The 71,676-nt window shown below is 43.5% G+C and overlaps 3 protein-coding genes across 4 annotated transcripts; 2 read left to right on the top strand and 1 right to left on the bottom strand.

Moving 5' to 3' along the window:
- The first annotated feature begins 15,307 nt into the window (after positions 1-15,307).
- CFAP126 (cilia and flagella associated protein 126) lies at positions 15,308-18,220 on the top strand. Its single transcript, XM_021681826.1, has 5 exons — positions 15,308-15,334; positions 16,568-16,630; positions 16,835-16,915; positions 17,420-17,596; positions 17,906-18,220. The coding sequence occupies exons 1-5, from the start codon at positions 15,308-15,310 to the stop codon at positions 18,218-18,220; spliced, it is 663 nt and encodes a 220-aa protein (XP_021537501.1).
- A 1,899-nt stretch (positions 18,221-20,119) lies between these two features.
- On the bottom strand, positions 20,120-54,263 carry SDHC (succinate dehydrogenase complex subunit C). Of its 2 annotated transcripts, XM_021682045.2 has the most exons (6): positions 54,233-54,263; positions 48,163-48,219; positions 46,480-46,581; positions 37,380-37,441; positions 24,153-24,316; positions 20,120-20,974 (listed from the first exon to the last, which is right to left on the bottom strand). In XM_021682045.2, the coding sequence occupies exons 1-6, from the start codon at positions 54,250-54,252 to the stop codon at positions 20,870-20,872; spliced, it is 510 nt and encodes a 169-aa protein (XP_021537720.1). In that variant the 5' UTR covers positions 54,253-54,263; the 3' UTR covers positions 20,120-20,869. The 2 variants fall into 2 exon arrangements, with proteins under 2 accessions (XP_021537720.1, XP_044771823.1); XM_044915888.1 differs by lacking the exon at positions 46,480-46,581.
- Positions 54,264-59,170: 4,907 nt separating this feature from the next.
- MPZ (myelin protein zero) lies at positions 59,171-64,390 on the top strand. The gene is given in 6 exon segments (XM_021681875.1): positions 59,171-59,280; positions 61,839-62,005; positions 62,271-62,484; positions 62,712-62,847; positions 62,987-63,047; positions 63,165-64,390. Coding segments are annotated over 6 exon segments (939 nt in total). The 5' UTR covers positions 59,171-59,213; the 3' UTR covers positions 63,459-64,390.
- Positions 64,391-71,676: the final 7,286 nt, after the last annotated feature.

Here is a 71,676-nt window from a genome sequence, read left to right as displayed (position 1 = left end):
CTTCAGCAACCTGTTTGGGGAAAGAGACAGGCTTTCTCCATCAGCTGTCTTCCTCCTCCGGGGACTCCTGGAGAAATATGTTGCATTTTGCACCCGGGGAGGGTTACCACACCTAGTCAGCCCAATGTTTTCCCTACAGAATTTCAGTGTGTCTGGAAATCCACCTTTTAAAGAGAAGAAGTGAAGGCAGGACAAAGAAAGGTGTGAGAATTGGTGGAAATAATTACTCCAGAGTGCGATTTCCTGGACGGCCTTCTCCCACTCGCTGGGTAAAACAGCAAAAGAGTGCTGAATTCAGGAGTTAGATTTTATAGGACCAGAAAATGAACTTAGGAAACTAGCCTGTTTTTAGTGTTCATTTCTTTTTGATTCTTACTGAACACGGTAAAGGGGATTACAGATACACACTGAATTGGCAACTCCCAAATATTGTTGACCGAGGGTAAGACTGCAGAGTGATGCAATGGGGAAGCATGGCATATACTCTTAGAGACCGGACTAGCTGTTAGAAGAGGCTCCACTTGGGCGCCTGGGTGGCTCAGTTGGTTAAGCGACTGCCTTCGGCTCAGGTCATGATCCTGGAGTCCCGGGATCGAGTCCCGCATCGGGCTCCCTGCTTGGCAGGGAGTCTGCTTCTCCCTCTCCCACTCCCCGTTTGTGTTCCCTCTCTCTGTGTGTCTTTCTCTGTCAAATAAATAAATAAAATCTTTAAAAAAAAAAAAAAAAGAGGCTCCACTCGAAAGGTTTCCCTGCCAAGGGAGTTTTCCACGGAGTCATTTCCAGTAGGTGAAGTCAGATGAGACCTGGAGTGGCCAGAACACAAGGATCCTCCTGCCATCATTCTCCCCAGAGGCCACTTTCAGTGTGGACCAAGTTGTGGTCACCCTACCAGGAACGGAAGAGGCTGTGCCAGGGCTTTTCCCCTGACCCGTCTCGGGGAAGGCCAAACTTTCACCCAGTGGACCACAGCGTCTGACCCCAACGTCAGCGAGGCTCTGAGAGAGTCTTGAGGGATGGGAGGGATGCCTGGAATTCATCCCCATCACACTTTAGCTGATTCCTGAGAATCCCGATTCTTCCCCTCCACTTCTCCTCAGGGCTTCCCTTAAGGCAATGCCTTGCCTAGTTCCCCCGAGGACACAGTGACATTAGCATGTTAATCACCTCGCTCTGGCCCCGGGCGGTGGGAATGCCCCGCCCATAGGAAGCTGAAATTCCTCCCCCTAGTCTTCAAGGCTCTCAGAGTCTGTCCTGTTTCTCATTCCCCCAGCTTCCTTCTAAAGCTTGACTCTGTCCCTGACTCTTTGCTCTCCCATTGCTCAGAATCTTCTACCACATCCTCCCGCTGGTGACTCTAGTACTTATGTAATTTAAGGATGGGGGCAGGAGACAATGAGCAAAAGATTTCCTTTGTGGTGCAGGGTTTCGGGGACTAGTTCTAATACTAGCCTCCGCTAGAGGGAGACTTCATCCCATGAAAGAAAAGATGAGACCTTAGCCTGAGAGGAAGCAGAGGTGTTAACTCATTTATGTAGCTTTTGAATCGTAGCCAACTCTCTCTTTAAAAAAAAAAAACTTTGGGGGCGCCTGGGTGGCTCAGTCGTTAAGCGTCTGCCTTCGGCTCAGGTCATGATCTCAGGGTCCCGGGATCGAGCCCTGCATTGGGTTCCCTGCTCTCCGGGAAGCCTGCTTCTCCCTCTCCCACTCCCCCTGCTTGTGTTCCCTCTCTCGCTGTGTCTCTCTCTGTCAAATAAATAAATAAAATCTTTAAAAAAAAAAAAAAACTTTGTTCCTCTGCCTGGGGGTGCGGGGGGGGGCAGCAGGCAGAGCTCTCTCTCTCTCTGACAAATAAATAAAATCTTAAAAAATAAAAAAATAAAAAAACCCTTTGTTTTGAAAATAATAGAATTCATATGTTTTTTAATGGAATTGAATTGCTTTCACTTTTAAATTTATTTTATAGTTATTTAAAATATTTACATGGTTCTAAAATCAACTCTGCAAAACAAGGTATATTCAAAGTTTGTCTTCTATCCCTGTCCTTTCCACCTTATTCTTCCCTCTCCCTAATCATACTGTTTATATTTTATATTTCCATCTTTTTATTTATTTATTTATTTATTTATTTATTTGAGAGACAGAGACAGAGCATAAGCAGGGGGGAGGGGGGAGGAGGGAGAGGGAGAAGCAGACTCTCCACTGAGCAGGGAGCCTGATGCAGGGCTTGATCCCAGGACCCTGAGATCATGACCTGAGCCAAAGGCAGACATTTAAACAACTGGGCCACCAAGGTGCCCCCTTTTCCATTATTTTTATGTTAGAAATATATATATATATTTACAGCTCCTTTTTTAGATAAACAAGAGCATACTATTCACATGCACATGTCCTACACCTCACTTTATTCACTTGAAAGTACTTCTTGACGATCATTCCATAGTAGCATATTCCTCATTCCTTTTTTTTTTTTAAGTCAGCTCTAAGTCCAAGATGGGGCTTGAACTCAAGACCCCAAGATCAAGAGTCACATGCTCTAGGGACTGAGCCAGCCGGGCGCCCCCTCACTGCTCTTTACAATTGCATAATACTCCTTTGTGTGGAGGTGCCGCAGTCTTATTGACAGTTCCAGCTTTTACAGATAATTCTGTGTTTAATAGCACATATTTCTTTTCATATTTTTGCTGGAGTATCTTTGGGATGGATTTCCAAAAGTGGGATTGATGTGGGAGCAAAAGCAGAAGAAAAATTTCCTTCCTACTTGCAGCCCGTTGACAAGTCCTTGAAACAGGCAGAGGGACATTCCTTTAGGAGCTCAGCTGCCTCCATGTTAATACTTTGCTAAGGGCAAAAGGCAATCATAGCTTAACATTATCCCGACCCCCTAGGATCCTGTAAGTCTACTTTAACATATAAAAATTCCTTTGGGGGCGCCTGGGTGGCTCAGTTGTTAAGCATCTACCTTCGGCCAGGTCATGATCCCGAGGTCCTGGGATCGAGCCCCGCATCGGGCTCCCTCCTCAGAGGGAAGCCTGCTTCTCCCTCTGCCACTCCCCCTGCTTGTGTTCCCTCTCTCACTGTCTCTCTCTCTGTCAAATGAATAAATAAAATCTTTAAAAATAAATAAATAAAAATTCCTTTGGAAACTTCCTTTATCCCTATCCCCCAAGATACATGTTGCTAATCCTTCTCCAAGCATGTGACCCAACGAAATACATCTGAAAGGTCTCATGACTAGTGTTTTATTGGACAGTAATAAATGACCTTTTCCTAACAATAGCTAGCCCCCTCAAGGTCCTGGGAACCGTGCTTCCAAATTCCTTGGAGACATGCTATCCCTAATCCCTTCCCAACTTGAAAGTATATGATGGGCCACTCCTTATGAATCCAGTGCTTCTCTTCCTGCCCACGGGTCCCGTCCCCGTGCTTTAATAAAACCACTGTTCTGCACAAAAGACGTCTTCCTTCTGCGCCCGGGTGGCTCAGTTGTTAAGCGTCTGCCTTCGGCTCAGGTCATGATCCCAGGGTCCTGAGATCGAGCCCCGTGTTGGGCTCCCTGCTCCGCAGGAAGCCTGCTTCTCCCTGTCCCTCTCCCCCTGCTTGTGTTCCCTCTCTAGCTGTCTCTCTCTGTCAAATAAATAAATAAATAAAATCTTAAAAAAAAAAAAAGAAGACATCTCAAGAATTCTTTCTTGGACATCGGCTTCGAACCCCAACCACTTCTTATATCAGGATTGCATAATAAAAAGGTATTGCTGGATGTGCCAGCTAGATATTGCCAAATCTCCTATGGTGGAGGTTGTCCCAGTTTGCATTTCCGTACCCAGCATATCAGAGTGTCTGTTTCCTCACAGCCTGGCCAACAGAGTATGCTATCAACATTTTAGATGTATGCCAATCGCAAGGGTGAGATATGTATCTCCATGTCATTTTAACGTGCATTTTTAAAAAAGATTTTATGTATTTATGTATTTATTTATTTATTAAAGATTTTATTTATTTATTTGACAGAGAGAGACACAGCCAGAGAGGGAACACAAGCAGGGGGAGTGGGAGAGGGAGAAGCAGGCTTCCCCCAGAGCAGGGAGCCCGATGCGGGGCTCGATCACAGGACCCTGGGATCATGATCTGAGCCGAAGGCAGATGCTTCACGACTGAGCCGCCCAGGCACCCCAAGATTTTATTTATTTATTTGACAGAGAGAGAGACACACCAAGAGAGGGAACACAAGCAGGGGAAGTGGGAGAGGGAGAAGCAGGCTTCCCGCTGAACAGGGAGCCTGATGCGGGGCTCAATCTCAGGACTCTGGGACCACGACCTGAGCCAAAGGCAGATGCTTAACGACTGAGCCACCCAGGAGCCCCTAGGGTTTTTTTCTTCTGTATTTTTAGTTTTTTTTTTTTAATCAGTGATATTCTTTGTCTATAATTTATAACATTTTTTCCAGTTGTCTTTTCACTTTGCCTTTTGTTGTTATTATGTATTAAAATCTGTCAGTCTGCATCTATGGAGATAATCATACATTCTGTTTCACTTTGGATCTATTAATATGATAGATATTAATGGGTTTCCTAATCTGACTGTCCATTCTTGCATTCACAGAGTTATCATCCACTTGGTCATGATAAATGTTTTTTTAATGTGCTGTTGGATTCTGCTTGCTAATGTTTTATATAAAATTTTTGCATAGGGAAGCCTGGCTGGCTCAGTTGGAAGAGCACATGACTCTTGATCTTGAGGTCGTGTGTTCAAGCCCCATGTTGGGTGTAGAGATTATTTAAATAAATAAAACTTTTTAAAAAGATTTTTGCATCAATATTAATAAGTGAAATGTCCTACCCTGTTTTTTTTATTATAGTTTTTGTCATGATTCCAAAGTTCAGGTTTGGGAATTCATAACTCACTACATAACACGCATTTGGGAGTTTTCCTTCTTTTGCCATGCACTAGAATAGTTTAAGAAGGCTTTTTTATTTTATTTTATTTTTTAAGATTTTATTTATTTATTTGACAGAGAGACAGCTGGAGAGGGAACACAACCAGGGGGAGCGGGAGAGGGGAAGCAGGCTTCCCTCAGAGCAGGGAGCCCGATGTGGGGCTCGATGCAGGGCTGGATCCCAGGACCCTGAGATCATGACCTCGGGGCTGGATCCCAGGACCCTGGGATCATGACCTGAGCTGAAGGCAGATGCTTAACGACTGAGCCATGCAGGCGCCCCTAAGAAGGCTTCTTTAAAGTTTGATAGAATCCCCTAGTGAAACTGTCTGAGCCTGTTTTGTTTTGTAGGAACTCTAACTAGTTTAATTTTGTTTATGTTAAATGGTCGTTTAGACTTTCTGTCTCCACAGGGGTCAATTGTGTTAAATTGGATTTTTTTTTTTTAAGATTTTATTTATTTATTTGAGAGAGAGAGAATGAGAGACAGAGAGCATGAGAGGGAGGGGGGTCAGAGGGAGAAGCAGACTCCCTGCTGAGCAGGGAGCACGATGCGGGACTCGATCCTGGGACCCCAGGATCATGACCTGAGCCGAAGGCAGTCGCTTAACCAACTGAGCCACCCAGGCGCCCCTGGATTTTTTTTTTTTAAGATTTTATTTATTTATTCGACAGAGAGAGAGAGAGACAGTGAGAGAGGGAACACAAAGGGGGTGAGTGGGAGAGGGAGAAGCAGGCTCCCCGCGGAGCAGGGAGCCGGATGCGGGGCTCGATTCCAGGACCCTGGGATCATGACCCGAGCTGAAGGCAGACGCCTAACCAACTGAGCCACTCAGGCGCCCCTAAATTGGATTTTTCTACAAAATTATCCACTTAATGTAGATTTTCAAATATATTTACACAGAATATTTTTTAAATTTCCCCTCCTATGTCTCTTCATTTCTAATTTCATGGATTTGTGCTGTCTCCCCCCTTTTATTTTTGAGTAGTTTAGCTATGAAGTTAATTTTATTTTTTCAAACAGACTGGCTGGGATTTGTTAGTGTTACTTTTTGTTGCTGTTGTTTTCAAACCCATTAATCTCTGCCTTTCTTTTTACTTATTCCTTCCTTCTGCTGTCATTGGTTTACCTTTTTTTTTCTAGTTTCTTGAGCTGTAATGTTCATTCATTTTTACTTTAATTCATGTAGGGTTTTTTTTTTTAAAGATTTTATTTATTTATTTGACAGAGAGAGACACAGTGAGAGAGGGAACACAAGCAGGGGGAGCGGAAGAGGGACAAGCAGTCTTCCCGCTGAGCAGGGAGCCAGATGCGGAACTCATCCCAGGACCCTGGGATCAAGACCTGAGCCCAAGGCAGCCGCTTAACGACTGAGCCACCCAGGCGCCCCTCATATAGGTATCTGTATCATAAATATTTCTCTGATAGCTGTTTTAACTATTTCTCATAGATTCTGGTTTTCATTATCACTATTTTCTTTTTTTTTTAATGAATGAGTTTTTTTTTTTTAAGATTTTATTTATTTATTTGACAGAGAGAGAGAGCACAAGTAGGCAGAGTGGCAGGCAGAGGGAGAGGGAGAAGCAGGCTCCCTGCTGAGCAAGGAGCCCGATGCAGGGCTCAATCCCAGGACCCTGGAACCATGACCTGAGCCCAAGGCAGATGCTTAACCAACTGAGCCACCCCGGCACCCCCATTATTACTATGTTCAAAAAATTCTACAACTTGTGTTGCATTTCCCCTTTGACCCAAGAGTGGTTTAATAGCATGTTTTTTACATTTCCTGTTAGAAGAGCCTTTTTGGTTTGTTGTTGTTAATACCTAGTTATATTACATTGTGGCCAGAGAATACTATTTGTTTTATTATTTTTTCCCCTTGGAATTTACTGAAATTTTCTTTGAAGTCTAAGATGTGAATGTGCTACATTCTTGTGATATTTTGAATACTTTAAAATGCATTTGGGCGGTGCCTGGGTGGCTCAGTCGGTTAAGTGTCTGCCTTCGTCTGCCTTCGGCTCGGGTCATGGTCCCAGGGTCCTGGGATCGAGCTCCGCGTCGGGCTCCCTGCTTGGCTGGGAGCCTGCTTCTCCCTCTCCTCCCTGCTCGTGCTTTCTCTCACTATCTCTGTCTGTCTCTCTCTCAAATAAATAATAAATAAAATCTTTAAAAAAAAATGCATTTGGGAAAAAAAGCGTATTCTCTATTATCAAGGTTCAGAGTTTAAAACACATTAAATCTATCTTATTTATTACATTGTTTAGGTTTTCTATGCCCTTACTAATTTCATGTTCACTTCATCTTTCTAGATCTGAGAGATCTGTTACAGTCTCCAATTACTGGTGTGCTTCTATTTCTCCCTGTGTTAAGCGTAATTCTCTTCTTTTTTCAAATTGCAGTAAAAGTTTATCTCGTAAAACTTTTTACTCAGAATTCTCCTTTCTTGGATAATTACAACTGCAATCCCTGCTTCAGTTAAAAAGACAAAAACAAAAACAAAAATACCTCTGGTACATTTTTGTTTCAGTCATTTATTTTTAGCCTTCCCGAGTCTCCTCATTTCAGATGTGTTTCATTTACACAGCACAGTGCTGGGTTTTGCTTTGTCAGTCGATGTGAAAATCATTTTCTTTAACAGGCACATGGTAGACTCCTTAATATATTTATTGATGTGATCAATATGTTTGACCTCTGATCTGCCTGTTTTATATATATAAAGATTTTATTTGAGAGAAAGAAAGAGAATGAGTGCGGGTAGGGGCAGAGGGAGAAGCAGACTGCACACGGAGCAGGGAGCCTGACATAGGGCTCCATCCGAGGACCCCAAGATTGTGACCTGAGCCGGTCAGATGCTTAACCGACTGAGCCACCCAGGCGCCCCTATGTTATATTTTTATATATTTAAGTCTTTCACCATGTGATCTATTTCATTTGCTTCCTCCTCTCCCCTCACTTCCCTTTTTTTTTAACATACCTTCTGGCATTTAGGAAGAGTTTGTATTTTTATTCTAATGGTTACCTTTATCCTAAAACTTTTTTTAAAAAGGTTTTATTTATTTATTCATGAGAGAGAGAGAGAGAGGCAGAGGGAAAAGCAGGCTCCCAAGGAGCAGGGAGCCCGATGCGGGACTCAATCCCAGGACCCTGGGATCAAGACCCAAGCCGAAGGCAGACGCTCAACCATAGGCACCCTATCCTAAAACTTTTATACAATACCTAAGTTCTCTCTCTTTTTGGCTATTGTCTACGTGACCACATGAGAATATCTATATTGGTCTTTGCCCCTCCCATCCCTGCTCCTGGCGGAGCTCCTAAAACCCCTATAATTTCTAAGTGATAAGAGCGCTAGGAGGATCTTTTGCTCTGGTATTTGGTCTCTGACCCTAGTTCCTTACACAGAGCTCCTAAATCCCTTGGAATTTCCTGGGCAATAGGAGAGTCTTTGTTCTGAGGCAACTCTGTGGGGGCTTCTGGATGGGGGCCGGTCACCAGAAAGACCGGAGACCTGATTAGAAGCCTAGAATTTTCAGCCCCACCCCAATTCTCCGGAGAGGGAGGAGGGGCTGGAAATGGAGTTAATAATTGATCATGCCTAGGTGATGCAGGCTCCCTAAAAACCCCAATAGTACAGGGTTTGGAGGGCTTCCCGGTGGGTGAACATGAGAAGGAGCGGGGTGAGGGGCATGCCTGGAGAGGGCGTGCAAGCACCACACCCCAGCCCACATACCTTGCCCAAAGCATCTCTTTCCTCTGGGTGTTCCTCTGTAGCCTTAATCACATCCATTTATAATAAGCTGGGAAACAGTACCGACAGTTTTCCTGAGTTCTGTGAGCCACGCTAGCAAATTAATTAAACTCCAGGAGATGGTCATGAGAACCTCTCCCTTACAGCCATCAGGCAGAAGCCCAGGTGACAATCTGGACTTGGCAGCTGACACCTGAACTGGGGTGGGGGTGGAGGAGGGGTTGGTCTTGTGGGACTGAGCCCTCACCTCAGGGACCTGATACCATCTCTAGGTGGACTGTGTTGGAACGGAGTTACATTGTAGGCCGCCCCGCTGGAGTCACTGAACTGCTCGGTGTGGGACCCCCCACCCCACGTCTGGTGTCAGCAGTATGTTTGAAAGACTCCTAATATGGAGAAACATCAAACCAATCTAGGAATCTCTCTCTCTTTTTTTAATGTCTTGTACTTTCTATAGTACTTTCTATAGTGTTTTTTTTTTTTTTTTTAAGTGGGCTCTATGCTCAACTTGGGGCTTGAACTCACAACCCCTAGGGCAAGAGTCCCATGCCCTACCCACTGAGCCAGCCAGGTGCCCCAGTCTAGAACTCTCTTAACCCCCCTCTTCTTGCTCTCCTCCAGCAGCTAACCTGAGGCAAAATCTGTCTAGTCCTAGTTAACATCTGTACCTGACAATGACTACTTCTCATATACTCTCCCTGAACTCTCATCGATAGCTGTACTAGATTTCAGGGTTGCCAAGAAACCCGGGAACATAAAAGAATACATATTCATGGTTTGAAATCGTGTGTCAATACATGATAAAATAATAGTATCTGTTTTCAGACTTTATGGCCACCCCCCATGCTGTCCAAGCACACAGCTATCATATGCTACAGACTCCATTACAGCCAAGGAAACATACGTTTCATTCTCACCGCAAGCAAGAGATACTGCTGTCCCTCCAGGCATTTTGGTTGTATACACCTTGTTCTCTGGATTCCTCAGGAAGGGTTCTGATCAAGAATATTCTTCTTTTAGGGTGTGTGTGGGGAGATATAATAGCAGTTTCCAATAGAGGGGAAGAAAATAGAATCAGAAATTCGTAACCTATAGAGAAGTTTTGAAGTAACCTCTTTATTTGCGGCCATCCATCTCTTCCCTGCTTACTGTGCACAGAACTGTACTGTGTGTGGAATTCTAAGGGAATAGACAGAAGCCATGGGACATGGATAGTTCAAGGGTGAGCCAGTAGCTTGGTCAGATAAGATCCTGTGAGCCCAGGAAAATAGGCACAAGCCAGGTTCTAATCTAGATTCACCGCCACCTGCCCCAATGAAGTAATATGCAGCGTACCTTGGAACTATCTGGAAGAAACCTTGGGGAGCTGATGGTATGACTAGAGACAAAGATTCAGGGGTCAAATTGTAATAGATGAGATGCCCGAGGTTTTACTATTGGGGAGGGGTTTACTAATGATTTCTGTTTTTTAAAATTACCATGAGGAAAAAATACAAATAAAATAAAAATTACCATGGGAAGAAAAATACGTCGAAAGTACATGTTGCTGACTTTTGGCTGTTATAAATTAGAAAGCACCTAATAAGGTAGTTTATCCAACAATGCAAATTTCTGAGGGAGAAGTTGCTCTAGATCCCTTTAATATCTGGGAAGGAGTATGGGATGAAAGCAAACATCGTAGATATCTAGTCAATTCTATCAATACTCCAAAATTTGCCAGAGAATCTGACACATGGCTGGATGGAGTATAACCTCTTTGGAAGACAATTGGGCACTCTCTATCAAAATGCAGCAGGGCAACTGGCTGGCTCAGTTGGTGGAGCCTGCGACTCTCGATCTCAGGGTTGTAAATTCGAGCCCCAAGCTGGGTATAGAGATGACTTAAAATCTTAAAAAAAAATGCAATACCCTTGTATTTTTACTGTATAATTTCATTTCTATAAGTTTATCCCACAGATATGCTCACAAAGATGCAAAATAACACCTGTACAAAGTTATTCATCTCTGCATTGTTGTAACAGCAACAGAACTAAATGTTCAGCATAGGACACTGATTAGATAAAGTGTAACACATCGTCCGTGTAATACTAAGCAGCTATAAGAAAGCTTTATGCACTAATATGTAATGGTATTCGAAATATTTTTTCTTTTTTTAAGATTTCATTTTTAAGTCATCTCTACACCCAACGTGGGGCTCGAATTTACAACCCCGAGATCGAGAGTCACATACTCTACAGAGTCACCCAGGTGCCCCCAAAATACATCTCTTAATCTTAACGTAAGTAGTATGATATGATATAATTTGTGTAAAATGTAACAGCGATGAAAAAAATACATGTTTCTATTTATTATTTCTATTTTTTGTATAGGCACACAACCTTTGACAAACTACACAAAAACTGGTAACTGGCTATGGGAAAGTTATCACTTATTTTCTTAAAAAAGATCTACTGGTTCAAAGCAAAAGCAGGAAACCTTTATCGTCTATGGTCTCTCTCCACTGAAACTGACCAGTATTCTTTTTCTCCTTCTCCTTCTCTCCTATTACGTTAGTAAGACTCTAACTAGGTTGCAAGAAAGATAACAAGCCCAACGTACCTGAGGATGCTGACTGGCTTGTGGAGAAGTAAGAATAAAGCACTCTGGTGAAAAACAGATGGAAAAAAAATCTCTCTCTTCCTGACCATGATCTACCTTCCACATTCTTGTACTCCGTAAGGCCCAAACTATACTTCCTACTTTTGGGATCTGCTATATATCTCCTATAACTTTATAAATAAATGTCCCCCTTTTCTGTTTAAGGTAACCTGAATAGGTACCTCTTTTTACTGGGGGGTCCTGAGCCAGCAGTGATGCCAAACGTACTGAGCACTCACTTTGCCTCGGTGTCCTCCTGGGCAATGTCACAAATGTTTACTGCTTGAAAACTAAGACTATCCCCATTTCATGCTCTAAAGGAACTGAGATGAGAAAGATTAAGTCACTTGTCCAAGGTCACACCCTTCCGGAAGAGCTAGAATTTAAGCCAGGCAGTCTGACTCCACAGATCATGTGGGTGGTTGCCCCCAATTAGGTACAATTTATCCATTACCTGTAGATAACAAAGTACACTTGTAATTCAATGCAGATGATCGCAATCCAAATAAAAGATTTCCTGAGGTCTAATTTCAGGCATCAGAGAACTGAAACAAACGATGAGAATACCTTGAGGCATATTTTGTGAATGGGACCTTTATGAGGCCTTCCAACCTTGAAAGAGTTAAATCTGATCCAATGAAAGACCATCACCTGTGGCTGAAGGCAACCCGTCAATCCAAAGAAAGACTACACTTCAGTATGATTTTATTAGAAGCTTGAAATTGCCTGTTATTATTTACAATTTCCTACTGTTTGTGAAGTTCTAACTAGAGAATTCACATAGGACCAAGCCAGGATTGGATTTTAAAGAGACAAATAACCTAAAATGGGCACCTCTCCCCCAAGAATAATGGGTTAGAGGATCCAGAAACAGACCCAAATAAATTAAGGAATGATGCTGAGACAACTAGTTAGGCATCTGGAGCCTGATCTTAGTGTAGTCACCAAAATAAATTCTAGGAGGAACAAAAATTTAAATATAAAAACAAACTATGGGTGAATTATTTTTTTAAACATTGGAATTTACAAAAAGCCATTCAAAGCATAAGACCCAGAAGCATACAAAGAAAGAGCAATAAATTTGACTACATAAATATTAAAAACATGTCCATGGTGCAAAACAACAACAACAACAACAAAAAAAAAACGGTGGCTACCAACAAATTAAATGACAGATACACTGGCAGGAAATATTTGCAACATATTTGACAAAAGGACTAATTTCCTGAATATATAAAGAAGTCAGACAGATTAGTAAAAATGATCAACAGCCCAACAGCAAATGGCAAAAGACACAGAAAGTTATTTTTATGAAAAAATAATAATAAAAGAAATAAAAAGGCTCATAAACATGGAAAAAAATCATAAAATTGAAGAAATGCAAATTTAAAACAATGCTACACCATGTTTTACATCCAACATAAGAGACAATATAATGTAATGGTTAAAATTGATGGCTCTAGAGTCAGAATACTTGGGATTAAATGCTGGCTCTACTCCTTACTGTGTATGCCCCAGTTTCCTTGGCTGGGGTGGTTATAAGAACCAAATGAGAAAATGTAATAAAAAGCAATTAGAACCGTGGCTGGCATATAGTAATTATGTTCATTCTTATTATCAGATTGACAAAAACAGTAAAATCATGAGTAGTAGTGTTGGAAAGAGAAGACTAGGCCTCTCAGATACGGTCAGAAGATGTATAAACTGGCACAATGTCTTTGGCAACTTGCATTCTAATTGCACAAGCCATTTGACTTTGCAATTCACTTTTAGAAATGTATCGATCACATGTTCATAAAATTATAACCTATCTATATATATTCATAAAGATATACATATATATATATATATAGCTTTTCATTGCAAGACTGTCTATAACAGGGGCGCCTGGGTGGCTCAGTCAGTTAAGTGTCCAACTCGGTTTCCGTTCAGGTCATGGTCTCAGTTTCGGGAGATTAAGCCCCGTGACGAGCTCCCCACTCAGCGAGGAGTCTGCCTCCCCTCGCTCTCTTCCTCTGCCCCCCCCCCTGCTCACGCACTCTCTCTCTCAAATAAACAAATCTTAAAAAGAATGTCTATAACAACAACAGACTGGAAATAACCTAACTGATCATCCAAATGGAATAATATACTGTCATGAAAAAACATCCCCAAGATAGTAAAAAAACAATCACAGAACAATGTGGAGATTTTGCCACTGTTAGTGTTAGAATGCATAGAATATTTCTGGAAGGAGACACAAGAAATAGTAAAAGTAGTTACTATAGTAATAGTAACAGCAATCGCCTCTGAGGAACAAGACTGGGAGTTGAAGTCAGATGGAGATTTGCTTTTCATTAAACATCCTTCTGTAAAAATGGAATGATCCACCCCATGTACATTACTTTTTCCATTAAACAAAAACTAGTTGATTTTTAAAAATAAGAGTGCAGTCATCAGATAATCTTACAACTCTATCGGAAAACCATACCAGCTGAAGACAGAAGTTCTAAGAGAAATGGGTTGTTTGACTATCCCTGGCTTTGAGGACACAGTGGATGTCCTAGAGCAAAGTCCTTGGTTCTGAAGGTTATCACTCTAGAGTGCCGAGAACCACAGGGATACACAGAAGACCTCTTCCCAGACCTCACGTTCTCCGGCTGTTTCCCACGTGAGCCTACCGAACAAGGGCTGTTTTACCTCCCTCTCTCCAAGTGTAGGAGTGCTCTTATACTTGATGTGTCAGTTGGGATGATGACTTTGGGGGCAAAACAAGGACTGACAACTGTCCCCCTATAATGCTCTCTTGGTTCTCAACGATTTCTTTGAACAACTTACTTGTTTTTTCCTTTCATCTTCACATCCCATGTTATAAATAGACTTACAACTCATAAAGCAGTTTCACTTTCTCATTTATTCTAACAACCCAGGAGATGGATACGATAATGCCATTTTAGACGAGTCTCGGAGGGGTTGCCCAGTCCCACCAATATTAGGTTTGTGTCCTGGCACCACCACTGAGCTCTCCAAACCTGGCGCTTTCCACAGCATCGCTTTCTCCATCCCTGCCCAGTCTCCTGCCACTGGCTCCCAATTCTACCTCACCCCTGCCAACACCACACACCTGTGGTCTTAGGCCCTGCGATCCTAGAGGGAGGGAGGAGACCGGAGTCATTCAAGGACAGAGGACAAGATACGCTTCTTCCTTCTGGGGATAAATCTGAGTCGCTTTTTAAAACGTTGTTCCTAGGGGCGCCTGGGTGGCTCAGTCGTTAAGCGTCTGCCTTCGGCTCAGGTCATGATCCCAGGGTCCTGGGATCGAGTCCCACATCAGGCTCCCTGCTCGGCAGGAGGCCTGCTTCTCCCTCTCCCACTCCCCCTGCTTGTGTTCCTTCTCTCGCTGTGTCTCTCTCTGTCAAATAAATAAATAAAATCTTAAAAAAAAATAAAATAAAAAAATTAAACATTGTTCCTTTGTTACTCTGAGAAAATGAAGAAGTGGACCCTATAACCTGAGTCTCACCAGTACCTACTATGCAGTGATACTGACCGGCCACCTCCCACTTTATGCCACGTACCCTGTAAAGGCAGCTAAGTTATCTTCACAATATAAATGAGTCTACAGAAACTTAGAAGGGGAGCCAATCGTTTAACGTCACACAGCTCCCATGATGCTATGTCAAGTGAGGACTCCAACCCCAGTGCCTGGCTCTCAAGTCCAGGGTACATTCCAGCACACTGCCCCCAAAACACAGCGCTTGGTGTTCCACGGTTTGTTAAGTAGGGTAAGTTATGCTATTAAAAAGACAGGGCCGCTCTTCAGCTCATTTTTTCGTATTTATTTACTTTGTCTCTCGTTATCTCTAAAATGAAAACAAACCTGAATTTCCGGGGAAAGGTTGGGGCAGTGTCATCCAAGAAAGTGAGTAACAAGTAGAAGGGGCGGGCAGGCCTGGAAGGTCCGCCTTCTGCAGTTGCCAGGCAACAAAGGTAAACAGCACGAAGTGGCAGGATCATGGCCACTAACTACAGTGCCAACCAGGTAAGCTCTTTTTCCATCTCTAACATTGAATTTTGCGTTTGGACTGACCCTCCCAGAGGATTCTGATTATTGAATGAATAGCTGAACGTGGGGTGAGATGGTATTTTTCACTTCTTTAGCTCGTCAGGGTAGAGAGGGCCCATGGACAAGCAAAAGGCCTCTCAGGGTTGTTTGCAGGATCTACATAAGAGGTCAGCAGGGTTTTTTCTGTAAAGGGTCAAAGGGTAAATATTTTATTTTGGGGGCCATGTGGCAAAATCAGAGATGTTCTGTAGGTACTTAACAATAGCAAGAGAAAATATTTTTCCATAAATTTTTTGACAAAATTCGAAATATTGTAACCGTAATTTTTTGTAATACTAATGAAAAAATAGAATTCTTTTGGGATGAGAAAACACTTTACTTCATTGGGAGGAGTATGGAGTAGAACAGCAAAGCTACTGTTCCCTTTTATCAAATCAATTGCAAATACCCATCTGTAAAAACCATTCTTTGCTTTCTCAAGTCATCCCAGGACAGACAGGAGGATGGATTGGGCCCATGGGCCACATTTGCCCACCCCTGGTCTAGACCAGGACTGCCCAATAAAAAGATAATGCGAGGGCGCCTGGGTGGCTCAGTCATTAAGCGTCTGCCTTCGGCTCAGGTCATGATCCCAGGGTCCTGGGATCGAGGCCCACATCAGGCTCCCTGCTCCACGGGAAGCCTGCTTCTCCCTCTCCCACTCCCCCTGCTTGTGTTCCCTCTCTCACTGTGTCTCTCTCTGTCAAATAAATAAATAAAATCTTTAAAAAAAAAAAAGATAATGCGAGTCACAAATGTAATTTAAACTTTTCTAGTAGCTATATGAAAAACACTAAAAAGAAATAAAATTAACCTTAATAATATATTTAACCTGATAAGTCTAAAATATTATTTCAATGTTTAATCAATATTTATAAAGGTGTAATAAGATGCTCACATTCTCTTTTTTTGTACTAACTCTCCGAAATTACAAAGCACCTCCACTGGGACTAGTCACATTTCAAGTGTCCGATAACCACATGTGGCTAGCGGCGCCATGTTGAACAGTATACATTTAGACCAAAAAATTACATCCCTTCTATAGTGAGTTAAAGCCTAGCTTGGCTGTTCAGGTCTTTGGTCCTCAACTCTAAAGAACTGTGCCTCGTCATCATTTCCCGGGCACGGGGCCTTCGAGACTCACAGAGATTCTCATCTTTCTCTCCACAGTACGAAAAAGCTTTCTCACCCAAGTATCTACGGAACTGGTCTCCCGCCAAGCCAACAAAAGAGGTATTGCATGTGCAGTGCTCCCAAAGCACCAGTTTCTGATTCTTTCCACCACGTTCTCTGTAACTCACTGGCACCTAATTCCTTTAGCCGCCTCTGAATTCCCATATCCTCCTCTCCCTCAGCCCTTAACTTGAACCCCTTGGATACCTTAAGTCTCTTTTCCACTCCATTTTCACAAGCAGTTCTCTCCTCACCTCTACCCAGAGAATTTCTTCCCATGAAGGCTACACTCAGATTATCGCCAATGATCGTGGTCATCTGTTGCCTTCGGTGCCCCGTTCCAAGGTGAGATACTGATCCCCACTCCTACTGAGGAAGGTAGAGAACTGGGGCACAGAAACGGAGTAACCGAGATGGGAGGTTTGCAATCTAGCACGGCCACTATCTGGAAATTAAAGTTCAATCTGATTCCCACTGCAACATGACTGCCCCCAAACTTCCAGCCAGTTTATCCAACACGATAGAGCTGTGCTTAGCACCTGGAACGCCTTAAACTGATGAATGAACGCCTTCACATGATGACACTTACGCAGTGAGTACTCTGCTAGACCTAGCCTAAGGACATGGAATTTAAGTTAAGCCATGAGAGTTAATGTTATGAAAAAATCAGGGTAACCTAAATGAGAAAGGGGGTAAAGGATGAGTGGGGAGACTGGGAGACTGTGCTTTCACTCTGATTTCATTACCATGCAACCCAAGGGTGAAGGGTGGAAGGAAGACAACAGACCTGCCAATAGGCCAGTAGTCCTGGGAGAAGCCTGTTGAAGAACCTCGTCTTCTTCCTTTTAGGCAAGTCCTTGGGGATCTTTCATGGGTACCTGGCAAATGCCTCTGAAGATACCCCCTGCTCAGGTGACCCTGACCTCCCGTACAGTTGCTGGTGCTGCCTCCCTCACCAAATGGATACAGAAAAATCCTGATTTGCTCAAGGCCTCCAATGGGCTGCGTCCTGAAATCTTAGGCAAGGTATCTATCCCTCCCACCTAACCTCAAATCCTATTATCTGCATTTCTTTTGAATCTCAAAAATGCCTGTTATACCACCACTATCCCAGCAGGGGGAACCTTTAACCAATTCTGTCTTACCCTATCTAGTCCCTGTCTTCCGACACCTAAAGAGACGTGCTAAGGACATATTACCCCCCACAGTACAAAATGATCTGATCTGACCTTTTGTCCATGGTATAGGGAGAAAGGGTGTGAGAATTCTAAGATGGATTGGGAATGATCTAGGCCTGACCAGAAATATGACTGTCTCTTCCATTCTACCCGGCAGCCTCATGATCCAGACAGTCAGAGGAAACTCGGGAAGCTTACCACAAAAACTGTACAACAAGCCTCGAGTCCAACCATAATTCCCAGCTCCCCAGCTGTAAATCTCAATTCCCCAGACCAACCCCAAAGCTCACACCCCTCTGCAGGTCACACTCCAGGTCCCCAAAGCCCAGCCAACTCTCTCAAGAGCCCACCAGGGAGCCCATGCATGCTAAAACACTGGGCAGGTCCTAATCCAGCTGCAGTCCAGAAATACAAACCTGGAATTCCAGAGGGACCAAGGGACCACACTGAGAAAACTTGTCTAGAGACTTAGTGATGTAAGCAGGACCCCCAGTGAGGGACGTAGAACAGGGGAATTATAGGGTGGGAATAAAGGCAAACTTGGAAAATAAACATCATTTGTTGAATCTATTACTGATTTGGATGTTTTTTTCCTCCTGGTATGGCTGCCTCTTATAACCCATGACTAGGAGGCAGGTTGGAGGAAATAGAGCAGGAAAAAGAACACGGCAGTGGCTTGAGGTGGAACACATTTTTACAAGGACTGAGTCAGCCATCCTCCAAAAGTGACCAAGAGGAAGCTGGTCTGAACTGTAGCAAAAGAAACCTCAGGGGCGCCTGGGTGGCTCAGTCGTTAAGCGTCTGCCTTCAGCTCAGGTCATGATCTCTGGGTCCTGGGATCGAGCCCTGCATTGGGCTCCCTGCTCAGTGGGGAGTCTGCTTCTCCCTCTCCCACTCCCCCTGCTTGTGTTCCCTCTCTCACTGTGTCTCTCTCTGTCAAATAAATAAATAAAGTCTTAAAAAAAAAAAAGAAAGAAACCTCAAAGAACCAGTCTCTCACCCCCAGCCCCTCACTTTTCATCCTGAGCATGCACAACTACTTCTAAGTCAGAAATACGATTGTTTGGTAGAATGCATATGCATATCTGGAGAAGATGGAGGAAGAAAAGGGAAGGGAAGCTAGAGTAGAAGACACTATCCTTGTCTACGACTTCACATCTGACGACAGAACACACGGGGAAGACAAACTAGAGAGAGTTATAAAAGTAAAACTCAAGCAAAAGTACATATAGAGTTTGAAAAGGGAAAACACAAAAGTGATTGGAAGTCAGAGAAGAAAAACAAAGAGAGATGGTAAGTAGAAATTTAGGGCAGAATAACAAACATGAGGACTACTGTACCCCAACCCCAATCATCCAAATGGTAGGACGCCACCAAAAAAGGATAAGAAGTTCCTTATCCACTTCCCAGCTTTCAACATCTGCTTATCATTCTCCTATTCTGCAGGCTTCCTGCCGATGGCTGTTCAGTGTAATGCCCTTGCCAAACCCTTCCCAGCTCCAATGCCAAAGTGTTCCCTCATGAACCCCTGTCCCCCACTCCAAGGACAAGTACAGAGGACACAGGGTTTAAACTGAAGGAAGGCTACAAAGGCTTCCCAGGCTAGCCCAGCAAGAAAGGAGATGTGATCATCACGTAAAGCAGAAGACCACTTGGGAACTGGGAGGAAGACTGTTGAGGCGGCAGGTCCCCACTGTCTTAGCTTCAGTGAGGTCTTCCTGTCCAACTGCCACCAATTACAGTCATTGCTCCTCCTCTCCAACCCACTGCTTTAACTGGCTGGCCAACAACTCAGACAAGATAGATCTGCTACCCTTGAGTTTCCAAAGACTATCAAAACAGCACTCCTGCCAAGGGAGTGAGAGATTCAAGAGGCCGGCCCATATGGATTTTAAAAGCAGCAAGCTTTCCCATTAAATTACAAATTTTTGCCAGGTCTTCAACGATCCCTCCTCTCTTAGGAGGAGCAGAGCTCTCCTTTCTCTCCCAGTCTATATACTTAGCTCATCATCCCTTAGCTGCCACCTCCACTGGTCCTCGGGCTCCCTTACTGGATCATCATTTGCTGAACTGTACCCTGAGGTTTATGAGCAGTTCTCAGTGGGATTCTGGAGCCTGTGATAATGCAAAGCTTCCACATGCTTAACCTCCTTTCTCTTGCTCCTTCCTTCTCCGAGGCCTCTGCACGATATTCCATCTCTGGCTACTTGCATTTGATTCCCTAAACACTGTTTCAACGGTCGGCCGCAGGACAAGCTGTTTCCCTCCCAAGAAAGGTCAGATTGGGGGATGTAAATGCCTGAGACCAGAGGGAGAGGGAGGAAATTGGCTCCTCCCCAACCGCCATTCTCTTGGTTTCTCTAGATTTCAAGGAGAGTCAAAGACAAAATGAGTATTTTAATTCAGTTTCAGAAACAGATGTCACATGAATTTGGATTAGAAAAGAGGCTTGTTTTTCCAGAAATGCAGGCGGGGGGGGGGGGGGGGAACCCTTAATAGGTTCATTGTAATCTTCTGGATCTTCCTTTTGCATTAAAAGCTATATATCTTCTCCCCAAAGCACCTGCTTTAAGAGTCAACTGACCCTCTTTATCTCCAGCTAGCTGGGACAGGCTAATTCCCCTCCACCCCCATCCCTCTTCTTTCAGTCATACTGTGTGGGTGCTGAAGACCCTGGGCTCTGACCAATGAACACAACTGTCCTTTAAGCTAGCAACCCACAGGCAATGGCACCCAAAGCCCCACAGCAGAGGCCACAGAGCCTCCACTGTTTCCACTGTCTCGGGAAGAAGGAGCCAAAAGCTGACCGTCAGCACAAATCAAGGCCCAATATGGAGAGAGAATGAGGGCTTCCAGGCCCAGAGAAGGCTGCAAGCTGGGGGCAGGAAAAGGGAAGTTTTGAGTCATTCTATCTTTAGAAACAAGGGAGGAAACCGGACCCTCTTCCACTGCTCGGGTTCTAGGAGGTACTCTACTGTTGCTAAGCTCCGAGGGGATGTGCAAGCACAAAAGGGTCTAAATAAATCGGGAGAACTTTGTCTTGGCTGGAGAAGAGAGTGACAAACAGGAAGATAGGTCAGTGATTCATTTATGGGAAGACAATGCTGGGAACTTCAGCTCTTCACATGGCTGCCAGCCCTACAGAGGACAACACAGTAAGAACCAAGACAGCCACTCCAGACTGGTCCAGCTGGGGAATCTTCAGGCCTTTCCCTAGGTCCCACATCTGCAGAAAAAAGAAAAGAAAAAAAAGAGAAGAAAGAATTTCAGCCATCAGGGCCCTGGGTACTCTCCTTTCTGAGAAAGGAGCTCCACCTCATGGAACGGGCAACTGGTCTTGGCGTGGTTCTAGGGAAAAGCACTTCTCCTGGACCCGCCTTTCTCAAACCCACAACGTGGTACCTACCACCCACTTGTCCCAGTGACAGAAAAGGCATATATACGAAGTATAGCCCCTACGTACAAAAGCTTCCAGACTAAAGAGATCAAACTTTCCCTCATGGAACAAAACCAAATCAATGTTTCCCAAAGTGTGTTCCTCTACAAACCAGTTCCTCAGAATGCTAAAAGGTGTTGCATGGGGGAGAAAAGTTCCATGGTCGAATAAATTTAGTAAACATTTAACTGCAAGACTTTTGAAACAATTTATTAACATATACAGTGAAGCTCCAACAGGGATATAAGATACATAGTTTCTTAGATACGGTCAACCACAGAACCACCACCACCTCCCCCCACCCCTGCCTCGGGAAGTAACATCCAGTCAGAGAACTAGAATTCTAAAAAACCCCCTGGGATCTAGACACTATTTCTCAATTTCGTTTGCCAGTATATTTACAGCACAAGTTCATGAAAGAATAAGCAATATTTACCATTAGTATGTGTGCTGCATTCTATGTATTATATGCTATTAAATTTCTGGGGTTTTTTTGGTTTTTTGTTTTTAAAGTAAGCTGTACACCCAATGCTGGGCTTAAACCCACAACCCCAAGATCAAAAGTCACACTCTCCACCAACTGAGCCAGCCAGGAGCCCCTAAATTTCTGGGTGTGTTGGTAATAACCCACTAAATTGGTTTTCTACCCACTACATCAAAAACCAGGGTTTTAAAAACACTGATCTAGCCTCTCCTGTACCCCAGGGATACTGCCGTATTATATATAATCTAAGTCACTAAAAGATCCCCTAGGGCAAAAGCAGAATTCTTAGGTTCTACACTTTCCATACTTGACTGCCCCCATATAACACAAACGCCCACACTCTGAATGTTAAACTAAATTAGGAGTACTTAAAAGTTAGAGAACCAGAGGGGGGGGGGGGGGGGGGGGGGGGGGGGGGTGGAGAATCGAGGCTCTACTTAGATCAGATTAGGGGTCGAGCAGGTCCCCACACAGAGCTGTTTTACTTATATAGGTACAGTGTTTTACCAAAAAAAATGGAGTCCTACTGGCGGGTGGTGACAGGGGGATACTCTCTAGAAGGCCAGAGATCTGGTCACTTCCCACTCTTTTCTATCAATTCCACTCCCCTCTCCCCATTAGATCTTCTGGAAAGGCAACTACCAAGCTCAGAGGGCAAGAGCTAGGACTCTCTGTCATGAAGAACAGATCAAATCCTGTCCCACACTCAAGAGCCAGTACTTTCTACAAGAAAAAAATAAAAGCAGATTTAAGGGGTAAGAAAAGCCTTTAGGCTCCTCACTTCTCTCAACGAAGAGCTTACCATTACAGGCAGGAACCAGGGCAGAAAAACCTTGACTGAGTTCTGAGATTTTACAAAACCTCTTCCCCTTCCCTCCCCACATACTGAGACAAAAGCAAATATGTGGTAAGTCCTGCTAGAGCCCGGATGTGAACAGAGGAGGCTGATCAGCTGATTTTCATTAGAGAGATTGGTTCTGTGGAATAAGAAGTCATTAATGGAAATGCCCTCCTTCTCTATCCCCTCCCGGAGGGAAGTGAATTCATGGTGAATCAAACTGAACACTGCCCCAGGGAACAGTTGATAGATACACTTAATAGGTCATTTAGTCTCTCACTTTTCTGATTCCATTAAACTGTCTATTGGACCAGATTGAAATTCAGAGAGTGCGTGCCTCTAGATTCTGATGTGGAAATTATAAAGGTCAGATTAAGGCAAGAATATCCATCTGACAGATGGCTCAGGTTAGGAAGGAACTGAAGACAAGAAAGAATGGAATCATAATTGTCTTCCTGGGAAAGAAAGCAATACTAGGGGTAGGGAGACCACAAAACATGAAATCCTAAAATGCTGGAGGAGGGACTGATCTCTGACCTGGGGCAGGCATGATTAAGCTTTAATTCCATTATATAAAGAGAAGGAGGTGGTGCCTGGGTGGCTCAGTGGTTAAGCATCTGCCTTCAGCTCAGGTGTTGATCCCGGGGTTCTGGGATCAAGCCCCACCCCGGGCTCCCTGCTCAGCAGGGAGCCTGCTTCTCCCTCTCCCCCGTCCCTGCTCCCGCTGTCTCTCACTCTCTCTCCTGTGCATGTGTTCTCTCTCTCTAATGAATAAACAAAATCTTTAAAAAAAAGAGCGAAAGAGAGAAGGAGGGGCTCCTGGGTGGCTCAATCAAGTAAGTGTCTGACTCTTGGTTTTGGCTTAGGTCAGATCTCAGGGTCCTGGGATCGAGCCCTATGTTGGGCTCTGCACTCAGTAGAGCCTGCCTGTCCCTCTCCCTCTGCTCTTCCCTGGCTCGTGAGTGCGCCCTGAGTACAGATGCATGCACTCTCTCTCAAATAAATAAACTAAAAATAGTAACAGAAGTTAAAAAAAAGAGAGCGAGAGAAGGAGAAAAGTCATGTAGGAGGAAGCATGGACAGTTTTCAGGCCATCAAAAGATTCCTAACCCCAATATTAAAATCTGGGATCCTAGGTATCCAGTTACTGTTAAAGTTGGCCTCATTTTCTCCAAGAGCTCAACAAAAACCAAAAACAGTTAACGCAATCCAATGTCAAGATAACTAAAGTTAACGTATTCAACTCCAACTGAACTTGTCACCCTGGGTTGATAGGAATGTTCGACTGAAAGCAGCAACCATCTAGCTCAGAATTGAAACCCCAAGGTCTAGAACAGGGCCTGACACATCAGAGGGATGACCTGGCTTCAGGGGTCTCTTTTAGCAACACGCCCCTTAAAAATAGAACAGTTCACACCGAGACACTCCAAGTATCTGCCAGGCCTACACCCAGAGCTCAGTGGGATCCCCAGCAGGGCTGCCAGGAGTGTGCACGGATCTAGTTTAGCTCTCCCCAGGAGCCCCTGAGCAAAGGTCCAGACAACTCACTTTAGGGGTAGCACTAAACCCCGGCAATGAAGGAGAGAATCCCACATTTCCCTACACGCCCTGCACCCAGAAAACGTATAAACCAACAATTAACTTACCAAGTGTCGGATCCCATTCCAGGTGTGATACATGAGAGGGAAGACAAGTGCAAACTTGGCTGTGTAGATCAGTGATGGCCCCAGACACAGGGACTTCACAAGTTCCAAGTGAGACTCAAAGTTCCCAGGGATCAACAGGGCCGACAAGCCAAAGAGAGAGACCCCTGAGGAGAAAACCAAGTAAGCCCATTATAGCTGTCCACCTGCTACCACTAGTAAAACACATAAAACTGGGTTCTCTGACAGGCCCTGGCACCTCATACAATTCTGACCCATTGTGAAATGGGGAAGATTTAGACTAGTGTTCATGTCTGTAGTGGGAGGTAGGCTACTTGGGACCTGATCCTAATCTCTTAAATTTGCCATACAGGTTACCAGATTATTCCTCCTTCGAACATTCCTCTCGACAAAAACTTCACCTGCCACTTTAGAAGTCACCTTCTGACTGTACCTACATTATTATCTCCGTAAGAAAAAGTAAAAACAGTATATTCAGTCCAAGGTAAAGAATCATTCAAATCTCTACCACACACACACACAAAATGTAACGCAAAATGGATCGGAGACCTGAATGTAAGAGCTAAAACATTAAAACTCTGAGAAGAAACCACAGGAGTCAATCTTCACGACCCTATATTAGGCGCTGGTTTCTTAGATACGGTGCCAAAACCATCGTAACAAAAAAATAAATTGGATTTTATCAAAATTAAAAATTTTTGTGCTGCAAACAATGTCATTAAGAAAGTAAAAAGATGAACGAAAGGCACGGCACAGGGAACACAGTCAATGGTAGTGCGCTAGGGTGTGTGCGGACAGATGGTGCTTGCAACTGTGCTGAGCACAGCCAGGTGTACTGAGCAGCTGACCCAGCACGCTGTACACCTGAAACCAACGTAACACGGTAGGCCGCTATACTCACATTGGAAAAAAAAAGTAAAAAGACAACACAGAGTGAGAGAAAATATTTGCAGATCATATGTCTGTAAGGGACACGTATCCAGAATATACTAAAGACTCTTACAACTCAATAATAAAAACACAACCCAATTTAAAAATGGACAAAGGATCTAAATAGGTATCTCTCCAAACATAGATAATTAAATGGCCAATAAGTCTACGAAAAGATGCTCAACACCATTAGCCGTTAGGGAAATGCAAATCAAAACTTCAGTGAGAGAGAGCCCGGGTGGCTCAGTCAGTTGAGCATCTGCCTTCGGCTCAGGTCATTTTCCCAGGGTCCTGGGATCAAGTCCTGCAACAGGCTCTCTGCTCAGCGGGGAGTTGCTTCTCCTTCTCACTTTCCTTCTGTGCTCTCCCGATCTCTCTAATAAATAAAATCTTAAAAAAAAAAAAACACCATGATGAGAAGCTACTTCACACCTACTAGGATGTTATAATATGTAAATATAAAATTATGTGCATTTATATAAAATATACACATTTATATAAATATCAATGTGTTTAATTTTTTTTCCTGGACAGAGAGAGACTGCGAGAAAGTGAGCAGGGGGGAGGGGCAGAGGGAGAAGGAAAGAGAGAATCTTAAGCCTAGCATGGAGCCCAATGCAGGACTCCTGAGATCATGACCTGAGCTAAAATGAAGTCAGACACTTAACCAACTGAGCTACCCAGATGCCCCTCAAATATGTGTAATTTATATTTAAGAACATAAATATAAAAAAACAGATAACAACAAGTGTTGGCAAGGATGTAGAGAAATTAGGATCTCACACATTGCTGGTGGGAATGTGAAATGGTACAGCCACTCTGGAAAACAATTTGGCAGTTTCTCAAAACGTTGACAGAATTAGGGACGCCTGGGTGGCTCAGTGGGTTAAGCGTCTGCCTTCAGCTTGGGTCATGATCCTGGAGTCCCGGGACTGAGCCCCACATCAGGCTCCCCACTCAGCAGGGAGCTTGCTTTTCCCTCTGACCCTCCCCCCCTGTCGTGCACTCTTTCTCTCTCTCAAGTAAATAAATATTTAAAACAAAAAAGAAGCTTATGGTTTAGTAGGGGAGACACTTAAGTAAATCAATCTATAGTCCAAGGTAAGGTGCTGGAGGGCACTAGCACTTAACAAAGGCGTATGTGTGCATGGGGAGCTCGGGAGCACACAGAACAATCAAAATCCATCTGGTAGGAGGGGGGAGAGTATCCTGAAAAGCTTTTTCTCAGAGGTGTACTTAAGCTAAGTTTTGAGAAAAGAGCTGAGGGGGCAGAGAAGTGGGGAGTGGCAGGATACATCAAAGAGGGCCTGATATGCTAAACTACAGATTTTAAACTCGATCCTGCCAGTCAAGGATGACAGATTTCATCCCGGTGCCAATCAAACACAGTTCATCTCAGTGCCAACCTATATCAATTAATAATGGCTATCTAAAGTGTTTTTGTAAGACATATAGATGGCCAACACACACATGAAGAGATGCACAGTATCATTAATCATCAGGGAAATGCAAATCAAAACCACTATGAGATATCACCTCATACCAGTCAGAATGGCTAGTATCCAAAAGAGAAGAAATACCAAGTGTTGGCAAGGACATGGAGAAAAGGGAACCCTTGCACACCGGTGATGGGAATGTAAATTGGTGCAAACACTGTGGGAAACAATATGGAGGTTCCTCAAAAAATTAAAAACAGAAATACCATATGATCCAGTAATTCCACTACTGGATATTTACCCAAAGAAAACAAAAACACTAATTCAGGACGCCTGGCTGGCTCAGTCGGAGGAGCATGACTCTTTATCTCAGGGTCGTGAGTTCAAGCCCCATGTTGCGTGTAGAGATTACTAAAAATAAATAACAACAATAACAGAAACACTAATCCCCTACGTGTATGGCAACATTATTTACAATGGAAGATATGGAAGCAGCCCAAGCGTCCATCAGTAGATGAATGGACAAAGATGTGGTATATGTACACAGCAGAAGATGACTCGGGCATAAAAAAGAATGAGATCTGGCCATCTGCAACAACACGGATGGGCCGAGAGAGAAATAAGTTAGCTAGAAAAAGACGAATGCCAGGTGCCTGGGTGGCTCAGTCGGTTAAGCGTCTGCCTTCGGCTCAGGTCATGATCCCAGGGTCCTGGGATCGAGCCCCGCATCGGGCTCCCCGCTCAGCAGGGAATCTGCTTCTCCCTCTGCCCTGCCCCCCCCCACATGTGCTCGTGTTCTCTCTCAAAAATAAAACCTCAAAAAGAAAAAGACAAACACCGTATGATTTCACTTATATGTGGAATCTAAAAAACAAAACAAACAAATATACTCTTAAATACAGAGAACAAACTCATGGTTGCCGGGGGGAGGGGGGTGGGGGAACAGGTGAAATACATGAAGGGGATTAAGAGGCACAAACTTCCAGTTATGAAATAAATCACAGAGATGAAAAGTACAGCATAGGGAATATAGTTGGTAATATTGTAAAGATACTATACGGTGACAGGTGGTGACTTCACTTATCCTGAGCCCTGAGTAATGTATACAGTTGTCAAATCAATATACTGTATACCTGAAATTAAAAGAAAAAAAAAAAGGTGTTATAGTGGGAAGGATTCTTAGGCTGTATCATATACAGAAACAATGACCTGCCCTGGCCTCAGAAGGAGGGGAAGGTTACTTGGGTCAAATACTGCCATTCCTAATGGGACTAATAAATCATTAAGAGTTTTAAACTGGACAGTGATATGGTCAGAAACACTCTTTGAAAACATCAACTTGGGAGCAACAGGGGGACAGATGAGAGGAGTCAGTGGAGGCAGGAAGTGTGAAAAGGATGCTGTGGTAATTCTAAGTCTCCAGTGGACGAAGGTGAGGGCTTGACTGAAGACAGTAACAGGGAGAATAAAGAATGGAAAATTTGGTAAAATTTGGGGATTTGGGGTAAATGAGGTAAGTCAAGGATGGTGGTTTGCAAGGGCTACTGACTAGATAATGCCCTTCACCCACACAGGGAACGAAGGAAATGCAGGCTGTTTTTAGTTTCAGTTTTGATTTGTCTGAGAATGCATGTTGATCAATCGAGAGTACCGCTAAGTTGGAAGTACCTACGGAACAGCACGTGAGGATACGCAATAAGCAGCTGGCTAAAGGCCTAAAGCTAACTGGGCTCTGGCTTAAAGACACAGATTTGAGGGCCACCTGCATGTAAGCGATCAGTGAAGTCTGAAGTGTGGATGGGGCAACTGGGGAGGTGAAGTCCTCGAAGGCAAGGGCCATGGCTCCTCATTTCTGGAAGCACCACAGTTCACACAGAGAGCAACACAAAACAGGTTCTCAACGCTACTGGGTCAAGAAGTACAGCTGGTAACGTGGGACCTGTGACTGGAGACTGAAGTGGGGGGCCATCTTGTGGGGCTGTGCCTTTAACCTGTGGGGTCTGCACTAACTCTGAGTAGTGAGTGTCAGCGCTGGAAACCGAATTGGAGACACCCAGTTGGTGCCTGGAGAATTGGAAAATTTGTTGTTAATGGGAAAAACATGCATTTGGTGTCAGAAGTGTTGAGTATAAACAGTTCAGAAAAGGGCCTTTTTTGAAAGAACAGGGCAGCCAATACGGTCTCTCTTCTAATTACATCTGGATTGGAATTTGTGTAATGATCTCCTTGTGTAATGATCTCCTTGACCTCCCAGAGACATCACTTACTTTTTCAGATTATAAAAACACTGCAGGGCGCCTGGGTGGCTCAGTTGGTTGAGCGACTGCCTTCGGCTCAGGTCATGATCCTGGAGTCCCGGGATCGAGTCCCACATCGGGCTCCCTGCTCAGCAGGGAGTCTGCTTCTCCCTCTGACCCTCCCCCCTCTCATGTGCTCTCTCTCTCTCTCTCTCTCAAATAAATAAATAAAATCTTAAAAAAAAAAAACACTGCAAAGAACTACAACATTATAGAAATGTATGGTTTAGAAAAGTTCTCCATAATCCCACACCGCTCAGAGATAAACCATTTTGTGTACATCCAGAGACACTGTGTCATTTTATGTTTTTAAGTACCAAACCCATCAGAAAAATACTACCTATTTCAAATATGTTTATTGCTACAGCCACCATTTACTTAAAACTTACATAATTATTTAATCTTCCTAACAATCTGAAAAATCAGTAGCACCTTCATTTCACTAACAGCTGAAGAAATGAGGTTCAGAAACATTAAGCGTATTCAAGTTTACTGAGCATTAAGTGAATGGGCTGGGATTCGAACACAAAACTCAAGATTCTTTCCACTAACACCACACTTTTTTCTTAAGCACCTATAAACTCCTGACTCATAATTGTTCTTTTAGACTTGCTGGTGTTTCCATCGTTTAAAAAAAATACCGATCTTGAAAAAACTGGTGTAGCAGAATGGTGTCAAGAACATCTGATTTATTTTGAGACATTCGTTTGCTTTTGAATTGATTTAACTAACAGACAAAATTCCATAACATTCATAGAAGCAAAGGCTGAAGACACTGCTGTTCACACCCCGGGATTTCCATTAGTTTTGACTCTGGAAGGTTATCTGAGAGTAGGTGGTGTTATTCTAAGATGAGGCAGTCCTATCAGTCTGGTCTTCTAAGAGGTGAGTGCTGCTATGAGCGGCCCTCCCTGGGACTCAGTGGTCCAACTGCTGTCATGTTGGGTGCATAGATGGGGGCTGAGTCTTTCCGGATATCTAAGGCACATGTGTGGCTGTTGAAGTTTTGGAGCTGCAGGTTTGCACTGAAATTCAAGGAACAGTGGAGGGGCCCCCTAACCTCCTATCTGTCCAGACTGTCAAAGATCCTTGAATCCTCTTGGGTCATATGTTCTTCCTAAATCTTCTCAAACTAGCTCAGTTCATGGTACCTCAGTGTTTTCAGTAATTTTTTTTTCAGGGTGCCCCCAAGCCAAAAGAAATACCTAACGGTTGTTTCGTAAGTAATTCAATTCAAGCAACTCAAGTATTTATGCCCTAACAATTTAGTAGCCATTTGGAAGAAAAAAATCATCCCCATAATAGAGAGAAAAATTTTAAAAATTTCACTCTTAAATAACCACAATTATTTACTAATGAGATGTATACACTGTTGGATAGAGAACATATCCAACCCTGAGTATCAGACTGAACATCAGCATCATTCCCTGCTCCAGACTGACTTTCATACAGGCCAGGCTGAAGAATCGGCCCGTCAGTGAGAGCCTGTGGGGACGCACAGGCAAACCTGTTGCTCAGGCAGTCAGCATCTTTTCTGGAAAAGCTTGAAGGCCTTCCATACAGACTTATAAGGTAACTAGTGGAACTCCGAAGTGGCTGTTTTTTTCTTCTGGACTTTTCATGAGATGGCCCATTAGTCACTGATTCTCAACTGTGATGTGTTATGTATACATTAGGAATCCTGGTCACTGAGGTGGTGTAGAGAAAGTGGTGAGAACACCACCTCTGGCGAAAGGCAACGTGAGTTCAGTTCCCCCTCTGTCACTAACCAGCTACTATTTCCTCACTTCCTCTTCTGCTTATATTAATAATGCCTTGTTCGGACTGTGAGAATTAAGTCCTGGATATGAAGTTCCTGATTCAGGCCTGGTAGTGATTACGATTTACATTAATGCTTGGAATATTCACTTCTATACCATTCAGTAAATGTCTGATCATTCGTAGTTGAAAATCTCGCTCTCAGCCTCTCCTGCTCCACGAGTACGACACCTCTGTCCTCGAATTACCAAGATGACACGGCCTGGCAAGGCTGATGGTCGCCAGAAGAGAAAATACGTCTCCAGAACCGTTCTACTTCTTCTCAGAGCAGGAACCTCCTGCCCCCCACCCCCACCCCCAGAGGCTGCAGGGAAGCCACAGGCATGACTTAACACGATGGGATTACTGTGAGGACACTTCAGCTGAAAGAGCAATCAGGTGCCGTCACCCCAAGTTTTAATCATCACTTGGACAGCTCCACCAAGGCTCTTTCACATGTTTTCATTTTCACTTGCAGTGACATCTGCAGGGGCTTGCTGGGAAGAAGTGTCTGAGAGAGCTTATGGCGGCTCCTGGAAGTGGCCGCAGGGCTTCCCGACAACTCGCCCAGTGCTGTGTATACTGCACTTCACTGCCATGGAGGAGGCTGGAGCTCGTCCTGGCAGCCAAGCGAAAGCACCATTTAATTTGTCTTGGCAATTAGACGGGACAGGGTCGTTGGCTTTGTTTTCCCAGTTTACGTTGTTTAGCTGTTAGAGGGGTCCCTCCTCAGGCGCTGAAGTTGTAGGAGAGGCTACTGCGTGCTTCCCAGTATCCTAGACATCAGAGGAGAATTTAGGAAATCGCATATTTGGTTTCCTCTCATATATTTTTCACTTGTAATGAGGAAAGCTTTGGCCAGTCACTTCTGATTGGATAAACTGATTGCTATTCCTTGTTCAAAGATGTGATACGATAAGAAATATATATATTTGGTCTTTTCCCCCAGTTCCTGGCACACAGATCCTGAAACCTTTGGAACCTCTAGAGTGATGAAGAATGCCTTTAGTATGCTATTGGGATGACTGGTGGATGGGGGCCTCTGCATGGCTTCAGGATGGGGGCCTGTCGCCAGAAAGACCAAGGCATGATTGAGGGTTGAAACTTTCATCCCCATCCCCTCCTCCCCAACCCCACCGCCCAGATATCTGCAAAGGAGTGGCTGGTGATTGAGCTAATGGTCAATGATTTAAGCAATCTTGCCTAGGTGATGAAACCTCCATAAAAACCCCTGAACTATAGGGTCTGGACAGCTTTCAAGTTGTGGAACACATCAAGGTGCTGACAGGGTGGTGTTAAAAGAAATCACAGGCCTAAAATGGTGACACTTAGGCCAAATCAGCAAACCTAACTTAATGCCTAACCTAACTGCAGTTTCAACTCCCCAGGAGTGTAACCTTTAACCAGTCAACATGGAACTTCCTGTTCAATGCTACGACATTTACTGATAGATACCTTCCACTCCCCTTAGGAGGACAACCCTGCCTAAACAATGCATTCCTTGCTAATAAATTCCTTTCTTTCCTTCTTTCCTTCCTTCCTTCTTTCTTTAAAGATTTTAACTAATCGCTACACCCAACGTGGGCCTCCAACTTACAACCTCAAGATCAAGAGCCACATGACTGAGCCAGCCAGGTGCCCCTATTTGTTGTTGTTGTTGTTATTGTTGTGAAGCCTTCTCTCTACCTTTAAAAACTTCTTTTGTTTAGCTCAGCAGAGGATCTCTCTCCTCACTAGATGGGATACTGCCAATTCATGACTCAATGAATAAAACCAATTAGATCTTCATATTTACACAGCTGCATTCTGGTATTATTTAACACCAGAAAGGGCATGGAAGCTCCATGCATACTCCCCCACTCCTCCCCTATACCTTGCCCTGCATTTCTCTTCCATTTGGCTGTTCTGAGTTGCATCCTTCATTTAAAAAAATCAGTAAATATAAGTAAAGTGTTTTCATGAGCTCTGGTGAGCTATTCTAGCAAATTATTGAACCTGAGGAAGGGGTCATAAAAACTCTGATTTATAGCTGGTACTTCAGATCTAGTATTTAATTCTCACAATCCTAACTAGGCATTATCATAAGCACAAAAGGAAGTGAGGATACAGTAGCTGATTAGTGACAGAGTGGGAACTGAACTCAGATCTGCCTTACTCCAAAGTCTGCTTTGTTACTTTCTCTCCACTGCCTCAGTGACCAGGATTTCTAACACATTTAAGAATCAGTGACTAATGTCTCATCTCATGACAAGCCCAGAAGAAAAAAGCAGTCACTCTAGAGTTCCATTAGTTCCTTTATAAATCTATAAGGCCTGTGGCTTTTCTAGAAAAGAAGCTGACTGCCTGAGCAGAAGGTTTGCCTATGCATTCAGGCCATCTCTCACTGAAGGGCTGAGTCTCTAATCTGACCTGTTTTTAATGACTATCCAAAACATTCAGGACCATTCTTATACCCGAGGTCACTGTACACTTCATTTATAGCTACATTCCTCTAAAATACCTGCTATTTAGCATCCATCTGTGCTTTTTCTAAACTCCTTGTTTTTACTGTTGTATGTCGGGGCATCTTGGTCACTGCCCCTCCTTCCCCGGCCCCAGCCTCACTCACACTGCAGCTTAGTCCCCTGCCTTTCTGAAGGTAATTACTTGGTTTCATTTAGACTGTTATACCATTAGTCACAGTGGAAAATCATGAGTATTTTAATCCCTCAGCCCCTAAGCAATGGAAGAGTGTTACTGGCCATCTCTTTCCATGTTTTAAAGGACTGTTCATAAAGTTCTTTTTCTTTTTTTAGAGGAGGGGACAGAGGTAGAGAGAAAATCTTAAGCAGGCTCCACACCCAGCACAGAGCCTGATGCAGGGCTCAATCTCACAACCCTGAGATGGTGACTTAAGACAAAATCAAGAGTCAGATGCTGAACCAACTGAGCCACCCAGGCACCTCTATAAAGTTCTTTTTGATTAAATTCTATTTTAAAGTCAAACTAGTGTCATCAAACTTTTTGGTTCAACATGTTTTTCAGAATTTATATATTGGCTGCAAAATCTCTACAGTCTGGATAAATACCTTGTCACGGATTTGTCCTGGCAGCCTATCCTATTACTGGAACAAATAAGAACAGGAACTTTTTTTTTTTTAATGTAATCTCTATGCCCAATGTGGGGCTTGAACCCATGACCACGACCCCAAGATCAAGAGTCGTGTGCTCTACCAACTTAGGCACCCAGGCACCCTGGGAACAGGAGCCTTTTATGACGTCCAACGGTCTACAGGATCAAGTTCCAACTTCTCTGCGGGGCAGTCAAAGTCCTTTACTGTTTGGCGCACTTTTCAGCCTTACCTTCTGCCATTTTCCCCATAAATACTACTCTCAAACAATCAGACCCAGTCATCACTATCCAGTGACTCTGGACGCTTCCCAGCCCCTAGGCCTTTGCACAAGGTAGCTTCTCTGTTGAATGCGTCCTCTGCCTCCTCTTGATGAATTCTCCTACTCAGCCTTCTTTCAAGCTCTCCAATTCCTTCAGAGATGGTCTCTCCTCAGGGACCCCTTACCTCTAGTGAAAAGTCATCACAGGGCTGCCTGTGTGGTGCAGTTGGGCATCCAACTCTTGATTTCGGCTCAGCTTGTGATCTCAGGGTCATGGGATCAAGCCCCACGCCGAGCCCCACGCTCAGTGCAAAGTCTGTTTACGATTCTCTATCCCTCTGCCCTTCCCCACTGCACACACACTCTCTCTCTCTCCCTCTCTAAAATAAATAAATAAATCTTTTTAAAAAGTTATCATAGTGCATTATAAATATTTATTTGTCTTACTCCTTAGACTCCTCTGCCCTCGAGGGTAGAGGCTATTACTATCGCTATCTAATTTCTAACGCATAAGAAGAAACTAATTAGAAGGCAGGAAGAATGAACAGTTCTGAAATGACCACCATGAGCAAAATGAATTAGATGGGCATATTCATTTAGTAAACAGAGATCCAAGTACCTACTGAGTGCTCGCTAGAGAGTACGAACAGTAAAGAAGATAGATGCAGTCCCCACTCTCTGAAGAGTTTGCAGTCTCATAAGAGAGACAGATTTATAAACAAACAAAATAATTATAAATATATAATAAAAGCTCTGAAATAAACAACCAGTACAATAAGAACTGATGAATGTACAATGAAAGAACAGTGCTGTGACACAGAAAATTAACAAAAGAACTAGAACCAGAAACTCCTTCTTCAGAGATGGTGATAAGCAAAGTACTGTTTAAGCTGGCAATTCTGTTCCGATCTAAAGGATAAAAAGGAAGTAACCATGCACGGTGCAGCAAAGGGTAGGAACAGACATTTCAGATTAAGGGACTAAAACATGCAATGGCTCTGGGGTGAGAAAGAGTTTTGCTCATTCAAAGGAATTCAAAGACCAGGGTGGCAGAGCACAGGAAGCAAGGGGAGGCAAGGCAGAGGTGAGCTCAACAAGGCCAGATCAGAGGCAGCACACTTTCTGCCACGATGGAGATTTGAATTGTAATCTAAGTGCAAAGGCAAATACAGTAATAGGATGATTCTAAGTGTGACATGATTCAATTTATTTTCATAAGGATTTTGTTTTTCCTGCTGTTATGTGAAAAAGAGACTGGAGGAGAGCCACAAGAATGCAAAGATCACAGTTGCTGGGATTGACTTCATTTCAGGCCTTCTCACCATTTGGTCCAGTGCACATCACCTTCTAAGAGACTGCTGCCATTCAGTTTATTGTGCTTCTCATCCCTGTTTTCATAAGTCAACATCCAACATATACTTTCTTGAAATTCCATCAATTCTGGTATAGGCATTATTAATATGCTCATTTTATAAGGAATAAACCGAGGTTCAGAGTGTTGACTAAGTTGCCTATGTCGGCCATCTAGCAAAAACCGGTTCCCTTCCAGTTCTGAATGGACCTTCAGCATTCGAGGGAAACATGAGAACTACTACCATAGGTAAACTACAGCCACTCCGTTCCATCACAGGATTAGGGAAAAACTGAATAAACACTGATGAATACAAGGTCATTCAAGGGGATTCAGATAGAAAAAATAAATGATTATTAAGTACACTTGTGAAAAAAAATATCAACTTCAGCTATGTATGGCAAACTAATACTTTTTTGTCATTATAGTCTACAAAAGAGTCAATATCCCCTTTCTCATTCAGTGGTAATAAATACACGGACATAAAAAAGCAATCTAGGGGCGCCTGGGTGGCTCAGTCCATTAAGCATCTGCCTTCGGCTGAGGTCACAATCCCGGAGTCCCGGGATCGAGCCCCATGTCGGGCTCCCTGCTCCGTGGGGAGTCTGCTTCTCCCTCTCCCTCTCCCCCTCCCCCTGCTCCATTCTCTCTCCCTCAAATAAATAAAATCTTAAAAAAAAAGGGGGGAGGGAATCTAAAGCCTAATAAACTACTCTTGTTATCTCAATGATTTTTAGGATTAAATCTGCTCATCAATACCACCAAACTAAGCATAAAGTATCAATCTAACAACTGTAAGATTCTAAGTAAGCAGAAATAAAGTAACTATGAATTTACAGCTAGAAGAGCCTAATCCTGAAATGTATCGTATTATTTCAGTCCAAGTGGGTTAAAAACCAGAAACTAGACACAGACTCCCAGGCAACAGCAATCATCCTTATACCTGGATTCCATCATCCCTTTACCAACCAAAGGAATGATAATACAGGAATGATAACATCAGGTCTTGGATAGGAGTTCCTATCCCTATTTGATTATCAACAAAACAAATCTGATTTTGAATGGCAAAGACGTGATGTTAGATAATTTCTGCCAGTGTCTCAGCAACAGCTCCCTAAATACAGGGTCCCTCCACTTGAGCCACCAGTCCTGCTGATGACCGCTTCAGTAAAAACAGAGTCTACAGGAGCCCAGGGGGGCCCTGAAAAATATTAGAGAAAACAGATATATGTCCATGTTTCCAGGACAAGCCAGGGAAAAATTTTTAAATATAGCTGATCCTCTTGTAAAGCATCTCTCTATTGTGGAAAGATGCATCAGATCCCAAAACCTAATTATAATCTGCACACTTCTTACCTGTAATAAACTTTACTACCTGAAATGGACGCACTATCTAGGACCAGCATACAATTCATACTATATAAGTAAATAAATAGACATTCTGGGCTGTAAATGAAGATTTTGTGAGATTGGAGACTGAATCTTTGTGGGCCTGATCAATTCTAGGTGATAAAGAATGGGTGCTAAAACGGAGTTTCTGGAAGAATAAGGTTGATGACTAATCTTGGACTGTGTTTGGTCAACGTTTAGTCAGCTAGCCCATCTTCATGACATTTCTATCTCTGCTCTCTGTAATTTCAATAAATATAACATCAGGATGTGCTGGGGATGATGTAAAAACTCGCTAAGTAGGGGCACCTGGCTGGCTCAGTCGGAAGAGCATGCGACTCTTAATCTCAGGGTTGTGAGTTCAAGACCCACATGGGGTGTAGAGATTGCTTAAATTAAAAAAAACTTAAAAAAAAACTGTCTAAGAAAAGAACATGCGCACACTGGGAACTCAGAATGAATTGTTAAAGGAATGAATGAACAATAAGCTTAAAAGGACTCACCATTTTCTTTACATCAAGTTGCTGATTTGTAGAGGAGGCGGTGCTAAGAGCCACAGAAACAGCAAAGTTCTTCAAAGGGGGTGTGTGTGCGCGCACGCGCACACATACGTGCACATAAATACACATGTACGTACCTGCACTCAAGGCCACACCAGTACCACGGTGGCAAATGGACATCGCCATGGGAAGAGACCAACTGCAAAGAAATACACGAAGGCAATTAAAAAAAGGAAAATATGACACCACAAGAGAGACTCCATTTTGGTTTATACGCTTTGGAAATAGGCACTATTTACACATAAAAACAAAACAGCTTTTGCATTCTTGTGTTTCCACTTTCTAGTTTGAATATACGAAAACTGATTTCAGGAGAAGCATCCCTCCTTTTACCAGAAGGAATCAATCACAACTTAAACTCCTCCTTTCATAAGAAGAAACAACGTGAGTGGGTCAAAGACACCAATTAAAGTTGCATCTATATAGAAAATAATCACTAGAATACAACCACCTGGGTCCTTCCTTGTGCCAGTCACAAGACTGAAGTAAAAGGAAAACGAAGTGAGTTTTGTTGATCTAGTTTCATAGAATATACAGTCACCCTTGAACTCTTTATTTCTTATTATGTGCCCATAAATATTCACATTGAGCATACCATTTATTCCCTAATAAACTACCTATCCCAAATTTTTAAATCCAATTTTCCCGGATTTAGTAAATGTTTAATCCATGGTCGTTTCAAAATACTTTGTCATCAAACCCCTTTCCAAATCATGTTCTGAATCATTAATTTGCCAGAGCATTTCTGTAGAAGGACAACTAACACTGCTATATTCTGGACCTAGTTCTTTTTTTTTTTTTTTTTTTTTAAGATTTTTATTTATTTATTTCACAGAGACAGCGAGAGAGGGAACACAAGCAGGGGGAGTGGGAGAGGGAGAAGCAGGCTTCCCGCCGAGCAGGGAGCCCGATGCGGGGCTCGATCCCAGGACCCTGGGATCAAAACCTGAGCCGAAGGCAGACGCTTAACAACTGAGCCACCCAGGCGCCCCTGGGCCTAGTTCTCGTGCTCGAGAGGATTGGTTAGTGAAATGGAAAGAACAGGAGTCTATGGATAAAGTTAACATTCATCTTGGAAAGTTTGCTTAGATAGGAAAAGCTGAGCATAATCAGACCATATTTTCAACACTCTACAGGGAAGCTACTCAAGTAGGCTGAAAAAAAAATCTCAAAAAGAAATTCTAACTATGTAATGAAAATGGTCACAGTAAGAAAGGAGTTATACCCAAAGAAACCCAAAAAACTGGCTAGACCCCACTCTGCTTAACTCAGACTTAACAGGATAAATATAAAAGGCAGAAGAAGAGCCCCATAACAAAGAACAAGCAGAGAACAATGACATAATTTGGTTAGATAAAGATAAATGAAGAGACTAAAACCCAGAATAAGCTGAGGCTTGCAAAAAATGTCAAGGACAACAAAAAGGGGCTTTTAAAATTGTATTCAGGGAAAGAAAGCCTCCTAACCAGGATGGACAATTTTATGTTAATAGATGACAGAGTACAAAGCAGATTGCTCAACTATTTTATTTATCAAAGAGAATGATTATCAGACTGAAAAAGAACAAATATTGATTTGAGAGAACTGAAAAAACAGAGGTGGGGCAATTGTAAGACACTGCTTAGCATTCCAAATGGACTTAGGGCTCATGGCCAGCGAACGAAATCCCATGACTAGAAGAGCTACCAGATGAAGCGCGTACACAGCTCTGGATATTTAGAAATACTGAAGTGAAAATGGGGGTGAGACGAGAAACTGCTGGAGTCAAACGTGACCCTAATTTTCAAATATGGTTACAACCACAGCCTGGGTCAGCTGAGTGCTGAGGGGATAAGGAGATTTTATTTCCTAAACAACCACAGTACTATTTCCAGTCCCACAAGACCTTCCAGAGTCTTGTCACTCCTTATCAGGCACTTAAGTATTGAGCCCCTTGAACCTGGGCAGAACTTCATGATTGATGGCCTCAAGAAAGAGAATGTAGCAGAACTGATATGGCATGACTTCCAAATCACACTCTCTCAGGCTGTGAGGAAGCCCAAATAACCCCAGGCAGAGAGCTCAGGTTGTAAGGCTCAGGCAGGGAGAAAAGGACGGTGCCCCTTACCAACCATAATCAACCCAAGTCATGTGAGGAAATGGATCTTCAGATTAATTCAGCCCCAGCCTTTGCGTTTTCTAGCTGAGGCCTAGACATCACAGAGCAAAGGCAAATCATTCCCACTATCTCCTTCCTTCCTTTATTTTATTCCCACTATTTCCTGTTCGAACATTAGGTAAGAGTCTAGTATAGAAAATCAAGACTGTTTTAATTCACTTGCAGAAAAGGTAATCACTAAGAGCCACTAAAATTTTCCCTCAGGAAAAATTTTTTTCAGGACATAATGAGATCCCTTTGAACACAGATTAGATCTTATTCATCTCTGTATTTCCAACTCCTAAAAGAGTATCAAGCACACTATAAGCAATCAACAAATACACTGATTTGAGATGTATTAATTTTATTTCCTTTTTGATTGTTACTGGAATGTTAATCAAGGAAAGCTAGAGACATAGGATATATGAATTTCAATAAGTTATTTAACCACCATGTTGCAAGTAATACTATCGACAAAGTAAAGAGCATTTCTCCAAGGAAGATATACAAATGGCCAGTTAGTATATGAAAAGATGCTCAACATCACTAATCACTAGGGAGAGGCAAATCAAAATTAGAACACGATTAGAACCTCTTCACACCTAACCTTAGGATGGCTGTTACTAAAAACAAACAAAAACAACAAATGATGGGGCGCCTGGGTAGGTCAGTTGGTTAAGTGACTGCCTTCAGCTCAGGTCATGATCCCAGGGTCCTGGGATTGAGCCCCGCATTGGGCTCCCTGCCTGCCACTCCCCGCTGCTTGTGTTCTCTCTCGCTCTGTCAAATAAATAAATAAAACCTAAAAAAACCAAAAAAACAAAAAAACAAAAGCCCAACAAGTGACAAGTGTTGATGAGGAGGTAGAGAAATTGGAACACTTGTACACTGTTGGTGGGAACATAAAACAGTGCAGCTCCTGTGGAAAACAGTATGGCGGGTTCCTCAAAAAATTAAATACAGAATTACATACGATCCAGAAGTTCGGTTCCACTTCTGGATATATACCCAAAAGAACCGAAAGGAGGTACCTGTACACCGATGCTCACCGCAGCATTATTCACAAGAGCCGAAAGAGGGAAGCAACACAAACGTCCATGGGTGGATGAATAGATAAGCAAAATGTAACGTACACATACAACAGAGGATTTATTCAGCCTTAGAAAGGAAAGAAATTCTGACAGTCTACAATATGAATGAACCTTGGGGCGCCTGGGTGGCTCAGTCGGTTAAGCGACTGCCTTCGGCTCAGGTCACGATCCCGGGGTCCTGGGATCGAGCCCCGCATCAGGCTCCCTGCTCAGCGGGAAGCCTGCTTCTCCCTCTCCCTCTGCCTGCCTCTCCGCCTACTTGTTCTCTCTCTCTCTCTCTCTGTCAAATAAATAAATAAAATCTTAAAAAAAAAAATATGGATGAACCTTGAAGACATTGTACCAAGTGAAATAAGCCAGGCACAAAAGGACAAGCATTGTATGATTCCATTTCATGAGATACCCAGAGTAGTCAAATTTATAGAGAGAGAAAATTGAATGGTTAGGGGCTGGTGCTGGGGGCAGAGGAGAATGGGAATTATTGTTTAATGAAGGATTCTGGAGATGGGTAGTGGTGAGATGGTTTGTACAAGGTGAATATGTTTTGTTTTTTTTTTAAGATTTTATTTATTTGTGAGAGAGAGAATGAGAGACAGAGAGCATGAGAGGGAGGAGGGTCAGAGGGAGAAGCAGACTCTCCGCTGAGCAGGGAGCCTGATGTAGGACTCGATCCCCGGATTCCAGGATCATGACCTGAGCCGAAGGCAGTCGCTTAACCAACTGAGCCACCCAGGCGCCCCAAGGTGAATATGTTTAATGCCAGTGAATTGTGCACTTAAAAATGGTTAAAATGGCAAGTCTTATATTACACGTTTCACCACAATAAAAAATGTTAAAAAAAAGAAGTAAAAAGACAACCCAATTAAAAAATGAGCATAGGATTTGAATATTCCTTTCTCCAAAGAAGATATGTAAATGGCCAATAAGCACATGAAAAGACATTCAAAATCAATAAACAGATGTCGGAGAACCAGTGCGCTTACATTTATTTTATATGATTCAAGTTAAAATTAGAGCCATTGGCTAGAAGATATAAGTTGCGGCAACTTCAATAAAAGAAGGGTCTTTCTGATGATAAGAGAAGTTCCCAAACTAGAAAAGTGGGGTAGTGAGTTCCTTGTATACTAGAAGTATACAAGCATAGGCAGAAAACCACAAGAAAATACTGCAGAAGATATTTACTCATTAGGTACAACCGTGACTTTTAACTTTGTGTGTGTGTGTGTGTGTGTGTTTGTGTGTGAGCAGCACCTTTCTTGAAATGCAAAATGCAATATATTAAACAGATCAAAGTAAAGTTGCTTTGGTTACCCAGGGCCGGGGGCCTATAGTTTCACCTGCATGTTGGCCAGCCCCCAGACAACTATCCACAGGAGCTTAGTGGAATATCCAAAGCCCCAGGGAGCACTCTGAAAACCAATGAAGTTGATGATGAAATTAAATTTAATGGACCCTTCCATCTCTTAAGTTTTAAAAAGTTTTCATTTTTTTTTTTTTTTAAGATTTTATTTATGAGAGAGAGAGCACACAAGCAGGGGGAGTGGCAGAGGGAGAGGGAGAAGCAGGCTCCCCGCTCTGGAGCCCGACACTCGGTCCCAGGACCCTGGGATCATGACCTGAGCCGAAGGCAGATACTTAACCGATTGAGCCACCCAGGCGCCCCTTGAAAAAGTTTTCTTTTTTCTTTTTTTTTAAAGATTTTATTTATTTATTCGACAGAGACACAGCGCGAGAGAGGGAACACAAGCAGGGGGAGTGGGAGAGGGAGAAGCAGTCTTCCCGCTGAGCAGGGAGCCCGATGTGGGGCTCGATCCCAGGAACCTGAGATCGTGACCCGAGCCGAAGGCAGACACTTAATGACTGAGCCACCCAGGCACCCTGAAAGTTTCCTAACATCCTTTTCAGTGACTCTTGTTTTCCTGATAACTTAAACCCTGCATACATTTTTGCTTTGATAAACTGACCCAATTTATTAAGAGATAAAGAGTATCTCATATGGTGCTAACTTAACCTTATTTTCATGCCTCCTCCAAACAACTCTAGAAGTTAGTAATAGAAAATATGATTCCATAAAACATAAATCAGCCATCTTTCCTGGACATATCACCTTGGAAACAGCCCGGTGTTCCCTGATGCTTTTTTTTTTTCCCTACAAGTGTGTCTAGAGTTTCATAACTCTAAGAGCAAACAAAGTAGTGAAAGACTCAAGCCCACTGCTTACTACCATTCGTTATGTGACTCAAGAAAAAAGGCCAGGGCTAATTATTATTATTTTTAAAGATTTTATTTATTTATTTGAGAGGGAGAGAGCTAGAGAGAGAGCATGAGTAGGGGGGTGGGCAGATGGAGAAGCAGGCTTCCCACTGAGCAGGGAGCCCAACATGGGGTTCGATCCCAGGACCCTGGGATCATGACCTGAGCTGAAGGCAGCCACCCAGGAGCCCCTAGGCCAGGGATTTAAATATAGACTCAGAATAATAGTAAGTTCTTCACCATTATAATCTCCCCCAATCTTTTCTCTCTTAAAAAAAGTTTTATCATAAAGTTGCAAGGATTAAGATCACTTATTAGTCTCCTTCTGTTTCAGTAGAATGTCCAGTTTCTACAATCAGAATTATTTCTGGAATCTGGCTTGGAAAAAATCTGAAGGGTTGTGGTATTTGTGGAGGTGGTCAAAAAATGGCCAGCCTCCCTGGCAAGAACCCAAGTAAAGCGGGTAGTGGAGCTCAAGGAGCAGCTCGAGAGGGGTTTCTCTTTGCCAACACCAGCACAGCCGCTATCAGTGTTACCTCGGAGAACACCCGAGAAGCAGCTACAGATGCATCGATGCCCGCATGTACACTCGCACCTACGTGTGCCCCGGGGTCGGCATCGATGCGCGCGTGTACACTTGCACCTACGTGTGCCCCGGGGTCGGCATCGATGCCCGCGTGTACACTTGCACCTACGTGTGCCACGGGGTCGGCATCGATGCCCGCGTGTACACTCGCACCTACGTGTGCCCCGGGGTCGGCAGACATACACATCCCAGCTCTCGCTACTGAAAAGGCCTGGAAGCCATGACATCCTGGTAGCAATGAGCACATCTAGCACCCAGATCTTGATTGCACAGGAGCATTCTTGAAGAACTCCCACTGGCTGAGTGTGGGACAGTTTGGACATCAAAATAAAGGAGAGTAACAGTGTAACCTTTTGGGAAAAATAGGAACTATGAAATAATAAAAAATATGTATATACATTGTCTCTGTTCCTGGTTCCTGACACCAGAGCTCCTAAAACCCTTATAATCTCCCAAGTGATAGGAGTGTTAGGTATATTTTTTGTTCCAATATTTGGTCTTTGACCCTGATTCCTGACACACAGTTCCGAAATCCCTTGGAATTTCCTGGGTGGTAAGAGTGTCCTTTGTTCTAATGAGATGACTCTGGATGGGGGCTGGTTACCAGAAAGACTGAGCCATGATTAGAAACTTGGAGCTTTCAGGTCCAACCCCTCTTTTTCCAGGGAGGGAAGAAGGGCTAGAGATTGAGTTAGTATTTGATCATGCCTACCGATTAAGCCTCCATAAAAATCCCAAAAGTAAAGGATTCAGAGTTTCCAGGTCAGTAAGTATGTCCACATGTCAAGAGGGTGGTGTATCCCAACTCCGTGGGGACAGAAGCTGCTGTGCTGGGAACTATTCCTGACACAGAGGTACCTAAAAGGGTACCCGGTTGTTGATCTGTATCAGCTGTAATATCCCTTATAAGGAACTAGTAAAGGTAAGTAAATGTTTCCAAGTTCTGTGAGCAATTCTAGCAAATTATTGAACCTGAGGAGGGGGTAGAGAGAACCCTTGATTTATAGCTGGTCAGTCAAAAGCCCAGGACTTGCAAACTGGCATGTGGAGTGGGGGGCAGTCCTGTGGGACTGAGCCCCTAACCTGTGGGGCCTGCACTAACTCCAAATAGTAAGTGTCATAAATAAATTACTGCACACCCAACTGGTGTCCACAGAGTTGGAAAACTGGCTGGTGTGGGAAAAACCTCCATACATTTGATGTTAGAAGTACTGAAAGCAGAGAGGAAACAGTGCTGTTTTTCCTTTAGCTGGTGTCATAAGAGTAGAGGAGAAATGAGTTTTTCCTTTTAGGAATCCTTGAGTCTGTACTGATAAAGAAAGCAAGCTTTAGCCTATTTATTAATTAATTAATTTATAAATAAATCTAGAGGGTATGATGGAATTAGAAAAAATATAATCTGGCAACCAACATAGTAATAACTGACTCCTAGTAATAACTAATAAATGCTGATGGTAAGTATCATCAACAGATGGGGGGCAGAAGTCTCACCACAAAATAGTTAACAATTAATAAACACAGTATCTTTATCCATTAACTTTATAGATGAAGAAACCTAAGCAGGCACATCTTAACTAATGATAAAAGTCAACATCGCCAGTAATGGGATATAAATCATTATCATGTGTAGCTACCTCCCCCCCCCTCCCCAATGCAGAGAAAAGAGCACAGCATCACCTCAGAGGTATTCCTACCAAAAATGAATAAATCACAAGAAAACGTCAGGCAAACCCAAACAGGAACATTCTAAAAATGTTAAGGTCATGAAAGATAAGGAAAGACTGAAAAACTGTTCCACACTGAAGGAGATCAAAGAGTTAAAGAGATAACTAAATGCAATACATGATCCTGGCTTGGATCCTGGACCTATAAAGGACATTATTAGGACAAGTGACAACATTTGAATGGGATCTGAGGATTAGATGGTGACACTGGGTCAAAGTTAATTTTCTGATTGTGATGGTTGTACTACAGAGTGTCCTTGAATTTTTTTTTTTTTTTAAGAGAGAGAGAGGGGGCGGGGAGGGGCAGAGGGAGAGGGAGAGGGTGAGAGAGAATCCCAAGCAGCCTCCATGCTCAGCACACAGCCCGATGCGACGACCCTGACTGACAATCTGACTGAGATCAGGACCTGAGCCAAAATCAGAAGTCTGGCATTTAACCAACTGAGCAACCCAGGCGCCCCTAGAGTGTCCTTGAATTTAAGAAACACACACTCAAGTATTAAGGGTTTGTGGTAGTCAGAATAACGACCTCCCTGAAGATGTCCATATTCTACTCCTTGGAACCTGTGAGTATTTTACCTTAAATGGCAAAGGGGAATTTAAAGTTGCAGATGAAATTAAGTTTGCTAATAAGCTCACCTTAGGCTAAGTAGACTATCCTGGATTATCCGGATGGTCCCAACATAATCACAAAGGTCCTTACAACTGGGAGAGGCTGACAGGAAGGAATGGAGAAGAAATGTGACAATGGAAGCAGGGTCGAAGTGGTGGGAGGGAGAAGAACACCATCCATCATTGCTGGTTTTGAAGATGGAGGAAGGAGGCCACAAGCCAAGGAACTCAGAGTAGCCTCTAGAAGCTAGAAGAGGGTAGGAAACAGATTCTTCCCTTGAACCTTCTAAAAGGAATGCAGCCCTACCAACACCTTAATTTTAACCCAGTGAGACCTGTGTCAGACTTCTGACCTATGGAACTCTAAGACAGTAAGTGTGTTGTTTTAAGCTACAAAGTTTGTGCTAACTTGTTACAGCAGCATTATAGGACTGATGGAACATCATCTCTGCACTTGATCTTAAATCATCTGGACATGCTAACAAGTTGGGAATGTGCATAAAGCTATACAGGAATTCAATGTATTGTTTCTATAACATTTATGTAAATTTGAAACTGTTTCAAAATAATGTTTTTCAATTAATGGGAATTACATTTTGACCCACCAGAATTTTCCAAATGGTAGTTCTACAGGATAAATTACCCTCTAAGGACAGAAGACAGAAAATAGTCTTCTTATATAAAAGGCCTGAGGGAAATAGTCAGAGACGCAATGGCCCAACCTCCAGAACCTTCACCCATTACTTCTAGACTCCCCAGTTCCAGAGACCTTACCTGTAGATAGTGATATGAGGAGACAGAGGACGGTTTAAATCAGTGTTCTTATTCCAGAACCTCTCCATCTCTTCCTTGGCTGTGGTTCCCAAAGGAACAGCACTAAAATAAAACGAGAAGCTTTTAAAATGATTAAAAGTAAACTTGGCTTAAGTTTTTACATAACAAAAAGTTAAATAAAAAAAGCTAAGCTCTAAGCTGGGCTGGATGAGCCCACTGCAGAAGGAAAACATGTTCATCCACTCCCCTTGTCCCTATGCCAAGTCTGACACAGTTATTAATAACCTCAATCACCCAGTGAGGTCATATCAGAGGAGAGAACTCTTCTTTCTAATCCCCAAACACACAGGTCCTGCAACAGAAGCTCAGCTTCTTTCATGCTGCACAGCAGAGCAAGGACAATATTTCAAAACCATTTACACAAATGGATCACCCTTTCCCCAGGCCACGGGTGCTGTCTCCTACATCACCACCTGCTCTCATCTGTTTTGTCAAGACTCCCTCCCTTTCAAGTTCTCAAAAATCAAAAACTGGATCAGCTCAGTACCTCTGAACAGTTTCTTGGTTTCCCTTGTCACTGGGTTGGGTTGAGGCCAAGTGTTGAACAGCTGTGTTCAACAATTTATTATGTACCCATATTAAACATGACTCCATCCTCCTCAAGAAAATATAACCTACCCATAGATTACTTACTAATTACAGAAAGAAAAGAACAGTAATTTCATAGTGGAAAAATACCTAGCAGACATTCTCTTATTCAAATGATCACATGCCCCCTGATGTGAATGTAACAGAGAATATACATCACTTAAGTATTACTCCTGACAAAAATGGGTAAACTGACTCTAATTATAGGAAATGGTCAGACAAACCCAACTTGAGAGACAGTCTACAAAAAACTGGCCTGTATTTTTCAAAAATATCAGTGTCACAAAAGACAAAGGAAGGCTAAGAAGCAGTTCCAGATTAAAGGATACTAAAGAAATATGACAAATAAATACAATGTGTGAGCCTAATTAGCTCCTGGATGGGGAACAGGAAGACTGTATTTCTATAAAGTACATTATATTGGACAAAAAGAAAATCTGAAAACTAACTGTATGCTGGATAAAAGTACCTCAATGTTAAATTTCCTGAATTTGATAATTGTGTTTGTATAATTATACTGTTATATAAGATAATGTTCTTGTTCTTAGAAGAAGTATTTAGGAGTAAAGTGTCATGGTGTCTGCAATTTCATCTCAAAGAATTCAGAGAAAATACTAACAGTAATTAAATATACATCAGCCTTGACCACACTAAATTGTCAATATTAGACCAGGTTTGACCAACAAAAATAACAATTTCATAAAACACAACCTAAAATACATAAAACTCTAAGCAAACACAGCAAAATGTTAAAAACCGATGAATCTAGGTGAAATGTATATAGAACTCCATTGTACTATTCTTCCAACTTTTCTGAAAGTATAAAATATTTCTCAAATTTAAAGTTTAATATTCTTATCCATCCTTCTATTACCAGATGAGAAAAATAGTGACCACAATCATTAAATTTTCAGCCAACCATCTGCAACTTCCTTCTTTCATACGTACCCCCAAAATCCAAACCAACAACCCACTGCTGTTCCCTGAGGGAAGAAAAGTTAAGTCATAATGACCTCCACAAATTTAGAAACTTACTTTCTGATAGAGAGCCGAGGACTAAGGTGGGCACGGAGGCAATGACGGCCAACATGTCTGCAAGAGAATAAAGAGTCAATGGGGGGGGGCGCCTGGCTGGCTCAGTGGGTAGAGCCTGCAACCCTGAATCTCGGGGTTGTATCCCCCAAGCCCCACGTTGGGTGTAGAGATTACTTAAAAATAAAATCTTTAAAAAAGAGAGAGAGAGAGAATGAAGAGTCAACACACATTTAGAGATCAACCTCAGTTTATCAACTTCTCTATTTCTGTACCATGTTAGATTTAGGAGTGGAGGGAAAAATTAGTAAGATGAAAACAAGGACAGTATCAATGTCCTTGAGATTATTTTTTAGCTGGAAAACTACAACTTTAAATAACTGGAGAATAATCACATATATAACCTACAAATCAAAATAACGTTTTAGCTGAACATGAATAATACAAGATAAAAGAATAATCAGTTGATAATGTTCAACAAAGAATGTCATTTTTTTTAAAAGTTAGGTGATGGTTAAAGGACAGGGGTAGGGGCGCCTGGGTGGCTCAGTCGTTAAGCGTCTGCCTTCGGCTCAGGTCATGATCCTGGGATCAAGCCCCGCATCGGGCTCCCTGCTTGGTGGGAAGTCTGCTTCTCCCTCTCCCTCTCCCCCTGCTTGTGTTCCCTCTTTGGCTGTCTCTCTCTCTGTCAAATAAATAAACAAAATCTTTAATAAATAAATAAATAAATCAGTAAAAGACAGGGGTAAATAAGAACAAGAATAAGAATACACCTTAGTTAACTGCTACAAATGGGTGAATTAAGAAGAATAAGGAGTGGGGCGCCTGGGTGGCTCAGATGGTTAAGCGTCTGCCTTCGGCTCGGGTCATGATCCCAGGGTCCTGGGATCGAGTCCCACATCGGGCTCCTGACTCAGCGGGGAGTCTGCTTCTTCCTCTCCCTCTGCCTCTCCCACTGCTCATGCTCTCTCTCTCTCTCTGTATCTCTGTGTCTCAAATGAATAAATAAAATCTTAAAAAAAAAAAAATTAAAAAAAAAAGAAGAATAAGGAGTTTGTGGAAAGAGGGTTCTAAATATTAAGCTATCATTTTAGGTACTACCATCAAGTTCCAGACAAGCTGAATGAACTTCAAGTCAAAAAGTCTCTAATCATGCAAAAAGCATGGGAACGCAAAGATTCCCCTGACCAGTGAAGAGTTACGTGAGGAGGATACACGTTTTCTACCAAAAAGTTGCTATTTTTGAAAGATATACATCAGTACCAAAACTGCTTTTCAAGTCTAAAACTAAGATGTGCCCAGGCATTCTATGGAAAGTGAATTTAACTGATCCAGAGTTCACACAGCATTATGAAAAAACGACCACTACACCCCTTTATTCACATTATTATATAAAATCTTTCCAAAAGTATTTAAGAAAGTTACACGAGTGGGATTAAAATTAAAAATACATCGATTATACAAAAGTTTACATATATCTATTATATGTAAGGCATTGTGCGATATAAAATCTCCTTGAGATCCAATGATCTTCTAAAAAAAAGCTCATGGTGTCCCCCACACCACTGATACTAGATGCATAAACAGTTCAAAATCCCTATGCTTTACACTAGGACAGTAGAAGGGTCCACTATTTGAAGGCAAAATAATCCAATCAATACTTCCTTCAGCTCTTCCTTCTTTCCAGCTTTGGAGGCAAGAGGTGAATACTGACATTGTGTACCCAAGACTCCCAGAAAGGAGAAGTGGGAACAAATGTCTTCAATCAATTGAAGCAATTGTGGCTCTGGAGTTGCAGGGCATGCATTCCTCACACCAGGCTAGGTCCAGTCACCCAGCTACCCGGCAAGAGTTTGCAGATGTGGGTTGGAATCTACAGCACTCTCTGTCTAGTTCTATTGTTTCCCAGACAAACACCAATGTAAGCTTTCCACAAGGCCCTAACAGAAACTAGTTGCACCGACTCCATAGCCTTATTTGAAACATGACAAAAGTAGGTATCTATCCTTGCCTTTCATGTGAAACCAGGAACTCTGAAAAGTTCTACCAAGGACTTGGGCTTTATATGTTATAGCTAAAAGGTAATAGTACTTTATTTTTAAATAACAAGCCAGAATGTATCATTCTCATTAGTATTGGTCCCTTCTAAATACAATACACATGTCTACCCAAAAATGTAATCACTGCTCAAATCATTTCTGAAACTCTTCCCTGGACTAGGGCAACAAGTGATGCAGAAAGAACATTAAAATAAAAAAGTCATATTGGAGTTCCAGTTCTGCATAAGTTGTGTAACTTTACAGAATCACTGAGCTGCAGCTTTTTCATTTATGAAATGGGATTGATAAGACCTACCTGATTGGTCGCTGGGAGGATTACATAAGAATATGTACAGAAAGGCATTCTCACTACCTCAGCAATATCGCCCATATACATAAGATATTACTAATATTTCATTGGTCTCCCCAAGGTCTTTAGAATTCACATCATATTCTTTTTAAAACCCTCAGTGGTGATAAAAATATTCATCTGCTGAAAATGGATTTGACTTTTGGAAAAAAACAGAAGTTATTCAAAGCCAAGTCTATGTGATCAAACTAAATAAAACCATTTTTGGTCCAAAACAAGATGTGACTACAATATAATGAGTTTCTCTTATACGACCTCTAAACTTGATCTGATGGTATGCCAAAAAAGTTTTAGAAATAACTGGGGTAAGGGCGCCTGGGTGGCTCAGTCGTTAAGCGTCTGCCTTCGGCTCAGGTCATGATCCCAGGGTCCTGGGATCGAGTGCCGCATCGGGCTCCCTGCTTGGCAGGAAGCCTGCTTCTCCCTCTCCCACTCCCCTTGCTTGTGTTCCTGCTCTCGCTCTCTCTCTCTGTCAAATAAATAAAATCTTTAAAAAAAAAAAAAAAAAGAAAGGACTGGGGTAAGAGCAACACTAAAATAGATGTATAACTTTGAAGGACAGGATGACAAGCAATCTTTTGTATACAAAAGTTCTCATTAATGGCTCTTAGCACCCAACCTACTCCCAAGCTACAACAGAAGACACCCCTGATTTCTTCTTGTCTCTCACCCCCCATATATATGCGAGGCATCACCCAATCCTATCAGTACTATCCAGGAAACTTCGGTCCATTGTTTTAGTCCTTATCCTTTTCATTTCTCACAAAGAGGACTATAAGAAGAGCTCCTCAACTGGGCTCCCTAGCAACTCTCTCTTCCCTATCATTCAATATTACCAAAGCTAACTTACTGAAAAATAAAGCTGATTTCACTGCTCTTCTACCCCAAAGTCTTTTAACAGTTCCCTGCTGCTTGCAGTATAAGGTCCATATGATAGCCAAACGAGGCCTTTCTCAACACAGCCCAAACCAACTCTCTGGACCCATTATCCTACAAATTCCCTTCAGCCCCTTATATGTCTACCACACCCAATATTATACTACATACACCCAGACGGAGGATGCCTTCTTAGGACCACATGCCTTTGCTTGTGCTGTAGAGTGGAACCTCCCTCTCTGATAAACTCATCCTTCAAAACCCAACAACTCCTAGATGGCGACTTCACCGTTTCTTTAGCCTTACTTGCACCTTCCTTGCTTCTACACCACTTCTTCATAACTCTATATCAACACCTATTATGTTGCTTAATAATTAATCTATTTACTTATCTCCTATGCTAGCCTGAGCTCTTCAAGGATAGGACTGGAATGCTTTGTGTCTAGAACACCTACAATAATGTCTGACACATAGAAGAGGCTCCAAAAAATGGTTTGTAAATGAATATGCTTATTTTAAAAAGCTGTCTTATATATTTAAAGTTAGACCTCATTTTTAGAGGTGTTTCACATGTAGCATTTTATATGATGAGCAACGTGCAGATAGTTAATGACTTTTGGTGACTTTGTGCTTAAGCAGCATGAACTTTATTAGACAGAAGCCTAGCTGTTCTTAGCTCAGTTCTCTATCTCTGTCTTGGCTTTGGCAAGTCATTCCTTGAGTGAGTGCCAACAGAGCTTGCATTACTCAGCAGGTTATTTATTCCTGGCTAGTCTGTGAACTGTTTAGGGAGTATACAAATTATAGAGCACTATTCAAAAGCCATGACATACAGTACTCTGAGAACTAATAATTTTTAGTTAGCCAAGCATTAAAAATGTTTAACCAATACTTATTTTAAGTGGGCCCAAATTATTGCTATTTTCATTCACAAATGAGGAAACCACAATTATGGAATCAGTGACCTTGACTTGTCCAAAATAAATGGAATTCGTGACAATACCAGAACTAGAAACCAGCTCCTAGAATTGCCTAGAAGGTATTTTCCTTTGAGGCTAAATCAGCACATTATGAACAGTTCCAAATCCCTGTAGTGAAATGGAATTTGACTCAGAACTTCAATCAGAAAAAAAAATTTGGGGGGGGGGGGTGCGCCTAGGTGGCTCAATGGGTTGGGCGTCTAACTCCCAACTCCCGTCCAACTGATTTCAGCTCAGGTCATGATCTAGACTGAGCCCTGGGACTTCGACCAGCTCTGTGCTCAGCAGGGAGTCTGCTTGAGATTTTCTCCCCTCCCGCGCACGTGCCTGCTCTCTCTCTAAAATAAATCAATCAATCTTAAAAAAAAAAATTTTAATTCCCTATGTCCCCTCTTCAGAAAGCCCTTGTGAGAAAAGAAGAGAGAGGTACCCTTCCCATGAGCTTCAGATTACTTCTAATGAAAAAGAAGTCTATTTCTTGCCATTGAATCCTAGTGGTGACCATACTACACAACTCAAAATGATACTGTCTGGACATACTTAATGAGTATGATAATTGTCAGCTTCTAAACAATAATCCTGAAACTCCTAAAATGAACTATTTAGAACCAATATGATCATTTCAAGCTAAATGTTAATTCTACCAAAAGTCCCTGACATCTACCAAAATGTGATATATCAAAGAATTCAAAATCATTCAATTATGGTAAAACTACCTGGAATAAAAAATGCAGTTCTGGCAAGACTGGCCCTGGCACACCTTAGGGAAAAAAGAAAAGGAGGGACAGGGAGAAAAATGATCGATTAAGATAACCCATTCCTGATCTCAACTCCCAAGAGGGATCGTTTTGTCACAGAGAAAAACTAAATAAAGTCCCTCTATTTTTATACTGGGTGACTGAAGTGGAAAGAGAAATGAGAAGACATTTGGGGAAATCAGGAATTAAATCTCAACAACATTAAAACTAACTTTCCATAACAAATATTTTCCAAAAATAGGCCTGGCACGAAACTAAGCCGGCATTTGTACCAGGAGTGTCTAAAGTCACTTAAGTCGCTGTGTCTAGAAAGGCTCTGAATAGAGAATGGAGCCTAGAAAGAGGACAGCTCAGAATGGAAGAAAATCTAGGGTACTTCTCCGGACAGTGAATGACCTCGTATAGGAAAACTGAGACATCCGCTCCCCCTTCCTTCTCTCCCCAAGTAAAAAGAGAAACTAAAATTGAATTCCCTGGGCTGCTGTGGGGCACTAGAGCCACCGCTATGAGCGCTATTGCTAATCGCCAGCGCGATAGGGATCCAAGGCTTCCTGTCCCCTCCGCCCGGGGCCCGTTAGGAACTCAGTGCACACTCATTGCCAGCAACTAGCGTTTGCAGAAGTTATAAGCAAAGACAAAGCACACCAAGATCCCTCTCCCCGAGGCCCAATTCCTGAATAAGACCTCGCAGTCCTAGCGGATGATCCGCTGACCTCGAAATCGTAACTTTACTCTCTCGGAGCTTGGCTCTGGGTGCGGCCCCGAGAGCCATCTGGGGTGAAAGTACTGGAAGTGGGGGGAAGTGGAAAGGGCGACAACCGTGCGACCCGTCGGTAGGGAGTAGGGACGAGATAACGGGCCAGTGACCCCGAGTACGGGAGCGACTGGGGAAAGAGAAGGGGCCCTAGGATTCCACAGCGCGCGGCACGCACACCCGTGGGCCCTTTCCCTGCCCAGGCACGGGACACACAGCCGTCAGCAAGACGTAAGGGGCAGTGCAGACCTCCCGAGGGCCGCGGACACCGACTCCCAGCCCCGGGCTAAAGTCACCTCAATAGGAGCGCAGCCATCTTGAGTTCCGGTCTGGACGGAAGTGACGCCCAAGGTCCCACCGCCTTAGGGCGGGGTCTCTATCACGTGACAACACCAGCTCTTTATAAAGGATGGGGAGTGGCTGGGTTGCAGCTTTGTTCAGACTCTTGGTTTTCTCTGGTTGACTCCTCTCTGCCCGGTCTCCTTCGGCTGGCTTCCACCAGAATTTGCCAGGGGTTCGGCATAAATGGCGCGGACTCAGACTCTACAGTGTGCATTTTACCTGTGAACATAATTCATTTTGTTTCGCACTACTGAACATCTGATTTGCCCTGATTCTTCACCAGGGACTCCTCAGTCTAGTTCCGCTCCACCTCCTTCCCCCGTAGGCCGGCCAAGGCACCCAGGGAAACGGGCACCCTCCCATTCTAGTGGGAAGCTTCGCCAATGCAGAGATACACAAGTTGAGACCCAAGTTGAGGAAGGAGCGTGAGAACGATGCAGACCACCATCTCAAGACCAGGGAGCCTCCTCTAACCACCTGGATTAGCTTTGTGCCCTACAGTTCCTGGGCTTGAGCTGCCGCCTGAGCTGGACGCCCACTAGTCAAACACAACGCTCTTTTGTTCCTTGTTTCAAGGCTATGTGGATGACACCCACAGCTAGAAGAACCCGGGGTGGGGGAAAGCTTGCTTTGATTTTTAAACACACACACGCACACACGTGTGTGTGTACATATATATAGTTTTGAGGAACCCAAGCACTGCAGTCAATTGCAGAGCACTTGTGACTTAAGGAAGAAAAAGGGAATGAGAAAGGAATAGAAAATGAAAAAGTTCTTGAGTCTCTTTTTTTGTGGGGGGTAGGAGTGAAGGAGACAGCCTAGAGCAACTCCTACAATAAAACATTCAGCTACATTAATATTCAGATCTCATTTATATTTAGCACTCCTGCACTTCTTTCAGGATTTAAATAGCACAAATTCACTTATTTCTTCATCAAATGAAAATACTATTTTGCATTTCTATAATACTTGACAATGAAAGCACTTTTATAGACTTTTGGACTGGAAGAGACCAGAGAGGCTCTCAGACCTGATTTTCTGTCCAGTGCAGGGATCTCCTCAGCAACACTTAGGGCCACTGGTGTTCAAGACTCTGCTGTAACACATTCAGTAATAGATACCTCAAAACTCAAGTTTCATTTAGTGAACAGCTTAATCATTAGAAAGTTGTTATGTTAAAATATAGTTTTCTGGGGGTACCTGGCTGGCTCAGTCAGTGCAGCATGCGACTCTGGATCTTAGTGTTGTGAGTTCAAGGCCCACGTTGGGTGTAGAGACAATTTACAAATAAAATCTTTAAAAGTAAGAAAATAAAATACAGTTTTCTGCTATTGAACTTCCCGTCATTGATCCCACTGTGGCCCTCTGGCATTTCACATTAACAAATCCAATGAATGCCTCTTTCACTTAGCTCTTTAAATAATTTCATTTTATATATGTATATAAGTTATATATATTATATATATGTTATATATATTTTATATTTTATATATATTTTTATATATATAATGTTTAATTCTCATTCCCTTTTTCTTCCTTAAGTCACAAGTGTTTTGCATATATAAGTTATATATATATAAAACTTTAAAGTTATATATATAACAAAATATATATACTATATATATAGTTTTATATATAAATAGTTATATATATTTATATATATATATATAATCTTTTGCCAGAGTATGTGAAAGTGCTATAGGGGATTCAAAGATACAAACATGTAATTGTCCTCAAGAAGCTTATAGCCTTAGCAGAATTAGTAAATAAATAAATACAACAAAGAAAGTAGCAATCCCATGAAAGAAAGTATAGGTAAAAGGGGTGGGTCGATCAAAGTAGAAAGTGATTATTTGCAGCTGGGGAGGTGGGGTTAGGGAGGTGTAATTGACTACAACAACATGCTGTGAACATTTACTGATGATTTTGCCTGTGGAGTTTATGATCAAGTCCGGTATTTAGAGTTCCACAATCCAAACCCAATACCAATCACAGAACCCACCATCCCCTATGTAAGGAGATGACAGGTAGGTACCAGGAGCCTGGGGCTTTACGGGTGAACCTGCAGTGGTCCCACTGCGGGAACAACAGTGGCCTCTCTCCTCAAAGTAACCTGTAGGGCCCATAATTGATGGAAATTAATCACATTGAAACTCAAACAAGATATTAAGTCAAGCCCCTTATCACCAGGGTTTATCTTAAAAATAAGCAGGAGGGAAAAGCAGAGTCTAGCCAAGGCCTGAGGTCAGAGAAGGAAAGGGGAAGAAAGAAGGGAAAACATTTCAAATGGGAGCATGAGAGTTTCAGTGAAAAAAAAAATCATTTCAGATAATCCCAAGGAGGGAAACGAAGGAGGCAGCAATCTGCAGTGCCTTGGTCTGAATGATTTTTTGGCCGGATTTGTCTTAAAACTCAGCTCTGACCATGTAGACATCCATAACCCCACATATTACTCCTTCAGGAAATTCTTATTGTTAGGAGTTAGTTGGACAGGTAGTCAGGGCCAGGGTCCCCAGCAAGAAAGTATGGAGTCAGGACAGCTAAAATAAAACAGCACTAACACCCTGTTTTGCAGTTTAGACAGGACCACACTAACGTTCTGCTTTGACACCTTTGCAGGAATGACTTCTGCAAATTGTCTGAAACTAAGGCAATTAACCACAAAGCATTTGTCTGTATCACAGGGCAAAGGGCAGTTAAGACATTAAACCCCCAGATGTCAGCAAAAAAAGACCATCAGCACAGAGACGTTAACCTAATAGGTAGACAGATACATGACCAAGGCCCTGATTGGCATGACTCAGCACACCCTGATTGCTTAAGACAGTTCTGCAAAAGAGCTCATAAAAACCCCTAAACTTAGACACTCCGAGGGCAACCCTCTCAGGCCCCCCTCCCTCTTTGGGAGCTTTATACTACTGTTCAATAAATTTTGCTTTGCTGCCCACCACTCTTTTTTTTTTTTTTTTTAAGATTTTATTTATTTATTTGACAGAGAGAGACACAGCGAGAGAGGGAACACAAGCAGGGGGAGTGGGAGAGGGAGAAGCAGGCTTCCCGCAAAGCGGAGAGCCCGACGCGGGGCTCGATCCCAGGACCCCGGGATCATGACCTGAGCCGAAGGCAGACGCTCAACGACTGAGCCACCCAGGCGCCCCTGCCCACCACTCTTCATCTGGTCTACCTCTTCATTCTTTGAAGTGGCATGATGAAGAACCACAAGCACTAAGGGGACAAAAATCATGTAACATTATGATGTACCAATTAAACCCACCCTCTTTTGTCTGCCATTTAGTGCCCTTAACTAATTGGCTTCAACTCTCCTGTACAGACTTGTTTCAAGTTCCCCCAAATCAAGTCAAAGTGGAGGGCACAAGATCTGCCTTGAATATGCTCAATACTTCACAAACTTACCCAACACACACACACAACACACACACACACACATTTTCCTACTTCTTTGTTTTTGCTTTTGCTATTCTGCCTAGATACCTTCACTACCCTTTCCATATCTAATATTGCCTTCTACATACAACTCCCCCTTCCTCTGAACTTCATTTATTTTTTTTTTTTTTTATTTTTTTAAAAGATTTTATTTATTTATTCATGAGAGACAGAGAGAGAGAGAAACAGAGGGAGAAGCAGGCTCCCAAGGAGCAGGGAGCCCGATGTGGGACTCGATCCCAGGACCCTGGGATCATGACCTGAGCCGAAGGCAGACGCTTAACCATCTGAGCCACCCAGGCGCCCTGAACTTCATTTATTTTATTTCCTTATTTATTTAGGGCTCCACACTCAGCGTGGAGCCCAGTACAGGGCTTGAACTCACAACCCTGAGATCAAGACCTGAGCTGAGATCAAGAGTCAGACATTTAACCAACTGAGCCACCCAGGTGCCCCAGTTTACTTTTGTTTTTAATCTCTGTTACATAACAATCTCCCTGACGTTTGTGAAGTATTGGGCATATTCGAGCAGACGTGGTTGAGCCCACCTTGGTATTCTCAGCATTTTGTTCTTCTCTCTGCTATGGCAAGCATCATGGTTTATTATATTGGGTTATTGATGGGTTCGTCCTCTGCTCCTCCCTTCTCTGTACCCCCCCCAACTAGATTTTAAACTCTTTCAAGGAGAAACTTAATTTTTATTCCTCTTTCTGTTACCCACATACCCATACTTTACATATAGTTGGCACTCAATACAATTTTGTTGCCTTGTTCTAAATTGACATGGACTTAAACTGCAGTGTGAGGCATTGAAAAATTCTCTGATGAAGAGGGAAAGCTCAGGGGATTCTTCCCTGGATATTTTCCAATGGGGAAAAGCTCTATCAGGGAAGAATCACCCAGGATGCAGGGAAATGGAAAAAAAAAAGGGACTCCCAAATGACCTGGTCATCTCAAGGAGCCTGTAATGCAACCCATAGTCATAAAACAAAACAAAACAAAACACAAAAAAACAAGGGACATCCCATTTTCAAGTTCTCTGGGGGACCCACTCTCTGGTAAGGAAGCTACAGAGGAATCCCTTCCCTGAGCCTTAGGATTTAGGTTCCCCTGCCCATCTATCCCTCAGAGAAGTGTGTTTATGTCCCTTTTTCTGTCCCTCTCCCTCTCAACCCCCCCACCCCAGCATTCCAGCCCAGGGCAGGGGGAGGCCAGCAGACACAAAGCCCTCTGTGTATGGGGTGGTATGTGTCCCCCCCCACCCCTCTACCCAGAGGACACAATGCCCCTTCTGCTCCCTGTGCTCTGCCCCCCTCCCCACCACCTCTCAACTGCACATGCCAGGCTGCAATTGGTTACTGGCTCAGGACAGCCCCCTCATACTGGCAGCCCAGGGGATTTTAAGCGGATTCCAGGAACACCCCGCTCAGTTACTTGTCCCCCACTCTCCCAACCCCGCAGACGCTCCGGGCCCTAGCCCCTGCCCCAGCTATGGCTCCTGGGGCTCCTTCATCCAGCCCCAGTCCTATCCTGGCTGCGCTGCTCTTCTCCTCTTTGGGTAAGTGGAGCCGCCCCAGGCTGGGGGCCCTGGGGCTCAGGGTGTCTCTCAGCAACCTTCTCACTGCCTTTGCTGCAATCCCCACTGCAACCAAAGACTGAGCAGGAGCAGGAAGGTGATATTATACTCAGGGGGGTGGGGGAAATATATATATATATATTTTGGAGGGACGCAATAAAGGTGTTCTGTGAAGGGAGAAGGTAAAAGAGTGTAGAGAACTTCCCTGAGGTGGACCTGACTGGACCCAGACTGGAAAGTAGTAACATGGCCCCAGAGCCATGCTGAGGGCCTGGTGGGAAGCGGTGTTATCGCGTGGTAGGGAATAGGATCAGACACCTGGGTTCTGGTCCCTACTCATTCCCTAGTAGTGTGTGAGGTACTTAACCTTAGTTTCCCTCAACAGAAAAGTCAGGGAATGTGATCTAAGGAAGGAGCCCAAGGTTTGTGGTTCCAACTCCTCCAATCCTTTGTCTCTTGGTGCCTCCATTTCTCCCTGTGGATCCATTGTCTATTATGTGGGTGAGTGGAGTAGAAGGGAGATTCTATGAGATTCTAAGATCTTGTCCATCTAAAGTTGTCTTCCTTCAAAAGTTGACCAACCCCTTCTTTACCCCATGGCAGATGTTGGGCGAGCAAGAGGAGGTCAAAGTAGGGTTATTCGAATGGATGCTTCCCTTCTCCAAACTGCCCCAAAGCCTAGTACCATAGATAAGCAGTAGGCAAACTGAGGGTGAGAGAGAACTGCTCAGAATATCCAAGGTTCTCTGCTCTCAGCTCTTTGAGTCCTAAACCCAGAACCCATACTCTTCTGGGTGTTGTACTGGACTACTCTGGGACACCCAGAGAAAATGTTAAAGATAGGGAGTTAGAGAAGGTTATAGTGAGGGAAATGGGGAGAGGCAGTCTTGGAGAATAAGGAAGAGAGTTCTGTCCCAGAACCTGTCCCACCCATAGAACCGTTGAGCAGAACTGAAGGGCAGTGGTGGATGTTAGAACAGGAGGAATAGAAGTTAGATCCAATGAATAACTTTCGTTGCTGCATTTGGGTTTCCCAAGAGAGCTCTAAGAAGTGAGTCACTGATATTGCATGCTGAGGTGGGAGATTTGAGACTATGGAGCAGGAGTGGGGGGGGCTAAGGGGTAGGGGGTGGCATAAGCCCCCAGCATTGGTCAGACAATGGGTCCCTGTTTGTTTGGTTGCTTCCTCCCCCTCCCATAGAACAAAAGGGTCTACAGTTGCCCCCACCCAGGGCCAGCCCACACACATAATCTCCCTGGAATGGCCTTCCTTGTGTGGGTGAGTCTTGGGAGTGGCACTGGGCCAGAATGGCCAAGAGGAGGGTGAGGAGGGTCAAACCACAGAGGGCTCACATGCAGAGTCATCTGAGCTCTGGGCTCAGGGGTCTTCCTCTGTACCCAGCTTCCCCTGAGAGGGGTACAAGATCCTTCTCTCCCTGACCTCCCAGTCAATAGCAAGCTGTATGGCAACTAGGGATTCAGCAGTGAGGACAGTTGAGCCAGGAAAAAACATTCTTTAGTTATTTTCATTTTTTTGCAAGAAATTTGAGTTTGTGATGCTGTGAAATACTATACAGCTGTTAAAAATAAGATTGATCTCTATGAATCAACATGGGAAGCTCCGATCGACCAACCGATAGATAGATAGATGATATAGATAGATAGATAGATGATAGATAGATAGATATATGATAGATAGATAGATTCTATATAAATATTCTTTTTTTTTTATTCATGAGAGACAGAGCGAGAGAGAAAGGCAGAGGGAGAAGCAGGCTCCCAAAGAGCAGGGAGCCCGATGCGGGACTCGATCCCAGGACCCTGAGATCATGACCTGAGCCGAAGGCAGACGCTTAACCATCTGAGCCACCCAGGCGCCCCTATATAAATATTCTTAAGTGAAAAAAACCAAGTAGAATATGATGCAATGTATGTCAAAAGAAAAGAAAGATCCATAAAACAAAACTATTTCATATAAGCACATGTACATCTTGAGTTTGTTGAGTTTATATTATTTTATACTTGATACATAGAAAACGGTTACGCACTAAATTGATTAACAGTCAATTGGGAGAGGGGACTACAGGAAAGGAGTTGGTTGGGGGGGGTGTGTTAAGAGGAACTCTAGCTTTATCTGTATGGTTTGAGTAGTTTATAAAAAGAATGCAAAATGTAGTACTGTAAACTTATAATAAATTTTAAAAACCTTAAAGCCTACATCTAAGGGGTGACTTAAGAGTTAAATACTGACCCAAAGGGAAAGTGAGACGTGGAGACAGAATCCAACTTCTGGAAGTCCTCCAGAGAGGTCTGTTACTGCTGATTTCATTTCCTTTAATGAACATGCTAAAGAGCTTGAACCAACACGGTGTTCCCACCCAGTTATTCAGTCAGCCCAGAGATTTGGGCTTGAGAGTTGATCATTGCTTCCCCAGCTTTGCTATGGCCTCTGACTCAGCTCTCGACTTCCTATTGGTGTCACTTCCTCTATATGCCTCACTGAGCACACCTGTGCATCGGATTCCCCTCTCTGCTTGCAGTGCTCCCCCCCGCCCAGGCCATTGTGGTTTACACGGACAGGGAGGTCCACGGCGCTGTGGGCTCCCGGGTGACCCTGCACTGCTCCTTCTGGTCCAGTGAGTGGGTCTCAGATGACATCTCCTTTACCTGGCGCTACCAGCCCGAAGGGGGCCGTGATGCCATCTCGGTGAGTGCCTGCCGGGGTTGGGGCGGGGGGTGGGGGGGGTTGTCCCGGAATTGGATAACGAAAGGCTGGCTTCGAAGAACAATAGAAAAGAGCACTTGGGCAAAGGAGGGGAGATCCTTCAGGAGCCATAACCCTACGTTTGGCAAGGTAAGCGGCAATCTGACTAGGGCCCATCTACATTCTCTCCCCACCCCCAGCTTCCCTCTCCAGCTCAGGATCCCTTACCCTGAGGCTACGCTCACATACTTCTCCTCATTCCTCATAGATCTTCCACTACGCAAAGGGACAACCCTACATTGACGAGGTGGGGACCTTCAAGGAGCGCATCCAGTGGGTAGGGGACCCTCGCTGGAAGGATGGCTCTATTGTCATACACAACCTGGACTACAGTGACAATGGCACCTTCACCTGTGACGTCAAAAACCCACCAGACATAGTGGGCAAGACCTCTCAGGTCACACTCTATGTCTTTGAAAAAGGTGTGAGGGCGTCTGGGAATACGTGATGGGGTGGGTATCAGGGAGGCCTGGGGGGCTGGGGGAAGGGGCAAAACGCCTGGGCAATTGTCCTTCAGGCTCTGGGAGGGTGGGGGAAGGCAGCCTTGGCTGAGAGCTGTACATCCCCAACAGCAGGCGACAGGTGTGGGGTAAGACCCAAAGGGGCATGGCCCTGCTCACTCCTTTACTTCTTTTCCCTCCCCTCCTAGTGCCAACCAGGTACGGGATAGTCCTGGGAGCCGTGATCGGGGGAGTCATAGGGGTCGTGCTGTTGCTACTCCTGCTTTTCTATGTGATTCGGTTCTGCTGGCTACGCAGACAGGCGGCCCTGCAGAGGAGGCTCAGGTAAGGGGAGCCTGCTGCCCATCTGGACAGAGACGCTCCAGTGGGGGTGGGGGGGCAAAAGGAAGAGGAGGCTGTAGCTGCTCTGGAGGGGGCTCCCGCCTGGAGGGGGGCAGACCGACAGCAACCCCTTTCCCTGCAGTGCCATGGAGAAGGGGAAATTGCATAAGGCCGCGAAAGACTCGTCCAAGCGCGGCCGGCAGGTGAGTGGGGGCCGGGGCCCGGCCAAGCTGGGGCGCTGCGGGGCAGCAGTGAGGGGTGGGGTGGGAGGAGTCAGGCCCCAGCAGACCCGGCCGCTGACGCGCGACCCCTCCCTGCAGACGCCAGTGCTGTATGCCATGCTGGATCACAGCAGAAGCACCAAGGCGGCCAGTGAAAAGAAGTCCAAGGGGCTGGGGGAGTCTCGCAAGGATAAGAAATAGCGGTTAGCGGGCCGGGCGGGGGGTCGGGGGGCAGGTCCGGAGTCCACCAAAGGTTCTCAGGTGGTGGTCATTGAGATGGAGCTACGGAAGGATGAGCAGAGCTCGGAACTCCGGCCTGCGGTCAAGTCCCCCAGCAGAACCAGCCTCAAGAACGCCCTCAAGAACATGATGGGCCTGGACTCAGACAAGTGACCACCCCCCGGGCCCTGCCAGAGCAGGGGGACCTGGGCTCCTCTTAGCCCCCGTCTAGGTGCTTTCCTCCTTAGCTCCCCAGCCCCCGCCCTGCCCTCAGCAGCCTTTGAGATGTAAGTTTCATTCCAAACTTCATTCCCCGGCACTTCCTATTTTCCCCCACCTTCCTTCCCCTGCTTGCTGGGAGCCCAGGGCCTGACCCTACCCTTCACCAGCCCCAAGGACTGTGTGTTTGGTGCCTGTCCCTCCGGCACCGAGAAGAAAGGGACCTTGATACCCTGTGCCTCAACCCCAGGCCACCTGGCCTTTCCCTCCCTTGCACCACCCAGCGTGTCCCTCCCTCCGGCTTTCCTTTCTGACCCTCCCTCCCCTCCATCAGGTGGCCCAGCTCCATACTGTGTCCTCCCAGCTAGCTAACATCCAGATCGTCCAGATCAGACTCTCCTTCAGGGTTTATTTAGGTTGTTAGTTATTTTTTATTTTTTAATCCATTCTTTTTTGTTTGTTTGCCTGTACCCTCCCCCCATGACTGAGTACCAATGACGTCATGTGGTTTTTGCAATTCCCCACTCCCCATTATATCCTTAATGGAGAGCCAGCCCAAGCAGAGGGGCCCCTGATGCTCAGTCCTCAACTACAGGATTGGTGCCCCTGACCACTTTGGAGCACTGTTCTGGGACTCAAGGTCATGGGGAAGGAGAGACAGAGAGAGGCAAAGAATCCTCACAGGTCAGAGGATTGAGGAGGGGCCAAATAACCCTTAAGAAATGGCTTTTAAGCAACCAAAGAGAAAGGAGAAACAAATGGGAAATGGGGGGGGGAGGGGAGAGGCTGCACTCCCAGCCATAGGGGATTGTTAGGATTTTTCTACATTCTGTATATTTCTTCACAAACCCCCCGTGTCCTTAAATGTTTAATAAACACTGACATTTCCAGAAGTTCTGCCTCCATCTCCAATTTCCTCATTCTCCTGGGAATATCCCCACCCCTTATTCCATCCCCAACCTCCTACCTTCTCCCATCCTTTCCCTCTCCCACTCTTCTTCCTCATCTACTGGTTTCAGTTAAGAATTTGGCTTTATGGTATGGACTTCCATAGTAGAGTGGAAAAAAACTCTGAAATCAGCTGACAAGACACACTCAACAAATACCCAGTGAGCTTACATTATGTGCTATTACACAGGTTAAAACACGGACTCCCTCTTTGCCAGGATCTTAATTTTGAAAATATGTCAGCCAATCACTAGCTGTGTGGCCCATGGCTAGTTCTTTGATTTTGGTAAGTCTGTTTCTGCATTAGTAAATTCAGATGATACCTGCCCTGCTTAATTCCCTGGATTTTTATGAGAACCACATGAGATCCTGTATACGGAAACCTTTGTAAACTATAAACTGATGTGCAATGAAGATATTAGGGATCAGTCCTTTAGAGATGTTTCTATATCCTGCCTAAAGGATTACACTTCACAAACTAGCATAAATCCCAGACCTATAAACACACACACATACAACTGTAGTTGGTTCACTATCTGAGCTATGTTCTTAATAAATCATTACCTAGGTTGTTGGTATGCTAATTTAAGTACACCATTAATATCCTGAAATACTTAGATGATTGTGGAAAAATGTATATATATATATATATCATTTTCCCTGGGGGGTTCGGGGGGGGTCACTGATGGCAAAAAACAAGACTTCCACAAGTCATCTCTTCACCTTATTAAGAGGTTAAAGATAAGATTTTATTAATTTTTTTAAAGATTTTATTTATTTATTTGACAGAGAGAGACACAGTGAAAGAGGGAACACAAGCAGGGGGAGTGGGAGAGGGAGAAGCAGGCTTCCCGCTGAGCAGGGAGCCCGATGCGGGGCTCAATCCCAGGACCTTGAGATCATGACCCGAGCCGAAGGCAGACACTTAACGACTGAGCCACCCAGGCGCCCCAAGATTTTATTTTTTTTAAATATTTTATTTACCTGAGAGAGCGAGAGAGAGAGAGAGAGAGAGATCACAAGCAGGGGGGAGGGGTAGAAGGAGAAGCAGCCCCCCCCTGCTGAGCAGGGAGCCCCCGATGCCACCGACCCAATCCCAGGACCCTGGGATCAGGACCTGAGCCGAAGGTAGACGCTTAACCAACTGAGCCACCCAGGCGCCCTAAAGATAAGATTTTAAACACGAGCTTTGCCAAAGACCAGAGTGCTTCCATTTACTTCAAGAGGTGTCTTCCACTTTCTTAAAAAGAAAAATTAAAAAAAAGAAAAAAGAAAAATTAACCCAAATTCATTTTAATATAAAGGCTAATAGATTCCACTGGGTAAATGCAAATCAAAACTACAGTGAGCTACCGCTTCACCCCCATTAGGATGGCTACTATCAAAAAACAAAACAAGGATGTAGCAAAATTAGAACCCTGTACTCTCCCGGTGGGAATGTAAAAATGGTGCAGCCCCCGTGGAAAACAATATGGAAGTTCCTCAAAAAATTTAATATAGAATTACCATATCATTCAGCAGTCTACTTTTGGATGTATACCCAAAACAATAGAAAGCAAGATCTTAAGAGATATTTGTACACCCCTGTTCACAGCAGTATTAGGCACAATAATTAAAATGTGGAAGCAACCCAAATGTTCATCAATGGATGATTGACTATTATTCAGAAAGGAAGGAAATTCTGACTTATGCTACAACATGAATGAACTTGAGGACACTATGCCATGTAAAATAAGCCAGTCACAAAAAGACAAATACTATATGATTCCACTTATATGATGTACTTAGAGTAGTCACATCATAGAGACAGAAAGTAGAATGGTGGTTTCCAGGGGCTGGGGGGAAGACGCTTAACTGACTGAGCCACCCAGGAGCCTCCCCCCACCCTTTTAAAAAGATTTTATTTATTTATTTATTTACTTATTTGAGAGAGACAGAGAACATAGATTACTTTAAAATCTTAAAAAAAAATTAGAGATTGAAACAACCTAGAAGACATCTTTTGTTTGTCCCACATGATATGTATTTGTTTATCTAAATTAAAGCTACATTTGATTGTCACAGGGCAACAATCATCTTAAGCTGAATATTGTTCCCCCGTCCAGGTGAGACCTGCATTCTCACTACTCATTTCCTTACCTGCCTGACCACTCTTAATGTATGAATTTGCTACCCTGCCTTAAAACATCCAAGAAATTGGACTAATATTTATGGGTGGGAGTGAGGTTGGGGTAGGGAGGCTACAGTCAGACTACACACACAGAGCTCTTCACAGCTCCTCAACCAGACCACAAGTCATGGTGCTCATCTCTGGCTACACTGTCTACTCCTCAAACCCAGCCATAGTCCCACTGAATATTCTGTTACCTAAAGACTACCTTGTGAAGTTAATGTCTAACAACTTCTATGATAACATAAATATGAGAAGAAAGAGATTAATAAAATGCTTAACTTAGACAAATAAACATATCTAAAACAAACAAATAGAAAATACGTCAATTCAGTCCTTGTTTCTGTGATTGGTCAAGAAGCCAGAGGGGCGCCTGCGTGGCTCCGTCGTTACGCGTCTGCCTTCAGCTCAGGTCATGATCTCAGGGTCCTGGGATCGAGCCCCGCATCGGGCTCCCTGCTCAGCGGGGAGCCTGCTTCTCCCTCTCCCACTCCCTCTGCTTGTGTTCCCTCTCTCGCTGTGTGTCTGTCAAATAAATAAATAAAATCTTTAAAAAAGAAAAAAAAGCCATAATTGTTTGTCTAAAACAAGCAAATAGAAAATATGTCAATTCAGTCCTTGTTTCTGTAATTGGACAAGAAGCCATAATTGATATTTAGGAACTGCTTCCACTACTCATTCTGTATTTCCCCTGCCCTTAGCCAGAATCCCAGATAGTCAGGGTTCTTTACCTGGTAAAGTGACCCAAACTTCATTTCCGACTCAAGGTCTGAGCTCTCAATTGCCCCGCCTTTTTTTGGTGCTACATGTTTCTATTAACATTTACTATAAGGCATAGAAGTACTAAGTGGTGCCCAGAGAATCCCCTGGGTTCCAGAAATAGCTCTCCAATCCCAGTGTGCACCAGCAGCCCAAATTTCTTCTAGGTTATCAGGATCAATCACACCAGCCAGTTGAGTAATCCTTGAACCTCTTGGTTCCCAGATGACCAAGTGATAGTCTCATCTTCCAGTTCAATGGAACAATTGTGTTCGCTGGTAGAAACATTCTCCCTCTGGGAAATAAGTCCTTCAAACCAGCAGAGCTCAAAGTTGCTGAGAGAAACAAAAATTCTGTGACGGGGTTAGTAGGTGTAATAGTGAAAGAGCCACGCTACTTCCACCCCATGACGTCTGAATCCTATACTCTGGCTGTGGGGAAGACGACACCATATAATGGTCTCTGATTCAAAGCATCTATTGGCATCTGGTAAGACAGAGCTCCGTTCTTCTAGTGTTGTCTCCCAACCATTGCTGTGAGTCTTCAGTAAGCCCTTCCATGTTTCAAATAGGCATCTGCTTCTAGGTGATGGAGTATATGGTAAGACCACTTAATTCCATGAGCACAAGCCCATTATTGCACTTTCTTTGCTATGAAGTAGGTTCCTTGATTAGACAGAATGCTATAGGGAATGCTACAACTATGGGTAAGGCATTCTGTGAATCCACCAAAGGTGGTGCTGGCAAAGTATTATGAGCAAAGAAGGCAAATCCATGTCCAGAATATGACTATTTCAGGGAGGACAAATCTATACACCCCCTGTGATGAAAGAGGTCCAATATAATTAACCTGCCATCAGATGTCTGGCTGGTTCTCCCAGGGAATAGTACATATCAGGGGCTCAGTGTTGCGCTCTGCTGCTGAGATGTTAGCATTCAGCAATTGTATTAACCAGATCGGCCTTGATGAGAAATCTATGTTGTTGAGCTCATTCACAGCCTCCAGGCCTACCAACATGACCACTTGGTTCAAGAGACCATTGAGCAAGCACTGGGGTGAACAGGGAAAAAGGCCTTTGGTGGGCATTCACCATCTGAGCCCATTCTCAGCATTTTGTTCACACATCTCTTCCCCAGACTTCCTTGCCACCAGTCTTCCAATCGTTCTTTCTGGCTCTGACCATCCAGCCAAACCGTTAGTAACTGCCCTTGAAGCAGGGTAGATCTGTACCTCTGGCCATTTCTCACTCCAAAGAGTAGACAACCAAATGTGAGAAGAAAGAGATGAATAAAATGCTTAACTTAGACAAATAAACATATCTAAAACAAACAAATAGAAAATACGTCAATTCAGTCCTTGTTTCTGTGATTGGTCAAGAAGCCAGAGGGGCGCCTGAGAGAAGTTTCCTTCACCATTGTCCTTCAGTGTCACTCCTGAGGGAGCCATAATGCTATAGCTCTTCACTTTTGAAGTTTGTTTATTGATTCATTTTAAAAGAATTTTTTTTAAGTAGGCTCCACACTGGGCTTGAACTCATAACCTGATATCAAGACCTGAGCTGAGATCAAGAGTGTGCCACTTAACTGACTGAGCCACCCAGGTGCCCCTATTTATTTTTTTTAGTAATCTTTGCACCCAATGTGGGGCTTGAACTCACAACCCCAAGATCAAGAGTCACATGCTATTCCGATTGAGACAGCCAGGTCCCCCTTTAGCTCTTCACTTTGGGGTGGTACCAGCATATAAACCAGGCTGAAGTTTGTTTGTTTGTTTGTTTCTAATTCCGTTGACTGGTCGTGCACCGAGGAAGAGGGGGCAATGCAACTGGAGCAGTGTCAAAGGATCCTGGGTCACCTGCTCTTACAAGTTACCTTCTGGACGTGTTCAAGCTTGGTTCTTTATATACAGCTTCCATTAACGGTAAAATGCTGTTGTGTATACCCAGTCTTATCGCTAGGTGGATGAAACAACAGCTGGTCCATGATGGGAAGCTCAGGTCCCATAGTCACCTGATGTTCTCTAATCTTTTCCTGCTTAGCTCACTCAAGGGAGCTGAACGTTCCACCCTGGCCCATAAGCCAGGGCTGTGGATCACACACGATTTCTGAATGCAGGAGACCAATTAGGGGGCAGAATAAAATGCGAGTTAGGGAGTCAGAAGGGCCTAAAGTTTTAAGGGAGTTTTTTAACCCCTCTGAACCCCTCTCAATTTATTAAATGGGTGTGATATTGTATAATTGTTAATGAGAATCAAGGTGTGATCTTGACATTTATATTAAGAAATACATCTTTGGTCTTCATCCTGTTTCTGGCATAGAGCTCCAAAACTCTTGGAATTTCCTAATTGATGAGAACAATAAAGATGTCATTTGATATGTTAGTGAGGTGACATGTGGAAAGCCCCTAGATAACCTAAAGATGGTGCTGGATGCCAGGAGAAGCATCCGCGTGATTAGAGATTTGGAACTTTCTGTCCCATCCCCCTGACCTCCAGGGAGGGAAGGGGGGCTTAGAGGTTGGATCAATCACCAATGGCCAATGAGTTAACCAATCATGCCTGTGTAATGAAGCCTCCATAAAAACTTAAAGGGATGGGGTTCAGAGAGCTTCTGGGTTGGCAAACACTTGGAAATGTGGGGAGAATGGTGCAGTTGGAGAGAGCATGGAAGTTCCTGGCCCTTTCCCCATACATTGCCCTCTATATTCTATCTGGCCATGCTAAAGGTCTATCCTTTCATAATGAGCCAGTAATCTGGTAGGTAAAATGTTTCTCTGTCAGCTGCTCTAGCAACTTAATCAAATCCGAGGAGGGGGTTGAAACCTATGACCTATAGCAAGTTGGTCAGAAGCACAAGTGAAAACCTGGACCAGCAATGGGCATCTGAAGGGGGTAGGGAGCAGTCTTGTAGGATTAAACCCTTAACCTGGGGGGTCTGACATTATCCCCAAGTATTAGAACTGAGTTGAATTGTAGGACACCCAAGTAGTGTTAGAGAATTGCTTGGTGGTGTGGGAAAACCATATACACACAAACAGAAACAAGTTAGAATTAGGAGCTGAACCCATACAAGAGAAATACTGAATGTCAGATTATTAGATTGGAGTTAGAATAAAAAGAGTTATTGTTGATTCAGAAAAACCTTCAATAACAGCTTCCTCCCTTAGAAAGTGCTTTGGGGTCATCTAGAAGATTTTACTTTTTTTTTTCTTAGAGAGAGAGCATGCGAGAGGTGGGGGACAGAGGGAGAGGGAGAGAGAGAATCCTAAGCAGGTGTGAGCCCAGTGCAGAGCCTGACATGGGGCTTGATCTCATGACCCTGAGATCAAGATCTGACCCGGAATCAAGAGTTGGAGGCTTAACTGAATGAACCACCCAGGTACCCCCTTTTTTAAATAATTAATTAATTAATTTTTTTAGAGGGGGAGAGAGAGAGGTGGGGGAGGGGCAGAGGGAGAAGGAGAGAGAATCTTAAGCAAATTCTATACCCAGCTAGAGCCCGATGCAGGGCTCGATCTCACAACACTGACTGTGACCCGAGCTGAAATTGAGAGTCGGATGCTTAACCAAATGAGCCACCAAGGTGCCCCTGGGGTCATCTAGATTTTAAATCAGATCTTTCTTTCTAGTCCTGAAGCCCTCCTAATACTCACCATGTAATTTAGTGTATTCTTCTCTTAGAAAAATGAAATTGACAAAATGACTATTAAGAAATTATACTGGGGCATCTGGGTGGTTCAGTCCATTAGACATCAGACTCTTGATCTCAGCTCAGGTCTTGATCTCAGGGTTGTGAGTTCAAGCCCCACTTTGGGCTCCATGCTGAGCAAGGAGCCTACTTTAAAAAAAAAATTATACCAAGCTAAGATTAACAAGTCTGGGGATCTAATGTACAGCATAGTGGTAATAGCTACTAATACTGAATCATATACTTGCATGTTTCTAAGACAATAGATGTTAAATATTCTCACCACAAAAAAGAAATGGTAACTATGTAATGAGATGAGGATGTAGCCAATACTATGGCGCTCATCACTTTGCAATGTATCAAATCAACAGGTTGTATACTCTTAAACTTATACAATGTTATGGGTCAATTATATCTCCAAAAAAGCTGGAAAAAAAGAAGTTAAATCAAAATCTATGTTCTATATTCCTTCCCAGAAGATAGTTTTTGTGTATTGAAATAAATGGAACATGAAATGCTTGCAAAGTCCTTGTGAGAAATTACAGCTAAAGAGCAGTGTCTTGTCCATTGAGCCAGGCTCCATCAAGATAGTAGTTTTCACTGGCTTTCC

The sequence above is a fragment of the Neomonachus schauinslandi genome, chromosome 6 (assembly GCF_002201575.2).
Source record: "Neomonachus schauinslandi chromosome 6, ASM220157v2, whole genome shotgun sequence".
Lineage (NCBI taxonomy): Eukaryota > Metazoa > Chordata > Mammalia > Carnivora > Phocidae > Neomonachus > Neomonachus schauinslandi.
Note: the sequence above shows the minus strand (reverse complement) of the source record. Positions and strands in the feature narration are given on the sequence as shown.

Bases quoted from the DNA above. Each gene is read 5' to 3' on its own strand.
- CFAP126 (XM_021681826.1), top strand. From the start codon at position 15,308: ATGGCCACTAACTACAGTGCCAACCAG. The intron at 16,631-16,834 runs GTATTGCATGTG...ACCTCTACCCAG, and splicing joins CCGCCAAGCCAACAAAAGAG to AGAATTTCTTCCCATGAAGG. The intron at 17,597-17,905 runs GTATCTATCCCT...TCTACCCGGCAG, and splicing joins GTCCTGAAATCTTAGGCAAG to CCTCATGATCCAGACAGTCA.
- SDHC (XM_021682045.2), bottom strand. From the start codon at position 54,252: ATGGCTGCGCTCCTATTGAG. The intron at 48,220-54,232 runs GTGACTTTAGCC...ATTCTCTTGCAG, and splicing joins ATGGCTGCGCTCCTATTGAG to ACATGTTGGCCGTCATTGCC. The intron at 46,582-48,162 runs GTAAGTTTCTAA...GTTTTATTTTAG, and splicing joins CCTCGGCTCTCTATCAGAAA to TGCTGTTCCTTTGGGAACCA.